Source organism: Phoenix dactylifera, chromosome 4, assembly GCF_009389715.1.
Source record: "Phoenix dactylifera cultivar Barhee BC4 chromosome 4, palm_55x_up_171113_PBpolish2nd_filt_p, whole genome shotgun sequence".
NCBI lineage: Eukaryota > Viridiplantae > Streptophyta > Magnoliopsida > Arecales > Arecaceae > Phoenix > Phoenix dactylifera.
The window spans coordinates 20,747,622-20,819,710 of record NC_052395.1 but is presented as its reverse complement, the minus strand read 5'-3'; the positions used below and the strand labels follow the sequence as shown (position 1 = coordinate 20,819,710).

General features: G+C 39.0%; 4 protein-coding genes and 1 pseudogene across 4 annotated transcripts; 2 read left to right on the top strand and 3 right to left on the bottom strand.

The window, feature by feature from the left end:
- Nucleotides 1–6,835: 6,835 nt before the first annotated feature.
- LOC103721563 (heavy metal-associated isoprenylated plant protein 32-like) lies at nt 6,836–9,267 on the bottom strand. The gene is made up of 3 exons (XM_008811829.4): nt 9,046–9,267; nt 8,837–8,912; nt 6,836–8,139 (listed from the first exon to the last, which is right to left on the bottom strand). Exons 1-3 carry the CDS (start codon nt 9,082–9,084, stop codon nt 7,049–7,051), a joined length of 1,206 nt encoding a protein of 401 aa, XP_008810051.2. The 5' UTR covers nt 9,085–9,267; the 3' UTR covers nt 6,836–7,048.
- Nucleotides 9,268–28,815: 19,548 nt separating this feature from the next.
- On the top strand, nt 28,816–33,019 carry LOC103721564 (beta-glucosidase 1-like). Its single transcript, XM_008811831.3, has 11 exons — nt 28,816–29,083; nt 29,211–29,269; nt 29,472–29,547; nt 29,649–29,720; nt 29,813–29,900; nt 30,989–31,232; nt 31,655–31,770; nt 31,851–32,071; nt 32,165–32,196; nt 32,387–32,489; nt 32,595–33,019. The coding sequence occupies exons 1-11, from the start codon at nt 28,840–28,842 to the stop codon at nt 32,867–32,869; spliced, it is 1,530 nt and encodes a 509-aa protein (XP_008810053.1). The 5' UTR covers nt 28,816–28,839; the 3' UTR covers nt 32,870–33,019.
- A 2,264-nt stretch (nt 33,020–35,283) lies between these two features.
- LOC103721562 (heavy metal-associated isoprenylated plant protein 22-like) lies at nt 35,284–38,177 on the bottom strand. Its single transcript, XM_017846292.3, has 3 exons — nt 38,040–38,177; nt 37,807–37,882; nt 35,284–35,807 (listed from the first exon to the last, which is right to left on the bottom strand). Exons 1-3 carry the CDS (start codon nt 38,124–38,126, stop codon nt 35,515–35,517), a joined length of 456 nt encoding a protein of 151 aa, XP_017701781.2. The 5' UTR covers nt 38,127–38,177; the 3' UTR covers nt 35,284–35,514.
- Nucleotides 38,178–40,348: 2,171 nt separating this feature from the next.
- Nucleotides 40,349–56,457, bottom strand: LOC103721570 (methionyl-tRNA formyltransferase). The gene is given in 13 exon segments (XM_039125819.1): nt 40,349–41,851; nt 43,081–43,186; nt 43,277–43,474; nt 43,540–43,599; nt 46,004–46,104; nt 47,403–47,436; nt 49,227–49,331; nt 49,411–49,481; nt 51,967–51,968; nt 52,547–52,648; nt 55,448–55,594; nt 56,134–56,195; nt 56,283–56,457. Coding segments are annotated over 12 exon segments (1,089 nt in total). The 5' UTR covers nt 56,391–56,457; the 3' UTR covers nt 40,349–41,851; nt 43,081–43,087.
- Nucleotides 56,458–63,702: 7,245 nt separating this feature from the next.
- On the top strand, nt 63,703–69,937 carry LOC108511818 (annotated as a pseudogene).
- Nucleotides 69,938–72,089: the final 2,152 nt, after the last annotated feature.

Here is a 72,089-nt window from a genome sequence, read left to right as displayed (position 1 = left end):
GATATAAAGGAGTCTGATTCCCCTCCTGAAATGGGCCAATTGGAGGTTGGTTCCCATTGACAATGGAGGCTGGTTCCTGCTTGAAGTGGACTAACTGGAGGTTCTTTGCCCTTGAAGGGAGCCAAATTTCTTCTTTCCTAGACTGGACGGGAAAAGGCAAACTAAACCTTTTTTTGTGTGTGATAAGTGGGAAAGAGCATATTTTAATACATCTCATTTTAACAATGACGAACTTGATGCATTATTGTTAGTGAATTCATGATATTCTATCATTCTTAAACTTTAGACTTATGCTCTATAGTAAATCTCATATTTGATATGTAAGGCTTTGATGATGATGGTGCTGCTGCTGATGATGATTTTTGTAATGGTTTGTGACCACTGCCCACATTTTAGTTACTGTATCCTATTCCTTGTTTTAGTGGCTTATTATTATTTATAGAAGTTTGAGTGGTTATCCAAGACTATTTGAAGACTCATTCAATGCTATACTGTTTTTTAGACTATTTGAAGACTTGTTGCAGGAGTGCTATTTCTTTTTTCGATATAGTGGTTTCCACATTTTTCCTTTTCCATTTTATGGACTCTTCCAGCCTCAGTTTTCTCCACCATCTTTTTATCTTGCAACAACCCACAACACCCCCCCCCCCCCCCCCCCCCCCCCCGAAAAAAAAAAAAAAAAAAAACACGCACACATTATCATCCCTATTGTCTTCTGAGAAGGTTATATTAGATTGGCTCTATTATTTGATAGAAACCACCTAAGCTTTAAACCCTTCATTTCAATCATAATTTGAAACCAAATACTGCCCCTAGAAACCGTAACCTAGATTTTTTTTTCTTTTTTGGGGTAAAACGCCAACCTTACACAGCCCTAGCATGGATACAACCCTTCGCATTTGAGAGGGCGCAGATGAGTCAAGTATTCCCCAGCACAGCGCCTATGTTATTGTCAACATATGAAGCCACCTAATTTGTAGCACTATTAGTCTCTCTATACACATGCGCAGCTTGAAATGACAAACCTGGATAGTTTAAGTAGCTTAGATATGCACAAAATCATATAATCTTTTTCCTGTAATGTTTGATGAACCGACAAAGTAGATCATACAATGATTGTTTAATATGATTGGTAATGTTTCAAGTGGATTGTGGATTGTTCCAAATGGTTTCTAGAATGCTCTTATATGTGGTTAACTGGCATTGTACATGTGGTTTTCTAGGTTTATGTGGGAGTAATATTATTAGCATTTGATTTTTTTTTTTTCCGAATTTGATGAAGCTGTTCTTTATTGCTTTAATATTCATTGGTTGCAATTTGTTAAGAAGTAGGGTAACCTATAGATAACTATGACTAACTAGAGCAGTGTAGATAGGCATATGTAGTTGTCCTTGTTGTTAATAGTCTTAAATTTTATGTATTTTGGACTGTAGTTTTGCTTAGAACTGAAATTACAAAAATGAAAACTGGTCCGGACACAGGCAAATTTCTGTTGATATTCATTGAGTTTGGTTGCTCTATATATTTTGTTATTTTCTACTATATATTTTGTTATTTTCTGCTTTTGCCACAGGGTTCAGTCCTTGAACGGTGTGTGTTTCGAAACGAAGGTCTGCCTGTTTCGATTAAGAGTAATCCCCGCTTTATATACACTCGTGCACGATCTTGGTATTGAAAATAAGATGGCCATGAAAACCAAGAGCCAGGGATTCAATGCCTGGTAAAGATGGCACTAATGTTTCATGGCAATTAATCCAAGGACTGGACCTCCGTTTCCCAGAACGAAAAGAAAGAAAATTGGTGAAATAAACTCCTCAATACTGGCATTGTCAGATTTTAGACGAGTTTGTTATGCACCATCACAAGGGTAAACCAGAATAGGTGTTTCTTGGACTGCCTTGTGCTTGAACAATGGTTGAAAGCAAATCCTTGTTGGATTAACCTCCCCATGGCTATATACATGTTTCAAATTGACCTTCTTGCTCCAGTCTGTACTTTTTGCACTGCAGGAGTTAAATCCCGTGGTGGTCTCTCCCACCAAACTTTAGCTCAATCCATTTATGTCCTTGAGAGACACATAGTTGTATTGTTATCTGATGAATTTTAAGTAGCCTTCCCTTGGAAAGCAATTTCTGCGGGTAAAGATCTAGAATTCCATTATCTTGAAGTTTTTCTTTTCCTGAAAATTTGCTAACGCTTAACGAGCCTGTATAAGTTAAGCATCTGGATCTCCCCTATTTTCTGATACAAGTGATAATAAAATGGCTGCTTAATATTATTTATGATGTCCCAAGAGGAACAAGGTCTGATCAAAATGGTCCTAGCATCTTTTAGGGCTTTTAGGGTATGCATGAAATGAAGCTTGGAACAGCAATTATGGCTGGTAATCTGTCGCACCAAGGGATCCTTTGTCTATATTTTAATTGACCACAGGATTGCAAAAACTGCAGAAAATGGTCTTTTTGGAATCTTCGGCTAAATCTGCTAGTCCCTAAAATTTGGTTTGAGGCTTGTGATTTCTTGTTCGTGTATGGTAATTAGGACTGGCAATTCGTGCTTAGGATTGGCGACTTTTTTTGGCTGGGGTTGAGAGCTCTAGCCCTTCCCTATGTTTGAGACACGTCTGAGGGCAGGTCTTCAATCATTTTGGGATGGTGTGGCAGATTAACAATTTCGCAATTGTGTATTGTTTACGTCAGAGACTCAGAGCCCCCTTGCCAGGTTAACTTCAAGCAAAGCATCTATCCCAGAGATCCGCCGAACTACCGTGCACGAATCGCCCTCCGTTCGCATGTGCACACCCGGATACTGTTGTAGAAGAAAATGAAGACTTTGCCCAGGCGACGGGGACTCGGCTGAGGAAATCAAGCACTCTCCGCACTAAACTCTAGAAAGATCTTAGGATTTATTCTAAGAAAGCATATGCTGTTTCTAAATTTATACTTGAATTAAAAAAAAAAAAAAGAAGAAAACTTTAGCTGGATTAGTGAATCATACAAAAGCAAGTATACTTAAAAGCTAGAATTATACAACCTTATCAAGTAACCCATACTTTTGGGTCAAACTGAAAAGGTTAGAGATGTTTTTTTCTAGTTGGAAGTTTTTGAAAGCATGAAGCGGATGTGTACCAGAGTGGTTTGGTCGATTTTGAGTTTGGCCAATTTTGGTCTGAATTTAGTAAGTTTAATATGAAAATAGGAGGATATAAGTAGAGATGCATGCATCTAGATCCTAATAGGCTAGGTTAAGAATGGAGAGGTGGCGGGATACAATTAGCATGGATTAGGATCTGACTTAGGTTAAAGGTTTGTAGGTCCAAGGTTTGAACCCTTGCATGAGGTGATGGTTGAGTGATGGAGTTTGTAAAGAACAGAAAGTTTGGGGGACCAACGGAGAAAAAATGTGGCAGGCGTTGCAGGGGATAACTCGGCCATAATTTGTGGCGAGGTAGCCTTTCAGGCTATGTATGTTTGCAGAGAAGCCAACGAAGCTGCTGATTGGGTGGCTTCGTATGTAGCTAACCTTGCTAGAGACATTCTATGGGTCGGAGAGAGGAAGCTTTTATTGTCTTTTGATTTTTTTTTTTTTTTTTTATATGTGCGCATTAAGACGGTAAAAATCATCCGCCTCAAATATATATATATATATATATATATATATATATATATATATATATATATATATATATATATATATATATATATATATATATATATATATGGCAGCAGCATGGCACGTTACAATTCGTAAAATTTGTAACATGCCTTCCTGAAAATGAAACTGGAAAGGAGATTTATTACAAATGGGACACGAGAGATCTTAACAGTGATCAGTCTATCTGCCAATCTATTATTCAATACCATCATGAAATATGAATGTTCCAGCTGCATTAGTACCGGGCGTGACATGACATTGACTGCCTGTCGCTAACAACCATATCCCATGTCTTCATGATTTTTCTTGATGCATACTGTTGCATGATGCTTTTTTTTTTTTGGGGGGGGGGGGGGGGGGGGGGGGGGGGGGGGTTGGCTGGGGTCGGGGGTGTTTGTACTCCTATCCGAAATATATGTTTTACCACAGATCAAAATCTTATATCAGGTTTTGGTACCGCCAGTATCTACAGACAACTGCATATGTACGGGGATAATGGAGTATGGAGATGGCGAACTAAAGAGGTATCATTAATTTGTCCCGGTTCCGTTGGTCTGATAAATATAATTTTTTTTAAGTGATCAGCTGGTAGAAACACCAATATCATTAACTGCTTTGCTTTTGACTATCATGCTTTCCCCATCAAGGAGTGTTTAGGGTCTTTTGGTAGAAATTGCACTGCGACCTAAATTATAGTAATTGGCTTACAAGGAAGTTCATTAGTATTTTAAAATTAGTTTAGAAAAAAAAAACATCTTTAATAAACATTCTGTCGAGCATGTTGCGGGTGGATACAAAGTTAGAGCACTCAACGTACATACAGCATCGAAGTCACCTGGCCTAGGAGAGGATAGGTTGCATAGCTACAGGTTTTAAAAAGGACCGAAGTGAAGGAGAGAGAAGAAGAAAAAAAATTAAAAAAATTTACTTAAGTGGCTGTAATTAGTCTCGTAGTTATTTTGATTTGTACCACCAGATAATATTGTGTTGCAGCGTGATGAGCAATTCAATTTATCATGCAACTTGGGTTACGGATATTTAAATAATCTGTATGCATGCAGCTCCGGTTATAGAACTTCAAGCAACCCGTGACACGAATGAATACAGGACATTAGATATGGTCGTGGATTTGGCCATTGTGAATGGAGGATATGGCGTGGGACCTGAAACCAGGCCCGCGTGCTGCAACTACCACGCTCCGTGCGCACAAGTCAAAGGGCGATGGGCTCTTCTCACCAAGCAACTCTGATTCATCCATAAATTTTTTTTAAAAAAAAGTACCTACCTAAATTCTCACGCTCCCTGTCCTCGTATCGTTTCACTTGTACCAAAAGCAAGAGGCTAGCAAAGAGGTTTTGTAGTTGGTAGCGCTTTGGATGTCCACCTTTTAACAGTTAATCCCAGCTTTTGTGTAGTCTACTACTCTTTGGTTTGGAGTCCATGCCCTTCTCTCTCTCCCCTTTACATTTATGAAATCTCTTTTCCACCCAAAAGTGGGAGGACCAGTGGGTACGTCACATGGCCATGGCTTCTCAGTCCTTGTATTCCCCCCTTGGCTGCCTCTTTTTCAAAGGAGGTAGATGCCGTCTGGCTTTCAGACAGTGAATTTTAGTTGACGGAGGAAAGAAGTGGCATTTATTACTTTAATGCAAAGTCACTTTCAATGCGCTTGTTTCCTTGGCATGTTCCTATCACCTTTTTGGTCACCGAAACTATAATCTCTAATTGTATTTCTGCAAATTGGTTCATGAGAAATTGAAGCAATTAAGTTATTGTTCGCTTCGCTTGTGCATATTTTCCTTCCTTTTTTCAATAAGAATTATGAGTGTTCCGCTATGACAGAAAACATTACATATATACATCTTGTGATGGAGGGTGGATAAATTTTGGCAGATCACCCGAACAGCTTTCCTGCAAGAGGAGTCCAAAGTAGAAAACAAGCTTTATATGCGATGGGGAACTCCTTACCCATTCTTAGGTCTCGAAGGAAAGAGAGCAGATGAAAATTTTCAGGCTTTACAGATATCTCAAAGGTGTCACATGAATTGATGGCTAGCTGCTCGATCACTCCAAATAGTGTCTACTTTGGCCGTCAGCACTCGCATTCTTTGTTATGAGCAATACTATACTTACCTAACAAGCTTGGAGGACTTCAGAATTAGTGAAACTAAACTAGTAGCTCTCTCTCTCTCTCTCTCTCTCTCTGAGGATATGTCTCAAGCGTACTAAAGATCTATCCTTAATTAGGTGACATAGGATCCTCACAATACCTATTGCCTGTCCTTGGAACCATCAACTCCTAGGCTACGAGCTTGCGAGGATGCTTGTTAATTTAGCAACGGTGGGGCCATCATGGGTTGTCGGTGTCTTGGACATAGGAGCAGTTGTGGGCAAAGTGACAACTGCAGGACAAGCACCCGGGCAACCCTATGAATCCATCAGCTTGCTCGCATTTAGCTCTTCACCATGAAGCAGCGAACCCAAGGTAACAAAAGTTCAAGCTTCGGGGTTTAAGCGCAAGTCTAAAATCCAAGTGCAAAGGAAAAAATACAGTTTTCTCAAACCCCGTATCATCTGTTTCAAATTAAAGGCATGTCTGCAAAAAAAAAAAAAAAAAAAGGTCAGCTCATTCAACTTAACAAAACCTTTCTCGTCTCACAATCGAAATTTAGAAAATTGCCTCAATTCTCTTAAAACTTCTAACGATCAACCAAAGAAACTTGTTTTTGAAAATTCAAAATCATTGAGGTTCCAAGAAGATGAAGGAATATGAATTTGATTACAAATAATCAACTAAAACACTCTCTTACCCAAATTGCATGAGTAATAATCAGGTGGCAGACTTTTATACTCGGCAGAATCAAAAGCTCTGATACAATGAAGATATCATATTTCAGTACTTCATTATTAACTTATCCACCATGAAAATCTTATGTCACATGGGATGCTGCAAGCTACTCCACTGTCATGATATCTCCTGTATAAAAGGCAAGAGACAAATTCTGCCAGCAAAACCCTTGGTTGACCAGCCCCCTCTCATCAACAATCCATTCAATATGCCATGCACCAAGCCACATACCATGCCAGTGTCCCATGGACATCATAATTAGAGCTTAGAAGCCCACAAGCACAGTCTCCAAAACCCAAAAAAAGAAAACAAGTCAGTGTACAAAAGGCAGCTCATAGGAAAGATATATAGGATTATAAACTTTTAATACCTGCTTCAAATAAATACCACAGGTTGCCATCGGCGTCAAATAGAGCACCATACGAACCATTTATAGCAAGCCTTAAACAACAGGAAAAAAGCCAAAAAAAAAAAACACCAACAGTACCTAGTACTTTTTTATCACATACTTCGCACCCTTCAGATCCTAGTGCATCTATAACCTTTTACATGACAGCACAACTACTGGTGTTCTCATCACTGAAAAGATGGGCACCGTAGTCTCCAGTCTCTGGCTGGTGGTAGAGATAGGGACTTGGATGGTAGGGATAGTAATAGCCAGTGTATGGAGGGATTTGAGGAGCCCTGTTGTGCATCATCTGGGGTTGCATGTACCTGCTTTCGTTCATCAGCATGCTGCTGTTGTTGAGTCCTCCTCTGGGGTTCATCACCATGGCGGATGGATGATTCTGATAGGTTTGCAGGTTCCCCATCATGGGTGTCTGATGAGCCCCACCAAGCCCCCCAACACCACCACCATTCGCTGGGAAGCCTGTGGGGAAGGTGGTCCCTAGCTGCTGCTGCTGCTGCTGGGCTTGGTGGAACCCCAAGCCATTGTTCCCACCAAGACCTTGGAGCCCTCCCATGGCGCCCATCAGGCCATTGATGTCGCTCACCCTCCTGCCTTCCCCTGCATTAAGACTGCCGCCACCCAAGTGGGCAGCATTGCCCATCTTGTTGTTGGGGAGTGCGGCGTTTAAGACCTTCTGGTCTGGTGGCCCATTTGGGCCCTTGCGCCCTGCATTCTGGTTGGGGTTTCCACCACCTTTCTTTCCTGCTCCATTGTTGCCATTCCCACCAGCAATGCCATTTTTCTTGGCATTAGCTGCTGCTGCTGCTGTTGCCGCATTATTTGCCTGCCTCAGTAGATTGAGCTGATTCATCTTCTCACCAAGGATCCGAAGCTCGTCAACGTCATCCTCGTCGTCGTCGTCGTCGGCGTCGGCGTCGTCGTCTTCGCAGTCGTCGTCGTCGGAGCTGAAGGAATCAAGCTTGTCGTGCTGGTTCTTGAAGGCTTTGAGGCCTTGAAAGAAGGCCTGGTTGGGGTTGCCTCTGTTGTTCTTGGTGCCATCTTTAAGGGAATGGGCAGCTGCTTGGTGCTGCTGGTTGGGCTTGTGGCTCTGGTTGTTGGGCTTCTGAGTCCAGAGCTCTGCATGCTTGCCTGATCTGGCCAGCTTCTTGAGCAGGGTCTTGGAGTCCACATTTCCTGAGACCGTCACCTTCTGATGCTCTGCATCTATGCTCACAGTATAGACTCCTGAATGAGATGGAGAAAGGATCAGATATGTGTGCACAAGCCGAACAAGATGGTCATACAGGACCGGGAGTATCCAGAGTTTGCCCTCTTGCAATGTCACTACTATTATCTTATATTTGTTTCTCTGATTGCAAAGTTTTGAGCTGGGGTAATGACCAAACAGCGAGAAGAAACTATCAAAACTTTATTTCTCACTACAATTCTTACATATCGGAGGAAAATAAATTCTAGGATGAGGGGGAGGAAGAAACAAAAAAGAAAGGATATATCTTCGTTGATGAACAATTCCATATTTTAAATTCTTAATAGATTGTCACGCATCAACACAAACAAAGGCCCTGAACCACAAGAAGCAGAAAAGAAGGACAACCTCCATGTGTGCTAAGAAATCTATCAATTTGTTTACTGTAGAGGTGGAAGGACAACGCTATCCATCCTCGCCACTGTCGTACTCAGAAGGTTAGAGACAGTAAAAGAAAATGAATAAAATGGATACCCAGACAACTCTTGAATATTTCAACTACTTATTTCCATGTCAAGATATTTCAGACCTTGGTTTACTGTCGAATTTAAGAAGAAATAAGAAACCATATTTATAAAACAAAATAAAATCCATCAAGTAATAAAACACCTTAAGTTTTGGCACTTTTCTCACTTTTTTCTTTCTTGAAAAGACAGCTATATGAAAACAAAGTACCTTCGATCCTTTGAAGAATCTTCTTCACCTCCTGCTTACATCCATCGCAGTGTATGTTCACTTTGAGGATGAACGTCTGCAAGAAACAACATATATACAAACAAACCCATCAAAATAGCTCCCGTTCACATTCTTCGCTTTCTGGAGGCGCGCTATAAGGATATTATACACCGAGAAAGAGAGGAGAACGGGAGGAAAGGATGTGATACCTGTATCTTGAGGAGCTTAAAGTTATCATCTTTAGTCATTTCCACTACTGTTGATGTGTCTTCTGAGAAAACTAGAAAATATAACTCTGGCCAGAGAGAGAGAGAGAGAGAGAGAGAGAGAGAGAGAGAGAGAGACTAAGCCACCACTACTCCTTGAAAGAAAGGGTGGTGGCGATGGTGGTGAAAAGGGTTGGCTACAAAGAGGACTACTCCTTCATGAATGGTTGGCTACTCCTTCATGAATGGCTGCTACAAGCTCTCATTAAACCCCCACAAGGGTGCTCTACTCAATATATATGGGAGAGCCTGCCAGCCTCTGGCCCTGAAAAGCCATCCGACGGCCAAAACGAAGGAAGCAGATGATCGAAGAGAGAGATGATGTGATTTGACGTTTAAATCCAGGAAAACCGTCAGTAAGGGAAGCACCGGCGACATGACAAGGGCCCCCCCGCCTTCCCCCTACTTCTACGCATGCATAGCCTCTGTCCTTTTGGCCACCTTGGTCCTCCCCGTTTTTACCGCGAGATGGTAACACTGGTACAGGAGAAAAAGGAAAGAATACTTAGCAGCCTTCCTTCTCTTTCTATCATTTTACTAAACTTCTCTACCACCATTACTTTTGCGCTGCCCCTTTCGAGTTTGAGATGAGTTTAGTTTTAGCGTGCCGAGGAGAATGTCCTCCTGTAGATTGGGGTGGGCCAGATCGCATGTGCATGGAAGGAGACTCGGCGCAAAGATCGTAAGCTTTTGCTTTATGTTGCTGGAACTTTGATCGATGGTGGCTTTAGATGCTTGCATAGGAGCATACATTCTCCTGAGTGGCTCGTTTCAACCAAAAAAAAAAAAAAAAAAAAAGGAAAAGAAACCGGATATTTACTTTGCTTGTGCTTGCACATAGAAAAGAAAAGAAGGCCAATGATTTGTTTGTTGATGGAGTTGGGAAAATGGAGGCCAGGCTAAAGGCATTAATTGGGAGGAGAATGTTTCCACCTGGTCTCATATATCGATCCGTTCTTCTAAGAACTTAATTTTAGCTGTAAGATTTTCTTGTATAAATTTTAATGGAAAGGTAAGATTCGCTGCCTGATTCATGGAACATCCTAGTTGACATTTCATGTGCCATGATTTGACCTCATCTGGCGTGTCATATTTCCAGCATTGGGGAATGGATTTGAAAAGAAAAAAAAGTTGCAAGGAAATAATTTTCTTGTTTATAAATGCATGTGTTCCCATTATTTCACCAGTAACTTGTAGCTTCAACTCGGTCTTCATGGACTGTTTGGTCACAAAAATAAACAAGTAAACAGAAACAAAAGGCTGCATCGGTTGACGGAGAATTCAAAAAAAAAAAAGACAAGACTTTTCGGAGAAAAAATCTGAAAAATTATAAGAATCTATATATGCAAGGATGTGTTTAGTTTCACAGATTATTTGCTGTATAAATTTTAGGTATTTATATAAGATCAAAAAATCTAAATAATATCCTAATCTTTTTGAAAGATGTGACAAAAATATCTTTGGTGGAATTAATTATGCAAGCCTAGATATTGCGAAAAATACTTTTCAAATTTTTAAGCCCGAAATCTCTCCTGCTAATCCCGGTTGATGCAGGATACAAAGTGCACACAAAAACTAAGATGCTGGAAAAATTACAATTAATTTATTACTCATAATTTCCTTGTATATTTTATGGGTTGTTCAAAGAGAAGAGCATCGCACGCACCAATTGCAGAATAAAAACAATCGAAAGGACATACAGAATGTATGAGCATTGCAATGATGAAATAAAGACAAGTAGATGAGGGTATGCTAGAGTTGGGAAACTTTGAAGAAGTCTGCCTATAATTTTTGTGTTATTCTACTAAGAATTAATATATATATTTAGAATGTTGATTATATGAAGACATTTATAGCAGGCAAAGAACTAAGAAAAAAGAATAAAATCCACTTGCCAAAATTGAATTAGATACAAATAGAAGGAGATAAGTTTATCCGTTTCTTTTGACAAGCACTTTGTCGGAGTTTTGCTGCCGGAGGAGGTCCTCCTCGTTTTGTTTCTGCAATTGATCCATAATAAGCTACACTTCTAACTAAAAGCCACTGTTGATTCTATGGAGAGCTTTAATTGAAATACTGAAAGGTTTTCATGATGTGGCACATGACGTTTGTTTGGTTTTGTCTTGGGAGGGTTCCTTCTTTTTTGAGCCATGTAAAGGATATTAATGAAAGATAAAATGATAGCAGCTCGGATTGGTGTGTAAGCATGTTTTGTTATTATCTGGGTTTATTTCTGTTGCTATTAGCTTTTTAATTACAATTAATAATAAGAGATATTCATGCCTTGATATTCCCCAAATTATAGGTTTTTCTTCTATGGATAAATGGAGCTTCTAAACTCCATGCTAGATGAACACAAACGTGCTCCCTCTGGTCACCTTGGTCCAATTAGTTGATGGCATGCATTAGCTTGGGTGGTCCAACTAGAGATTTTGGGTAAATTGATGATTATTATAGCTGTGAATGGCAGTTGTTTGAACACGTAAGAGAAGGGATTTGGGGGGAAGATGAAAGTATTTAAGGTCATTTATATTCTATATTAGTTTTGGAGGTGAAGCTTTAGTAGTTATTTTTTTTCTTTTTATATTTGTACGAATAGTGGGGCTTTGTGGATAAGAAAGTCATGCATCATAAAAAAAATAGCAGAGATTTTGATTATTATGTTGAGACTTGAGTTGTATGTGGATTGAACTAGCCATTTTAATCCATTATTGACAAAAAAAAAAAAGGATAATTGAATGCATGGGGATGTCACCATTGTAAAGTCCGAAAATGTCAGATATACGCAGACTTATATATATTCTCATGTATCAAGAGGTTGTTTCTGTATTTTAAATTCATACAATTCAAATCATAGTCTCCCATACTCACTCTCACTTTAATCCACTATTAATACAATAAAATTTAATAAATCATTCTCTATCTAACATCATCTAAAAAAAATATGAATTACAAAAATATATTTTAAATTAAAATAAATAAGGCTTGGATTCTAAATTTTGATCCTATTTAGATATGAATTGGATTTGGTGCATATATACCAGTAAATATTCATGCATTTCTCATATTTATACACACATTCATATACTTATATTTCTTCTGCTTTTTTTTTGTCTTTATTTCTTACTTTCCTCCCTAAATGAAGAGGTGTCTATGAGCGGGTGGGAGGTTGTTAAAAATTGAAGGAGTAGAAACTAAAATTAAAGGCGTTTTACCAATGGTACATTGTCGGCGATGAGAGATCTCGTGTTAAAACTCATGTACGAAGTTTTATGATAAGACTGTAGAGACATTTTAATAGGTTGGTGAACGATACCACTTTCTTTCAGCTAATTATTTATTGTTCCAAGTTCAAGTACGAAAATTTATTGACTTTGGTACATTTGAACAGGTAAGCATGCAATAATATATTGGGATGGGGAAAGGAAGTTTGTGATTATATACAAGTACTTGGTTTTAACCTTTTTATTAAAGCAATCACAGTTATATTTTTTTTACATTAAAGTGAAAAGGGTTTCCATCTTTGTTTGTCCATGATCGATGTCAATTGAACTACAAATCTAGGTTGCTAACAATGTCTCTCATCGACTGCATTACCTATTTATCTTTAAATTTTATTTTCATCAAAGTTGCAGTGTTTAGTGTCAGGAGAGGGCAACTCTCATTGTGGGTTGCCAATAGGATTATTATTATTATTATTATTATTATTAACAACTGCTGCTCAGTCTCAATTAAATGTTTTTACTAAAAGAACATTAACTAGACATTGGGGGGTTCTTTTTGGCTGAAAATCTACATGGAGCATAAGCTTTTAGGAGACAATCATGTTACTTCGTGTAATAATGACAAGATAAGCATCAATCAAGCACTTGGAGACTGCTTGAACCAAAAGCAACAATGCTTCTACTCATAGTCCAAGGGATCTAATAAATTCATCTTTGTATTTTTCTTTAAAAATAAATAATGCTACATACAGAGGATCAACAAGCTCCTTGTGCAAGATTCAACTTGGCGAAAAGCAGACGAGCAGTAATTAGAGGTGCAAATGAGTAGGGTTGGGTCATAAGTGATCCCGACCCAACTCGATTTTTTATTTGGATCCTAATTTTAGACCCAGATAAAAGATTGGGCCGAATCGGTCTACCGCTACAATTTTTGACCTAATGAGTCATTCAGGATGGCTCGGGTCTGTGTATAATCTGGACCTAATTCAAAAAATTCGAGTCTAATTCAAAACTAAGTCGAGTCCAAATCGAATTTGGTTATGGTTAACCTATCTATGGCTCCAGAACTTGTTTTTGCACCTTCGTGAGCTGCAACCCACATGTCCAAATAATATTACAAATTTAAGTCGGGTTGTAGGATTGAAAATCAAAATTACTTAAATATCAAATGGGTCGGATCGGATCGAATTTGGTCGAATATGAATTCAGTAAACCTAGACCCAACCTGAAAAATGGAACGAGTTCAATTTTAGAATTCGACTCGGTCCCACGAGTTCTCTAAAATGAGTCGGGTCAGGTAATGAATCAATCCAACCCATTTGCAGCATTAGTAATAATACTAAGCTAGCAAAAAAAAATATTAATCAAAAGCTCAGAAAATGATTTATCCACACCATTTTAATTTCCAAAATTTACATTTTAATTTCCAAAATTTATACTTATCTTATTGGAGCGAGCCTGCCCCAACATTTCAGCTCTCCATCCCGGGTACCACGTCAGCCAGACTCTAACCTGGCCGAGTCCGGAACCCACCCCACTCGACACGAGAAGATAAGATAACGAGAGGCTATCTATCTCTACACTTTGGTACGAGAAAACGGCGTCCCATTGACCGCAAGAGCACCCCCCAACCCCCACGGACCACGAGGCCGGGCGGAGTTCCGAGGAACTTCTAATTTTTTTTACTTTAAATTTTACCCCTACCATGGCTTTGCACTTTTTGATCCAATCCCTCCGCTACCCTTTTGGGCTTGAGTTGGCGAGAATCTCTCTCCAAAGCCGCCCCGGCTGCCGCGTCCGTTTTGGCAGTCCCGGGACGGGCCACCCGGTCGGGCAATTCAGTCGAAACGAGGGGGTTTTCTGATAAATTCCTTTTTCTCCTTCTTTTTTTTTTTTTTCCGGTCCTCGGTGTGTTTATATTTATATTTATATGTATATTTTTAGTTTCGTGTGTTGTTTAGTGGGAGCACGCAAAAAATTGCAGCCACCGCCCACTCCCTGCCATCATTGCTTGCCAGCTGCTCGGCACGCGCAACGCCACATGACATTAAATACTGCGTCCTTCATGGCTTCATCGCAATTCCTTCGCTTTATCTTCTATTTACCTCAACGCCACTGACATCCGCCGGTCTCCACCATGAACTTAGACCTTCCACTGTTCACCTGCCTGATGCAGCACGAACTTCAAAGCAACACTTGGTTGGATTTTTTTTCCTGATCAAAATTCGGGCCGGATCGGGCTCGGGCCGGGCTCTACAGCAGAAATTAGGCCCGATGGCTATGCCCAGGCCCGACTGTCGGGCTTAAATTTTTATCCATGCCCGACCTGACTTTATAAATCTAGTTCTAGGCCCGTCTAGCCCGGCCCAACCCGATAGATCCGCCCCAACAGACCCGATTTTTTCTTTGTTTGGAATCTGGAAATGGGCCAGAATGGCCCGGTCCGTTTTTTTGGTTGGGCCGCTTTTCTTGCCCAGGCTCGACCCATGGGCCTTTTTTTAATGACCAAGCCCGAAAATTTTGGGTCGGGCTGGGCGGGCCAGAAGGCCCTTGATCAGCTCTACTTCCAACCAAGTGGTTCCAGGTTCAAAAAGCGCGGACGTCGATTAAATTCGGGGACCGGATGCTCCAAGTTTGGATATGAGGTCTGGAAGTGCTACTGGTCCGCTGGTACCAAGGTGGCACCGGGATGACGTACTCACCTATGAGGAGGTTGCCACGTAAGTGGAGCGGCCCGCGAGGTGGGGAAGGTATTAGAAACATAAGTATGCCCCTACCTCCAAGAGGGTAGGGGGTGCTTTCTATCCGCATCGCACATGTCTCGATGAGAGAGGGGCCCAATGTGGGGTTGCTATGTGGAGAAGGTTCTCCTCCCCCTTTCACCTTTTCTTTAAGCAAAAAAAAAAAAGATAATCCTCCCTATTCTTTTTTAATGTACATGAGCGGTTTGAAAGAAGCCGCACTCTTTTACCAGCTTGAGAATATCACAAAGCAACGATACTCCATTTACAGGATCGTTTACACGGTATTTATAGCGCACCTCCTTGCACCCATCCATGGGATTGTTTACCATCTTATTTTGCCTACGCCACATTATGCGGTAGGAGAACGAAATATGGAATCAAAGTATGAGTAGAATTATAGAGGCTTCTATGCACTCATGTTGATACCCAAATCAAGTAGGTATAAGAAAGTCATAATTTTATACTTCTATATCACAAAATTTCATATTTATCTTCTTTAATTCTAATTTTCTTTTTCAAGGAATTGTATTCTTTAACACCATATTGCATATTAGTAAGTCCATTAAGTCAATAGCATCTCCCTCTTTACTTGTTCTGCATCTTAGAAAATGATTGTAAGGTATAGTTGAAAATGATCTTATATTAACAACCGAGCATTTGCATAAATGGTATCATCCTTACTGCATTGGCAGAGATTGAGGTTTTAATTCTGGTTGAGAGCCAACCTTTGAAATTAAGATGGGAGTTTATATGATAGGATTATAGGAAGGTAAGGATGATCCCCTTCTAAATGTTTGAAAAATGTTGCCATGCTAATCGTCGATTTTCGTGCTTGCCACGAATGTTGTCATTTTAGGAAAGCATAAAACTAAATCAAAACCATAAGGTTCTTTCAACTATAGCTTGTAGCTTATGCTATTGCTAGTGGTAAATATTGCATTTCTTTATTATATTATCTCTCTATGGGATGCAAATAAAATAGTCGACAAAAATTTTGTTTCTTTGCAAGATGGAAACACGGCAATATTATTGACTGTCATGAGATATTTTTTTGGCAGAAATTATGTTAATATTGTTGCTGGAATTTGGACCCGGGGGCCGCCGTGAAGCCGGGGAAGGAGGAGCTCCGCTGCTGTAGGAGGCGGGCGGCGGTGCGCCGGCTGGCTGCGTCCTCCGCCGCGGGGGGTGTGCAAGTCCTGCAAGGAAAACCGGTGGCCGGGCTCCCCGGCGCCGGCCCTCCGATGCCTAAGTCAGAGGGGGGGCTTAACTTTGAAGAAGAGAGAGGGATTGTATGTGGAAGTCCGAAATAATCCCCTTGGGAGGAAGAGGCCTCCTCCATCTTAGAGGGAGAAGCTCCCCTTTTATAGGGAGGGTGGCCGGATTACCTGTAATGTGACTGGGCGAATTAATGGGTTACCGTCACTGTCAGGGAGCTGTCACGATTGATCGGACCCGTTGGGGTGGTTGAACCGCCGGCCGTGGTGGGCCTGGGGTCCGTAGATGACAAGTGCATTGATTGCTGAGTGAACCGGTGGTCAGAAAGAGCCGTACGCTTTGATGGTTCAGTGATCCGGAGATCATCTTGAGCCGTGTTCATTTAATGACTGAGTGCATTGGAGGCCTGAGGGGGTCTCATGCATTAATGATAGGGTGTGCCGAATGCCTGCGGAGATCTTGTGCCTTAATAACTTGGGGATGGTGGCAGATTGAAGTGGAGTCATATATTTAGTTGTGAGATCCTTTGGAGGGTTAGGCGGAGATTGGATATTTGGCTAAGGCATGGGCTCGGCGGGGTTGCCTTTCTGGTCGGCGCTCTCTGGTCTCGGCCTTCTGTGCTCGGCCTTCTGTGCTCGGCAGCCTTTTGTGCTCGGCCTGCTGTGCTCGGCAACCTGCTGTGCTCGGCTCGCTGTGCTCGGCTCGCTGTGCTTGGCAGCCTGCTGTGCTCGGCTCGCTGTGCTCGGCAGCCTGCTGTGCTCGGCCTGCTGTGCTCGGCAGCCTGCTGTGCTCGGCCTGCTGTGCTCGGCAGCCTGCTGTGCTCGGCTCGCTGTGCTCGGCAGCCTGCTGTGCTCGGCTCGCTGTGCTCGGCTCGGCCTATGAGCTCGATCACTTAGAAGAGCCCGATCACTTGATGAGCTTGAGAGCGGAAGAGCTCGATCACTTGGATGAGCCGAAGAGCCCGATCACTTGGATGAGCTCGATCTTGCTGACGGATTTGGGTGCTATAATTGTATTTGTGGGGTGGTCCATTTTACCACCAACACTACCCCCGACTTCCGAGTTCGAGCTGCTTTTTGGCTCGGACAAAGGAAGTAGTCCAGTCGTCAATCATCCTGTAATATAGCCAAATATGTATAAAGATGTACATGCCAAGTAGGGTGTACCTCTCATGCAGTTGGAGTTAAGTGCTCCAGGTTGACTCAGCGGCCTTCTTTGGCTTGTCGTAGGAGGCGTCGAATGGCGTTGAAAGGCGTCGAATGGCGTCGAAATGTCGTCGAATGGCGTCGAAGTGTCGTCGAATGGCGTCGAATGTCGTCGAATGTCGTCGAATGTCGTCGAATGGCGTCGAATGTCGTCGAATGGCGTCGAATGTCGTCGAATGTCGTCGAATGTCGTCGAATGGCGTCGAATGTCGTCGAATGGCGTCGAATGTCGTCGAATAGCGTCGAATGGCGTCGAATGTCGTCGAATCGGCGTCCCGAGCTTAGTTAGAGCATCATTGGAGACGCATACAGGAGACGGACCTCGTCCGTTGGCGATCGTGCGCCCTATTCGGGGCGACGTTGGTCGTTTTTTGGATTCTCCGACCTGGAAATAGATAAAATATTGAAATTATTTGAAGCCAAAGTGGCGTCCTGTACCTTTTGGAGATATTTTAATGGCTTCCAAGCTTCGAAGTCCCTTAGGACTTAGCTTGGCACTAGCTTTCTTTGGCTCGATTTTCTGGGGGAGGTGTTCTGCATTCGGGCTTCGGAGCTTGGCAGCCTTCTGAGCTCGGCGGCCTTTGGTGCTCGGCCTTCTGAGCTCGGCGGCCTTCGGAGCTCGGCCTTCTGAGCTCGGCGGCCTTCTGAGCTCGGCAGCCTTCTGGACCATGAAAGGATTTAGCTTCATAGTACTTTCTTGGGGTAGAATCTCCTATGAATCTAGCCAGAGGAGCGCTCATCCTTTGGAAGGCATACAAAATAAGGTATCAGCCGAGCTTTCATGATGTACTAAAATCCTTTTTTAAAACCTTGCAATGATGAGGGAAATAGCTACAGCGTCGTCATAAAGAGGGCTCAACACCCTTTTGGTCTTCATCAGAAAAGGAGATGTGACTTTCACAGAGCACGGATGCTTTGAGGAAGCTCTTTTTTCCGAGCTCGGAGCTTCTGGTACCTCTAGTTGCCCGCCCTCTGATGGTATTGATGATGCCCGTGAGAGGTCAGTGGTCATTCTGCTCCTTATGCGGCACTGGATTTTGTTCCTCGGGCTCTCTCCTGTAGGCATGATCACGGACAAAATAACTCAACCGACCTCGGCGGACAAGTGCCTCGATCTCATCACGAAGCTCGTAGCAATCCTCCGTATCATGGCCGCGATCTCGGTGGAAGCGGCAGTACTTTTTCGAGTGCTTCCGCGACTCTGTCGGACGCATTCTCAATGGAGGTCGGAGGTAGCCCCGACCCTCAATCTCCATGAGGATTTCTGCTCGGGTGGATGTGAGAGGAGTGTACGTCTGAAATTTTTGGAGGGGAGACCCCGGGCGAGCTAGGCTCTTGGGCCAAGGAGGCTCTTTCTCATGCCAGGGGAATCTGCTACTTGGTTGGGAGTGCTCCTGGTGCTTCTTCTGCATCTTGGCAGGTCGTTCGACTTCCTCCCGCCGAGAGGCCATGGCTTCCTCAGCCTTGGCGTACTTGCGAGCTCGGGTCAACATTTCGGTGAGGTCCGCAGGGAAGTTCTTCTCGATAGAGAAGAGGAACCTGTAAGACCGGGCTCCAGTCTTTAGTGACGACATGGCGATTGACTGGTCCAGCTCCCGGACTTTCCATGTTGCGGCAGTAAACCGATCCAAGTACTCCTTGAAGGACTCTCCCTCCTCTTGTTTGATGTCAAGGAGGGAGTCCGACGTCCGCCGCTGGGGCTGGCTAGCGGCAAAATTACTGGCAAACTGCCTGCCGAGCTGCTCAAAGGAGGAGACAGTACTCGGCTCAACCCGGTGAACCAAAGCCGGGCCGGTCCTCGGAGCGTTGCTGGAAAGGCTTTGCACATCATGGCCTCCGAGGCTCCTTGTAGGGCCATTAAGGCCCGATAACTTTCCAGGTGGTCAAGGGGGTCGGCCCTGCCGTTGTAAGGCTCCACCTGGGGCATCTTGAACCGTGGTGGGACCGGTTCATCTTCGATCTCCGAAGAGAAGGGAGACTTCGTAGTGAACTCGAAGTCGTTATCACGTCCTGATTTTCTCCCGTGGAGTGCCTGAATTTGGCGCTCCAGCTTTTCGACCTTCTTGTCGAGTTCATCATTCTGGGGGATCGCTGCAGCGGTCCGTTCGGGTGCAGGTTGCCCTGGAACCGACTCAGCTTCTGAAAGCTGTGGCCAGCCTCCGTGATCTCTGACTGGGTGCTCTCTCCAGAGGGAGGCCTGGACTTGAGAGTCCTGACCTCGAAGAGGAAGCCCGCTTGTAGGGGGCTCCGGTTGAACTGGAGCCGGGGGAGGCGGTGCTGCTGGGATGCCCCTGGGTTGCAAGCTTTGGACGGCGGTAGCCAACGCCTGCACTTGCTGCACCAGGGCATCAAATTGCTCCGGCCGAACCTGAGGGGTTGACTCGGCCGGAGGTGGTGAGTTCCGGACGGAATGCTCAGGACTGGGTGGAGGACGTCGAGAGGCGTTGGAAGCCCCTTTGCTTCTTAGCTTCATGGCAGCGAACTCGGTCCCTTCCTCTAGCGCCAACTGTTGCTGGAATTTGGACCCGGGGGCCGCCGTGAAGCCGGGGAAGGAGGAGCTCCGCTGCTGTAGGAGGCGGGCGGCGGTGCGCCGGCTGGCTGTGTCCTCCGCCGCGGGGGGTGTGCAAGTCCTGCAAAGAAAACCGGTGGCCGAGCTCCCCGGCGCCGGCCCTCCGATGCCTAAGTCAGAGGGGGGGCTTAACTTTGAAGAAGAGAGAGGGATTGTATGTGGAAGTCCGAAATAATCCCCTTGGGAGGAAGAGGCCTCCTCCATCTTAGAGGGAGAAGCTCCCCTTTTATAGGGAGGGTGGCCGGATTACCTGTAATGTGACTGGGCGAATTAATGGGTTACCGTCACTGTCAGGGAGCTGTCACGATTGATCGGACCCGTTGGGGTGGTTGAACCGCCGGCCGTGGTGGGCCTGGGGTCCGTAGATGACAAGTGCATTGATTGCTGAGTGAACCGGTGGTCAGAAAGAGCCGTACGCTTTGATGGTTCAGTGATCCGGAGATCATCTTGAGCCGTGTTCATTTAATGACTGAGTGCATTGGAGGCCTGAGGGGGTCTCATGCATTAATGATAGGGTGTGCCGAATGCCTGCGGAGATCTTGTGCCTTAATAACTTGGGGATGGTGGCAGATTGAAGTGGAGTCATATATTTAGTTGTGAGATCCTTTGGAGGGTTAGGCGGAGATTGGATATTTGGCTAAGGCATGGGCTCGGCGGGGTTGCCTTTCTGGTCGGCGCTCTCTGGTCTCGGCCTTCTGTGCTCGGCCTTCTGTGCTCGGCAGCCTTTTGTGCTCGGCCTGCTGTGCTCGGCTCGCTGTGCTCGGCTCGCTGTGCTTGGCAGCCTGCTGTGCTCGGCTCGCTGTGCTCGGCAGCCTGCTGTGCTCGGCCTGCTGTGCTCGGCAGCCTGCTGTGCTCGGCCTGCTGTGCTCGGCTCGGCCTATGAGCTCGATCACTTAGAAGAGCCCGATCACTTGATGAGCTTGAGAGCGGAAGAGCTCGATCACTTGGATGAGCCGAAGAGTCCGATCACTTGGATGAGCTCGATCTTGCTGACGGATTTGGGTGCTATAATTGCATTTGTGGGGTGGTCCATTTTACCACCAACAAATATCATTTTATCCATCATAATGCGTTTTCAGACATCTTTTGCTTGATTAGATTTTCAAATCTAAATTATTTTATAAAGTTCCTTTTCCAATTTTTTTGTAACTTCCTACATTATCTAAATTTTTTTATTTGTTTTCCTCGTATAAGAATTTCTCATAAAAAATCTACGAGCCTTCTGTTACTAGAAAACTCTTGGCTCGATTAGAATTGAAAATTACAAATTTGAGCTCATCGGCAGGATTCTTCTCGTATACGAGACAAAACCATCTGAAAAGGCTTTATTTTATTGGATCCTTAACCTCGGAGACCCCTTCCCAGTTGTTTCTACTTTTTAAGAAACCTATCCATGAAATTTAGATTTTTTTTAAAAAAATTATTTTACCCATTGAAGTCTTAAAAGGCTGGATTATTAACCCCTTGATATACCATATCAAAGGGAAAAAGGTCCTGTAATAATGTGATAAAAATTTGAATCTTCTACGACCGAAACTTTTCCTTGAAAATTTAGAATCTTTTTTCGTAAACGGGCGCCTCACACTACACGAATACGGATATATCTGATAAAATCTGAAAACAAAATATTGCGGAGAACCGTGGTCAGCTCTCCTACTGCCCATGGTCCAAATATCTCGGAGTAGGAAATGGTTCCACCCCAATACCTTCGAACCTTATGAGAAAGATTATATTCTTCATAGTGTGAATAATTAAGTTCTTTTCCTCTTTGTTTTCTATTTTTCTTTTTTTATAAACTTAAATGGCTAAATAAAGGCCCTTATGGCTCATCCCTGACATAAGGTCCTACAGGCTACGTACGAGGCCTTCCCACTGCGCATTGTGTCACAAACTTTAATTTCCATCAACAATCCAACTGCCATGTAAAACGTCTTAAAAGCGTTTCAATGTGGTTCAAACGCATGGCCACCTTTGTAGAGGAGAGTGATACAAACTATGAAGGCCTTTTTCAATCGCCAAAAAAAAAAACAACAAAAAAAAAACTACAAAAGCCTTTGGGTTGCACCTGGCCAGACACTATCCAATTGATTGAAGAATTTATTGAGGAGTAGATTCAAATTAATGTGAAACTAAATATCAAGCTGGATAGTAACCTGCATTAAATTTGACCTATTAAATTTCCACTTATAAATGCTGGGTTATATATTTCAATGAACATTGATGAGCTTGCTGAGTTGGCTGTGACTAGAATTCCTTTTTTTTCTTTGTTTTTTTTAGTTTTTTGAGAAGAAAAGAATTCATGAGATTAACTAAGACTGCCCAGGGGTTGTTGGCTGTAGTGGTTCTCTACCAAAAATGAAGAGATATGAACTTTGCAAATGGAAACTACTGATGAATCTTCTTTTGAGAGAAATATTAAGAATAAACGAAACGATACGCAAGACATGAAGATTATAATTATTTTCTTACATCAAAATTTCATGGCGTGCGAGACAAAACCATCTGAAAATGACAAGATGATAGCTTGCTTTTCAACTAGATTCTAATCAATTTATTTCAAAAGAATTAAGATATAAACAAATAAACAGGTCCCGCCGGCATCGAACAAAAACATCCTTAACCTATCAAACAAAAGGATCATCTATGGCTGACCTCTAAGCCATCGTCTAATGGCGTTTGGTGGCAAATAATACTAGTTAGAAACATCCCTTCCTTCCAGCACCAGCCCTCAATTAGTGGATGGGGGGCCTGCATGCGGGTTCCAGTTCGTAGGGTGAGGGGGATTGTCAATTGCTTTCTTGCTTGTTCAGGTGGGAGAAAGCCATTCGGCAGGCAAAAGAACAAGACACCTCTGATGCTCTGAATTTATTATTGGAAGATGCCAACTTCGCTTTTCATTGCGTTCACGTGAAGTGTTTGCAAGCCTCAGAGCAACGCCAACTTTGTAGTTTGAAGAACAAAGTGGACACGAACCTAAAAACCCCACTGCATCCTTATAATGAAAGGATGATAACAAGCCACAAGGCATCTTTGATGGGCAACAAGCATTGCCCACACCCTCTTCCATGGCATATTCATTATATTTAATGGCTGAGGGACAAACCTAAGGCCTCCATCAGCATCCTATATACATGAAATATCTAACCTTGAATCCTTTTCATAAGAGTGGGCTATAGTGCCTATGATTGCGAGAAATCAGGAAATTTGGCGGTTCAGGAATTTGGAGTCTTCTATTTGGTGGTACTTGAACTACAGGTGCAGGCAGTAAACTAGCTTCCATGTACTTGTTGGGTTAGGGACTGTTATTTATGTTTAACATTAGTGGAAGCAGTCCCACACAATACATCATGTGATGGAATCATGAAAATGTTACAACTTCCTTCCCATCCTTCTTTAATTTCAAAAAGAAGCATTGGGCTGCACCTAATAAAGGTTGTGTGGTATTCAGATATAAAATTTGTGAGATGAGTTGTTACCTTGAACAACTTGCTTAAGCTAGCATGGGAGTGGCTTCAAATTCCTGGGTTGATCAAGCATCGGATCGAGCCCAATAGAGCCCAATAGAGCCCAAAATAAAGCCGAAGTTTCAAACCTGAACCCACCTGAAAAAAAGTCTGATATTTGTCAGCATTTATCTTGCATTAATCTTTTTGAGGCAAAATCCACCAAAGAAGACATTGGTATCAGAATGATAATAAATGTTGTCGCAAAGCTCTCTTGGCCGGTGGATATTAGGGTTTTTATTTTTAGTATTTTATTTTATTTGTTTGATTGATTTTTGCTGAGAGGGAACTGCTATAAGATCTTGGGTGTTACATGAGCAAATTTTGGCAATGCTTGGACCAAATTCAGACTAATTTGCACCTGAAATGTTTTAGATTCATCACATTGTGATTAACAATGATGGCAGCTAATTATATAATTCGAACCTGCTTTTTCAATAGGACCGGCCATTCTTCAAGCTGAGTTTCTGCATCAAATCTAATGATCGCATATTTGCTCGGACCAAACCGGTCCACTTCTTGCCCTAGTTTAGCCTGTCTCTGTTGTGGAGAGGAATGCCAACATAGAATCATTTCCATCATCGAAAGCATGAAGTGTTTATTTCGAAATGAAGATGAGAGTGCCCTTGGCAATAATTCACTTTGAGATATTAATTAGGCAGCCAAACCTATAGTATAGGTGCCAACATAAATCTAATTGGACCGAGAATGTTAATCTAATTTCAAGTCCAATTAAGCTATAATGAAATGTTCGAAGAAAACTAACGAAATTCAAAATGACATCAGGGAATTATCCCCTTAAGGGAATTATGGTGATGATCCATACATTTTTGACTTACTTGTATTTTCTGCCCCTTTTCTTCTTATTCTTGCCTGTTCAATTGATCTGGTTAAATGTAGTTTCTGGTCTCTCTGGATTGAAATGGAAAGATCATTTTTATGTACCAGATGAACACTGCAAATTAAATTTTTGAGCCACTTGAAAACAATGTAGCTGGACCCTGCTTCCTTGGCCTCGCTCTAAACATCGAGCAAAATTATAATAAGAAAACTCCTTTAAGTTGTAAATGGCGTTTCCGAGGTCATCATTGATAATGAGTCATAAGCTCTACATACATGGGGAGTCAGGCCCATAGCTTTCGTTCTGATTGGGCCATCGCCAACTTGGTTCATTTATGGGCTTTAGCATGGCGTCGTCCGAGTCTAAATATAAGATGGAGCTCTCACCGAAGGCTCAATGCAGCCCAACTCTTGTTTATATGACACAGCATTCAATTGACGTTTCCAACTTTGATGGAAGCCATGCTTATTGTTTGGTACCCAATTATATAGTAGAATTTCTTGACCTACGTAGCAGCTGATGTTAAACTATCACGATTTATCAAGCCCAATCAGACCCAATCTGGTAACAAAGTTTGGAAATGGTTGCTATCTGTGAAGAATTCTCATATGGCTGGTAATGTGAAGTTTCAGTAAAAGTTTGAGCTGGCAAGCCTTCACTTTGGGTGATTTGAATGGAAATGTATTATAGGTTTGATTCCAAGGCTTGCCTTACAAATCTTCAGTAGATTACGTCTATGGTGAATGAGTTACTTTAAAGGCTCCTCCAAAGGTCACCAGCTAGAGAAGAGTGAACGACTCTCAGTTCATCCTCTTGTCTCTTGTCATTGATTCATATAGGTGGACCAAAATGGCAAGTTAGGATCTGCTGAAATTGTCATTGGCATTTCATAAGATATTAATATCATTTTTATAGAGATATTACCCACAAAAAAGGTTTAGCACTCTTAGTTCATACCAAGGCTCTTGTTTTTTTTTTTGGTACAATGGCACTTCAGGTGTGATGCAGCCAACAAAATTAGAAAAAAAAAAGATGGTTCTTCCAGAGAAAATCTTGGAGTGATAAGCCGTACAGAAAACAACTTAGTCAGCTGCACTGTTCACCTCTCGGTAGATATGAATGGCCTGAAAGGCTCTTATTGTTGACTGTTAGTAGGTGGATCGTAATAGCCCGTTGGAATACACTTACTACTATCACTAGCATTTGTTAAGATTATTGTTGTAAAGAAATTATCCATACTCCTCGATCGATAATAGAAACTATCCGGACTAAATCAATTATGAATCAAATTCTCTTTGTCCACACAAGGAGGATACCTTTCGAGAAGGAGAGGGATCCAACAAAAAAAAGTGATAGACTTGATATTTTGCACAATCCTGGTCCTACATTCAAACATCATATTAAGATTATTGTCGGCAAACTAGATGAGAATGTCATGGGTGGCTGCTTTCATTCCAAAATTCTTGCCATCGACTTTTAGTAGGTGGTACACAAGGACTAGTTAAAATTCACTTGATGTTTCCATTAGTGTTTATTGAAATTGTTATTTTTTTAAAAAAATAATCAGATTCCTTTACCGAAAATAGAATTTACTTTTGGGTTCAATTAATTATGACTGCAGATACGCTTTGTTCGTCCGAAAAATGACACCTCTCAAAACCCTAAAGAAAGAGAAGAAATTCTATTGAGAAATAGAATTTATATTTGAAGAATCCTTGCCCTACATTCAAAATTTGGATTTAGACAAAATTTGGGAGAAATGAAACTTTAAAAAGTGAACAGACTAATCTATATTACATGATGGCTTAACTAGGAGAATAAGCTAACTCAAACTGGTCGAGATGGTATCACAGCCATTCATATAATGTTTCAATTCTTCCGAACTAATCACATGCACTGCACATAGTATGATACCAGTCGATCATGTACAATATGATAATACATCACAAGGAGCCAGATCCGTCCCTAGTCCTCGAAGCATACCATTTATTGCTGTCTTTTTTTGGTTTGTATTAGGCTACGTAGATATGCTGCATACATTTCACATGGGATCAAAACAGCACCTTGGAAATGGCCAAAGGAGCTAAACTAGGGCAACGTGGACCGGGCCATACAGAATGCCCGACTCCTCTCGGTTCAAAGAATAAAAGATGGAATGTTATCCGAGTCCTTGTCCTCAAATGCATGATATCATTTATCAAAGAGAGAGAGGAAAAAAAAAAAGAGGCTGGGAATTACCTAGAGATCAAGACAAATTGGTGGTTGCAGAGAAATTATATTCTATATCATACATCATCGTATATATGATACGGCGGTGCATCGCATCAATCATATGTGTTCAATTTTTTTGTAGGCCTTATTTTGGTGCACTATTACAGGAGCGAATGCTTGTGCTTCGACCCCACATAAAGGGTGGCCTATGTGATATAGGCGGTGCATAGGAGAGAGAAAATTATTTATCAAAGAGAGAGGAAAAGAAAAGAAAAAAGGGTAGGTATTATCTAGAGAACGAGACAAATTGGTGGTAGTAGGAAAATTATATTCTACATTATACATCATCATGTATATATGATATGGATGTGTGCACTATATCAATCATAAGTGCTTATTTTTTTTTTAGGCCTTATTTTTGTGCACTACCACGTGAGCGAATGCTTGTGCGCCGCCACGTGGAGGGTGGCCTATGTGATATGGGCAGCGCATAGGAAAGAGAAAATTATTTATGAAAGAGAGATGGGAAAAAAGGATGGGTATTACATGGAGAATCAAACAAATTCACGGTTGTAGAAAAATTATATTCTACATCATACATCATCATGTATATGATATGGATGTGTGCGCTGCATCAATCATAAGTGCTCATTCTTTTAGGCCTTATTTTTGTGCACTACCACGGGAGCAAAATATCAAAGAGAGGAAAAAAAAAAGGCTAAGTATTAGAGTCAAATACGTGGTCGTAAAGAAATTTTATTCTACATCATACATCAACATGTATATAATATGGTGGTATACCCCATCGATCATATATGCTCTTTTTTTTCTAGGCCTTATCTTGGTGCACTACGGCAGGAGCGAATGCTTGAGCCCCACCACGTGGAGGGTGGTCCATGGGCGGTGCATAGGAGAGAGAAAACGATCCAACCGCCAGCCGATGCCATCCCGCTTCTCCGCATAAGCGGACGAAAATCTCTACCGCATGATGCGGATTCCGTTACGGAGGAAAAGTCCATCGATCTGATCCACAACTCGCCATTGATCTGATCCATAGCCACCGTTGATCTGATCCACGCCGGTGAGCGAAGCGAAATTAGGTAAATTACCGGCGCAGTGCATCTCATCCGCGTCACGCTGCACTCCTGAAAGCATCATACAAAAGGATTTTGAAATCCGTGCCATGCGCTCCAACGTTCCCCTTCGACGTCTCATGCTATGGTAATAGCCGCCGTACGTAACACTAAGATTTTATTCAAATAAATGAGTTAATAAAAGATTTTAAAGACATTATTATTCCATTATAATAAAGAAAAAAGAAATCCTTGCTGTCTGTATCATCATTATTGGTCAAAAATTATTTTTAGTTACTTATCCGATAATATATAAATATTATCTATAAAGGTATGGCTTACCAAGTTGGACGTAGAATCAAAGTAAAACTCATTGAAACTTTTAAATAAGATCGGATCGAGTTGGAGATTTTTATACCCGACACGACCCTGTATAAAATACCCAGCTTATTGCATGGACATGTAAGTATGTACATATATGCATACAGACCGTGTGTTAAAAAAATTACTCTTCTAACAATCTTGCACCGGTGAGAATAAACAGTTATGGCCGAGTGGCCGCCTGGCTGCTAAGTAGCCGACCATAACAATTTTCCCTTGAGTTGTCCAAACTTTATAATTCCTTCACCTCTTCGTCAGCCAGCTCTCTCGAACTCATGCACTGGGAGTCTGGGATGTATTCGCGCGCGCGCACACAAAAAAAAACAGAAAAATAACACCAACTCATAGTATTTATCGACCCTGCTTCCTTCCCACGAGTCCACCAAATCCGACTTCATGAGTTCAATCCATCCTCCATTGGCTTTTTTCTCCTCTTTTCAATAAATTTTCTTTTTTTATAAATAATAATCTTCCTCCTTATTGGGTACCGTTCACCCTAATCACATAAAAATAGCAACACAAGATGAAAACCAGGAAGCAGTTAGTACCCACCGAAAACTGTGCTTCATCCTCTCATCATCGTCATCAGAAAAGTGGAGAGCCGTAACGGCTGCCGAAAGGTGGCCGAGCCGCTCTCCGACCGCGTCTTACGCCTCTCGTTCTGTGACTCTCGATCCTATCCAACTCCACTTCGCCTCTATAAATTCTCCGCCACGCTCACTCGAGGCTACTCAAATCAAGTCCATGTTTCTTCCGCATGCAGTTTTAGATATGAGGCCTTTTCCTCTCCTACTACTCTTCTTTATTCTAGCAGTCGTCCGGTGCTCCGCCGCCGCGGATGCGGGCACCACCAAGACGCCGTCGAGGGTCCGATTCGACACGGGCGGGCTGAGCCGGGAGGCTTTCCCGGCCGGGTTCGTCTTCGGGACGGCGGCGTCCGCGTACCAGGTGGAGGGCATGGCGCTCAAAGACGGGCGTGGCCCCAGCATCTGGGATGTCTTTGTCAAGATCCCAGGTAAAGTAATTAAATCCCAACCGTCCGTACCTTTTACCATTTCGAATCTTCTTCTTCCGGCTTATCAAAATCTAGCTGGATTTCTGAGTCAACTCTCACTCCCCCGAATTTATATTAACTGAAACAGGGGAGATTGCAAATAATGCCACAGCGGACGTTTCAGTAGACGAATACCATCGCTACAAGGTAAGTAATAATTCCATCCTAAGCAAAAAAAGTAATAAGAGAGAAAAAAGAGAAAATTATTGGAATAATAAAACTCCGGGGTATCTCTTTGTCCAATCATTTTCACTGGGTTGACTCAGTGAAGGCTGGGCTGAGGTTTGGTCATCAGAATTGGATTTTTTTTTTTATAAGATTTGCATTAAACGTTGCACTGATGGTGCAGGAGGACGTGGAAATCATGAAGAAGATGAATTTTGATGCATATCGCTTCTCGATCTCGTGGTCCAGGATATTTCCAAGTAATCGAGATTTTGATGACACTGATTGATCTTAATAAATGGATTCTCATGTTTAGAAAATTTACTCGATTATTTTTTGTTTTACTTTGCTATGAATGTAGATGGAGTTGGGAAGGTAAATTGGAAAGGTGTGGCATATTACAATAGATTGATTAACTACATGCTAAAGAAAGGTAAGCTTCGTGTCCCAGCCAGAAGCCGTCTCTGCTTCTCGAGTCCATGGATTGATCATAATTACTAATCTTATGTTTCTATGATTTTTTAGGTATCACACCCTATGCAAATCTCTATCACTACGACCTCCCAGAAGCACTTGAGAAGCAGTACAATGGATGGTTAAGCTCAAAAATTGTGTAAGTTTATGATTTTTAAGCTCTGCTTCTTCACTGAATATCTTTTGCATGTCGATGCCTGCTCTTTTTTTTTCGTGGACTTTCATGCTCAAGCTTTACTCTTCATGCAGAACGGCACCCTCACTCTATTAGTTATGGAGTAGAGCTGATCACGGGCAGGTCTCGGGCCTAAATTTTATTTAATTTTAATCAAGTTTCAGGCCGGGTCTATTTAGAATTTGACTTTTTCTGTACCTAAGTTTGGCTCAAGATCATCGAGTCAATATTTGGTGTTTAATACTCTAGGTACTTCTTAGATTTGTCACAATCATTTGCTTTTATAACAAAAATTTCCAAACTAAAATTGATACTTTATTTTTCTTAACAAAAAGGATTTAATTTGCATGAGAACAGGGTACGTACTCGAAGTTCTTTGGACACACACACACACACAGAGAGAGAGAGAGAGAGAGAGAGAGTTTATGGGCTGATGTTATTTAGTTTGCAGTTAATTGTCCTAATATTCTTTTCTTTAGTATAAATAATTTCGGGTTTTCAGGGTGAGCTCGGCTTAGCCAAAGGTTTGCCAAAAACTTTTCGCTCCATGAAATTTTGCTCGGCCTGAGTATTGAAATTAGGCCCCAAACATGGCTCAGCCCATGGCCATTTCTAGTCTCTAAGTTTTCATTGAAATGAATCTGTAATTATCACAGCTTCAAAGCCTTCCTTTTAAAGACCACGCAGCTTTAAAGCCTTGGATGATCTTTAAAGGACAACAACCTCTCAGTTTTTTTTCAGACAACATCCAAACATGTGCATACATAGAATCTATTCACGTATTGATACATGCTTCCACTTACTCTTTATCTATTTAAAAAAGAAAGAAAGAAAGAAAGAAAGAAAGAAAAGTTACACCTTGTCATCTTGCACCCAAGTCACTGAAAATGTTTGCTTCAGAATTTGGGATTTTCCAAGTCCATAAGATTCATCCTCAACAGGAAAGGTTACCAGTGCAGCAAAATCTCCTGTCTTTTGATTATTTCTCACAATAATTTTTTTTTAAAAAAACCAATTCATCTGGAGCTTGATCATTGGCTCATAACATGCAGGGAGGCATATGCAGACTATGCTGACTTTTGTTTCAAGATATTTGGTGATAGAGTGAAGAATTGGTTCACTTTCAATGAGCCAAGGGTGGTGGCAGCTCTTGGATATGATGATGGCAAATTTGCCCCAGGAAGATGCACAAACTGTTCGGCCGGTGGGAATTCTGCTACCGAGCCTTATATTGTTGCCCATAATCTCATCCTGTCTCATGCTGCTGCTGTTAAGAGGTACCGTGAGAAGTATCAGGTAAGCAACTCCAATTCCCATGTTTCCACCATATATATATATATATATATCCTGAGAACTGTGATGGACTGCTTCTTTACATGAACTGGTGTTGTTGCCTTCTTAATTATATCCTGTCCTCTACACCAAAAGTCATGTGCATGCATGGCCATTAATCACAACAACTAATTTGCATGAGCATGTCCTATCGATGCACGACCACACTCAAAGAGAAAGCGTAAAGCCTATTAAATCCATGTCATTAGTTTCAGAAGACTCGTAAGGCAATTTTGTACTGGACAGACAAAAATTTCAGGCGTTTCAAGATAATAATATTTGAGAGGCTAAACAGCAAGTCAGGATTGGATTCTCTTAGATGCTTTTTGCTATTAACATGTTGTGATGCAAAGATTAATGATTCCCAATGTAATCATGCATGCCAGGCTGAACAGAAAGGCAGGATTGGAATTCTCCTGGATTTTGTTTGGTATGAGCCTCTGACCGATTCGAAAGATGACCATGCAGCAGCTCAAAGAGCAAGGGACTTCCATCTGGGATGGTAATTATCGAAACATTGCAAAGGAATGAAACATTCATTACTCTAGCAAAAATTCGATCTCCATCTCACCTACTTTGCAGGTTTCTTCACCCTATCATATATGGCGAGTACCCAAAGACAATGCAGAACATTGTTAAAGAGAGGCTTCCAAAATTCACAGTGGAAGAGGTTAAGATGGTGAATGGCTCTATAGATTATGTGGGCATCAACCAATACACTGCCTACTACATGTATGATTCACATCTGTCTGAGCCGCAAAAGCCCACTCGTTATGCGAACGATTGGCACGTCGTATTTGCTTGTGAGTCCTTAACTTCCTTTGGGATGATAAAACCATGACATAGCATTATATGACTCCTAATTAAACTCCTGTGATTTCTCCTGAATTCTGCAGATGCACGCAATGGTGTGCCTATTGGACCACGGGTACGTAATATTTTCGTATCTTCGATGTTAGTTCTTGATCGATGATATTATGACAGTCTTAGAGGCAAAAGTTTACCTAACCTTCTATTCCAAAAAATTGTAACTTCAATGGTTTTGACTCACTTTATTTGCTTTAAACAAGATAAACTGGCTGTACTGAATGAGAAAAAAACTGCAACAAAATTTGCAGGCATATTCTGATTGGCTTTACATTGTACCATGGGGGATGTACAAAGCAGTGAGCTATGTTAAGGAGCACTATCGCAACCCAACTATGATCCTATCTGAAAATGGTATCAAATACTCAAAACCATTTCTTTCTTTTCCTTTCTTTACCCCCTTAATTTACCCCTGTAATCTGGGCTAAGTTCCTCACTTGATGATGATCATGATGTCAGGAATGGATGATCCTGGTAACATGACTCTGCCAAAAGGTTTGCATGACACGACGAGAATCAATTACTACAAAAGCTATATAACCGAGCTCAAGAAGGCAATCGACGATGGGGCAAACGTAATTGGTTACTTTGCTTGGTCTTTGCTTGATAACTTCGAATGGAAATTAGGTTACACATCAAGATTCGGGATAGTCTATGTCGACTTTAGAACCCTAAAGCGGTACCCTAAGATGTCAGCTTATTGGTTCAGAGAGATGCTCAAGGGGAAGAACTAGGTAGTGGCTTGAGTCATGTTTATTTTCTACTTGCCGCTTTGTAGTTATCATTAGGTTAGCTGAAGTGACTACCTTACAGAGCTTGAATGTATGCCTAAGTTGAACTTGCTATGATAATAAAGGAGGCAGTTTCAGTTTTTTTCTATCTTACATTTTTCCTTGAAGTGATTTCTTGTAACACAATTTTTGCTGGACTTTCTTGCATGTGAAGTATGTTAATGGTTAAAGCTCCATGATGCTCAAGAAAAATTAGAAGGACCAAATTTAATAATATAAGAAAATAATACTAACATATCATGTCAGGGGTTGCAGTATATAATCTGACGAAACCACAATTTGGATTAAATGATAAATTAAAAGGTAAATTTCATCACATTGTCTCTTTTTATAAAGTTCTAGGCTCTATATAATTTTGTATGGAGATTAGTTGATTCTAACCTTCCACTCCCAATCTAAAGTTCTAATCACTAGTGTCTTGCATGTTAGCTGCATATATGACTTGTCCTGTCTCAGTATAGCTGTACAGGACTTGTCTTGTCTTAGTAGCTGTATACTAGCTGTATTATTGACTGTATATTAGCTGTACATAAGCCACCTTCATCTATATAAAGGTGGGCTATGATGACACTGTTTGATTAATGAACAAAGGAGCTAATCTTCCCTTCTGCAATCACTCTCTCTTCTTCCTCTGTCTTTCTCTCCTCTTCCTCCTATTCAACGTTGCATCTGAAATGAATGTGGGCCAAATGAATCGAAAACAAATGAAAAATAGGAAAGAAAGTAGAAAGAAAAAGATGATGGAATGCTTGATCATGGGCTAAAAACTGTTGGATAATAGCCAAACTGCCTTTTTTTTGTGTGTGTGAAGAAGCTAAGAAGCAAGCAAAGTGATGGTTTGGAGAGGCAGATCAAATCAGACCTGATTTCTCCAAAAGTCTACGTTTATTTAGACTGCTGGTTTCGACATCATGTAACTTATTCAATAAATAATCCACCCCCGATCGTTGACAAATCATGAAAATCCGTTGTTTATTGCAAGATACTAACTCTTTATCTCAAAAACCTTGGTATATTGATAGGAATGCAATGGGCCATGGACTAATCGAGTAATTAATACTTGGTTTGGGTGATTAGAAAGACCACCGAGAATTCATGGTTAAGAGAAAAGATCATCACAAAAATTGAAGCTGGCAGCTTGTTTAGGATGTATCCCATTTTCTCCTGACCTTCAATTTATGTCCTCTCCTACTGAAGCCCAACTCAGACTCCCTCTTCTTGGCCATATTTTGTATCATTTTTTAAGATGTGAGTGACAAATGAATCCATGACACACTATATAAAGCAAATGGGTTTGATACGAAGGTTTATTCTTCTTGACCTAATTAGATAAATAGGGTTTGAGCTAAGGGTTAAATGAAGGTCTCTTACCCCAAGTTGACTTGGCCTTCACATGATATTGCTTTATTTTCCAAAAACTACTTAATTAGTTGCATTTATATTGCTATCATCCTTGATCAAATGCCTCGTTCTTTCCTAATTCAAGAACCCAAATTTAGACAAATATATATTGCGTAGTAATTAATCAAATTCACGAGTTTGCTAGCCTTTCAGAAAGTTTCTGCTCGTTAATGATCACTAATCTTTTGTGCTAAGTGAGGGTTTCCCTCTTCATTTTCTCTCATGCAAGCAACAAGAAGTGTGCAGAGGCATCCGCTAGTGGTGCCACTTTCAATGGTCGAACTTCGTGTCTCCTCAAATGGAGAGGGATGATAAAGAGCTAAGGCTTATTGGCCACTTGCAATTTGGTCTGTAGGCCTGCCAAATAGTTCGAGCAATTTATCAATGACCCTATACAAAAACTGAAATTATGCTCTCAAATGTCAGTGTTTTGCATGTAATTCTCTTTTGCATGTGCACGTTTATTGAATTACAGCAGATAGGGGAGAGTCTTCTTATCGAAACAGCAAACCTTCGAAGGCGAAAACAGGGTTACTACTAATGAGGAAGCGGCGTGACAAACACCACTTAAAGTTTCTTCACACTTTATAATTCTATAATAATCTAAAGCATGGGTCAGTAATGTTGTCAGTACAATCTTCTTTTTTTTTTGGTTCCATCTCATTCTTAAATGTGAGGAAAAAACTAGAGTGCCTTGGACGTATATATGCAAGGATGATAATTACTTTTATTTATCCTTACAATTACTGCTCCTCTTTAACAATGAGAAATAGCCAGTCCTTCATCAATTTAAAACTCGTAAATATCGCTTTTCCTGGTTGCCAATGTGGCACTAAGCTCGCCGCCAATATACTCTCTTTCGAGTCCCTTCACTTTCTTTAAACATGGGTAATATGATAGTGATCAATATAAAAATTCAAACTTCAGTAATCTAATTATTGAATTATGCCAATACCTTGCTAAAAGAAAATATAGATTATGCTATTATGTCTTGCATACCCTCAAAAGCTACCTCTGGTGCATTTACAAAGGAAGCAACGGACAGAAGAGTAAGACTAGATTAATTAGTCATAATTAGCACTCTAAGACATGGTGACATGAGCTACGTCTTAATTAAAACTCGATCGTTATCTTCCAGTGCAGTGTCTTTTCTTCATTAAGGAGTTCGCCAAGAAGTTTGAGCTCCTTCACATGATGGAGCATGCATTGGGGTTGTCGTCGCTGAAGAGAGCCATGTATTTCACGTCGGTTGCATTCGGAATAGGTTGTGCCTGAGGCACATTGCGCACGAAGCCGGATGGTGCCTTCTTGTCATAGGCCCCAGCAACATAAGGGTAGGCGACCAAGTGGTAAGGGACGTAGGGCCAGAATTCTGCCACCTTTCCTGTGCTCTTCACCTTCTTGAGGACCTTGTTCGGCTCGACGTGGCCGCTGACCGTCACCCTGCTTTGCTTTCGGTTCACGTCCACCGATGTCACACCTAATAAAGACCATGCGCACGTCAGTCTTGTGCTTAAATCAGAAATTATGACCCTTCAACAGCTGTCTTGCCCAGCAGCACCTGAAAGCACTCTTCATGACCTGATTTAGGTCCTGTTTGAAAAGTTATTTGCAGTAGGACTTCTAGGAGGAGGATTTTTTGTCATAAAATTTTTATAAAAAATTATTTACTATTTAGTAATTATATTTTAGAGTATTGTAGCATTTTTGGTAAATAAATTAAAAAAATATTTTTAGTATTACAGAATGACCGTAAAGAACATTGCATAGATTATACAACAGAGCATAATAAAATATAACATGTATTAATACATAAATATATGATATAATATAATATTACTATAATGTAATATAATATTATTATAATATAGTACTATAACATTGTATACTATTGGATAATTATTTAATATAATATTAAATTATTTTACATAACATATCAATATATTATGATATAATATTATATTATATTATATTTATAGTATAATATAATAACAAAGGTACAATTATTAGCATATATTCATTTTTCATAGTATAACATAATATTAAATTATTTAACATAACATATTAATTATATTATAATATTATATTATATTATATTTATAGTATAATACAATAATAGGAAACAAGAATTTATTTTTCTTGCACGGAAGCGAGTCTGATCTATGGGCAAGGTTGTTTGTTAGGGCTCCAGCAAATTTTTAAATTTATAAATGGATAAAATATGTAATTATTATATTTTATTATGGGTATTTTGGTCAAAAAAATAGCTTTCCAACAAAGCTCCAAACAGCTTTTTCGGAAAGCTCCAAAATTGAGTTTCTCCTAAAAAACTGTTTTTAGCTTTCTAGAAAAGCTAAAACAGCTTTCAAAATCTTTACCAAACATATTTTTTTATCCAAAAGTACTTTTGGAGCGTCAGAAAGTACTTTTTGGCCCTCCAAAAGCTTCCCCAAACAGGCGTTAGTGATGAGATTGTTCTTTTTATAAGAGTAATACATCTTTTATCCTGTTCTCTACTTTTTTTTTTTTTTTTTTTTTTTTTTTTTTTTTTTTTTTTCAAGGATAACTTAGTTTGGTACACGAATGAACTTATCAAACTGCAACTTGCTCCACCTGTTGGACGTCATTAGGCCATCTCTCTTCTTATCGGTTGCTAGGAGACTAACAAATAAATTACTGACAGAGACAACGTAAGAAGAAAATAAGAAACTCCAACTGCTGACTTATTCTTGGTTTTGTATCGAGTTCCAGGAAACATCGCGCAATCACTGTTAATTTAACCATATGGATAAGCTTGCTAAGGAATAAATAAATGATCCTTCTTCTAAAGTAGTGTTTTTTTTTCCCCTCATCTTTCCCTGTCAGTCGGTATTGCTCACAGTCGCAGAGGAGTTTCACCACCTTACTGAGTTTGTTCTTGTTTCTTCGGAGACATCTTCTTTAAAAATATAAAACGTAAGTAGTGTCCATTAGGGTTATATATATATATATATATATAAAACAAAACTACCACTTTTCAGGGATCGGGGTTGTATCTTTGGCATGAAGGAAGGAAGGATTCACCTTCCTTCACCTGGATCCATCACTGGATCATCACTGGTCACTTTGAGATTTGTGTAGATGAATGAATAATTGGATTTGGAGTGCCATGAGAGCTGTACAGTGGGTAATCCAACAGTGGATTCGCGCGAACGAAGGTGAATTTTTCTTTCACGCGAAAGATGTAACCCTCCTCCATTTTCCAGAATCCAGTACTCATGACTAATTTTGGATACCTTTCAGTTAACTTGAAGAAACCATTAAATCTTATCTATATTATTTGTTCGCTCTAACCTCACTCAAATATCGTATTGAGCAACATGATTCACACCTTAGCAAAAAAAAAAAACATGATTCGCAAACACGCGTCGTGCACACACACACACACACAGCGAGAGAGAGAGAGAGAGAGAGAGAGAGAGAGAGAGGAGTGTTGTTACCTTTCAGCGATTCAACAGCATGCTTCACTCTCCTTTCGCAGCCGTCGCAGTCCATCTTTACCTTGATCTGCACGGTCTGATAGACACCAAAAAAACCAGATAAAGCTGTTTAGCTTCTTACTGAGATGTGTCATGCAGAGGAAAAGAGAACTCCTTTCTCTTCGCGTGCTCTAAAAACAAAAAGAGAGAGGGATATGAAGGGTTGTTTATGGTCTCGACGTTGCTCTTCTCACCTGCAGCGGCTTTCTTTTTTTCCTTTTCAATGCTCTTCTTGTTTTTGTGAAACTGAACAAGTCCGAGACGTAGTCAAGTGCACCCATTTTGCTCCAGACGCACACAGAGAGATAGAGAGAGAGAGAGAGTTGAGCTAAGGAATATGGAAGAGATCTTGTGCATTTATATAAGCAGGATCCAAGGATTATTTTAGCCGCTCTAATTGCCTGCTAATTATTAATTTTTGGTCTACTAAGCCTGAATTAAGTACAGTAGTATTGAAGAAGACTGACCGGTGTGAGTAAACCATAAGAACAATCCTGTGAAGTCTCAATCAAAGCCGTGTGGCCGAGGATGCATGGACCGTCCTCGTTGTGCATTTAATCTCTGATTAAGTCCCAAGACCATCCTTCATAGCCACTTGATCGCAAGCAGAACCATTATTTGTGGATTCCATTACTTGTATACCCTCCTACTGACGAAACTGGTGACATGACCTTTTGATGACCTTTGCGCACTTTCCTGAGGCTCCTTAGTCTTCCATTTGCTTGAGGAGTAGTTATTATTCTTAAAATATGCTGAACACTTGTCAAAAAAAAAAAAAATATAGCATGATTATGGTGGTTTTGTATTTCTCAAGAAGTTATAATTTACCATCTCATACTTCTTTTCAGATGCTATAAATAAGTCCATTGACTTGTACTAAAAAAAAAAAAAATCCATTTGCAAAATTTAATACCTTGGGTCTTCCTTTGCTAGTAGAAACGTTGAGGGCTGGGTCTTACCTCCTAGAAATTTACATTTTCACAAATCTTCAGCATATCCTTCTCCTCCTCCTCATCCAATTTTATTTACTTTTTTGGTTCATGCACATCACGGGTAAATGTATGGTAGATATGACTGTTCTCGGCGCAGATTAGGCGGAATAATATAAGGCTTGGAGTTGGGATATGATCCACATTCATGGTAGGTGGACTAAGTTATTTATAGAAATTATCAAGTCAGAATTTGTTTGAGAGAATATTATATAAATCAGGCTATAGTTATCCTTTTAGTGTTTTTTATGAAGAAAATATTTGTTTTGCGTAAAACTGAATAAAAAAGCTTTTTTTTTACCTTCTAAATTATTAATAATCGTTAACATAGTTAATTCGTATATTCCTTTAGCCCGGGCATCGTTGAGAAAAGGAAAAAAAAAAACTCTTTATTTCTTTCTACCTTTGTTTATTATGTTTATTTTGTTTCCATCTAGTATATGCATTTGTTGCGCTTTGGGGTTTCTCTCTCTCTCTTTCTCTCTCTTTTTTTTTATTATCGGTGTCGTCGTCGTGGTCGCCGCCGCCGCCCACGTGAACCTACCTTTAAGGTCGGCTGTAATTTCTTAAACATGCCCTCAATAGGGGATGATTTATATGATGACCTGTGCTAGCATATATTTAATTTTATGTTGATTATTTATAAAAAAAATTAGATACTTATACATGACTAAAAAATCTAAAGAATTCTTTCCGCCTAACCATTTTGGATAAAATTCTGAGATGCTACAAATAATATCAGAGTGGATTCGACCTATGACCTTTGTGGAATTAGGAGATACTGTAGCTCGAGCTAATTAAGATCGACCATGGCCAATTGTAGTATTTGTGATTAGATTTGAATAGATTTGAATCTTTAGCTTGATAAAGATGTTGGGGCTTAAACAGAAGAAGTATATAAGAATCCATATAAGCAAGTAATAACTCTCCACAGTTGGGTTTGTTACTGTTCATACCAAATCTGGAGTGCATATGGCCCACAACTATAACCAGCATTAATCTCCCGTCCCTTCTCCACGGCTGTGCATTTAACAACACGAGGCTACGTTTCGTGCAGAGACCTGCAATTTTTCAAAAAAATATACAGACCATTTTTATTTTGATCTTGGGAGAAACATTCATGCCATCAAAACTTAATACCATGCATGGAGATTGAGCGCTGCTAAACTAACTTGGTGAATAACAATAATAAAAGGAATTGTTTTTTTTGGCGGAAATCCTCTTTCTAAATTTTAGAGAATTTAGTACCCTATATTTAGTACAAAAGATGGATAGAAAAAAAAAAAAAGAGAGAGACCGGAAAAGCGAGGCCAAGACTAGTTTTTACTGAACGTTGGTGGAGCTTTTTTTCCCCCCCTTTCGGCTTGACTACAAAGCGGGAGGACAAAATCTTCTTATCCCCTTTCGGCTTGTTCCCATCAGCGGATGCTTTTCAAACTTAAGAAGGCATTTAATCATGAAGTGCACCACTCAAATAATTCCAAGGCACGGCTCTCCATCCATGGCTATCAAAGACTATTATTGCCTACACTGGGTGCACCAGCACGATCATATACGCAACTAATTACAGCCGCTGATCTTTATAGTAATACATTAAGATGCATGCTTGATGAATAAAATCTATAGAAATTAATGCCATGATTTGGCTGCATCCACACGGTGCATGCCGGATTGCCGGGGCAGTCTCCGGAGCCACCTCCAACCACCAAATAGCGGTGAGACTCGAGAACAAGAAATCGGATGCCAGCGAGAACCAACAAAATGTTGGTGAGTGATAGGTTTATGTCACTGTTCACATTTAATCATCATATTATAATCGAGAAGGAACAAAGGATTTGTGAGATTGCATCTCCTGGAAACAAAAGCGACATCCCGCTTGTTTGTAGCCATGAATCGCCACCTTGAGCTTTGTCTTCTTGGTGTGCACCCTCCCCTGTTTCCAGGCTGCTTGCTCGAGTGACCTTACCGAAGCTCATGCATGAAGTCCAGTCACGTTACTTTGGAAGACATCAATTTCTGACCCGAAATTCGAACTCCAGGCCCAGGACCTGGGCCACCTTATCCACTGAAAAAAAATCCAGAGTTTTTCCAGGCTTGGACATGCAGTACAACCAGAGTTGCGTAGGATTTGCACCTCCTGCCGAAGTGTTTCCAGCCATCTCGTTTTCTTTTTTCGCGGCGATGCAGGGATTTGTGCATGGAGACTTTCAAGCAGAACCACGTAAATTAATACAGAAGTTGTTCTTAGTTTTTCTTTTTTCCACTTCTTTTTGAGAGATATGATGATGGGAGTGTCATCCACCATCCAATTGTGAACCCTGAACTCTCAACACGAGTGCCAACCAGCTTATCTAAAACCTGTTTATGTTTATTTCTTTATTTTTTTCTTTCTTGTGGAATCCTCTTTTTTAATATCATAAATAAGGTGATTAAATGTTTATAGGAAGTTAGTTTAAACTGAATATTTGATAAGAATTTCTTGTATCATTGGGCAAACAAACATCTAACCCATGAAGCCTATTCCACCTTTCAGAACCACAGTATAAGTTGATTCAAAGCTTATAGTAACTTTGCAATCCTGAAATTTATTTTCCCATCTAGTTCTTCTCAAAGTTCGAACACTTGAAAAAAATCTACCAAGTAGACTCCACTCTGCTGGTTGCCTGCCCTAACTGCTCGCCGCTCAGCATGCGCTGGGGAGAGGTTTTTGGTTCAATGTTCAGTGGTACATTTCCCATTGTATTTCTTATAAAAAAATAAAAATAACTCGAAAGCAACTTCATCTACCAAGAAGATTAATATTAATATAGAAATTGCGGTACCTGGTTTTCCTCCAATGTTGTGTACTTTGATAGCACCATGAAGGCAGGAGACTACATGGATTGAACATTCAAACAGTTTGACAAACACTCACCAACCTGGAGGATTCACTGGCCTTATCAAACTTGGTATTCACAGTTCAACAACTACGAAAAGGAGACGTTTGACCCGACAACACTTCTATTTTTTGCCAAAACCTGCTATTAAGGCAGTAATTTAATTAATCAAAAAATTGATGGAGACCATCCTCCAGGACAAGCCTCTCCAAGGCATAAGTTAATGTTAAATATGTGATTCAGGCCTTGAAAAGCAGATCAAAATTCAGTTATCATCCAAAGAATAATACATCAAACAAATTTGATATATATATATATATATATATATATATATATATATATATATATATATATATATATATATATATATATCTGGCATTGTTGAGGTTTTGGTGCCCAATTTAATGAAGGAGAATACCTCCATGCAGAGGAATTGCTGAAGTGTTAGTACAGATTAGGAGAGTCATCGAGAGGCCCACTCTTTGAAAGACTTTCTTTCTAGTTTTCATATTCATGGACTAATGTGGCAGCGGTTGATCTTCAAAACTTGGATATGCTTAAAAGATGCCTAGGACACATTAAGTGCCTATGAGAATCTTAAAACATACTTTTTAATAACACATGACTAAAGTTGTTATCTCTAAAAGAAAGAAATTTCTGGGTATGTTTGGATGCACTGTAAAATCATGATATTTGATAACCTTAGATGCTTTTTGAATTTACTATTTTACAATACCGAGTATTTGGTCACGCAATGAAACTTTATAAAGCCTTCAAATCATGATGCCGCATTTTGGCCTTCTGCCTCTCAATGATTTTTTATTTTTGATTTTTTTTTCTAACCAAACACCTAAAAAATCTTCAATCATCAAAATCCAAAACATTTCCAAATTGAGAAAAGAGTTCAGAACTCGAGATTTTGAAATTCAAAACCTCCAGATGTAGCCTAAGGTATGATCTCCCAGAAAGACTTGATGCTGACCAAAAAGCAGGCTAAAAAGGAACCAAAATGACATAAATTCCATATTGAACTACCATAGGAGATAATGTAGGACAATGTAAGTTTTTTCAGTTATAAGGTAGGCAATCATAAAAAAACTTCTTGCAATTGGGAATAAATGCTGAGAATCAGAGGAAGATACCATCCAAGAAATCATATGCAATCCTGGAGAGGAGCCTCAATCAAGACTGTTCAAACAAGTCAAAGGATTCTATAACAAACTAGGCCTTTGGAATGCAGGTGGTAGGCTGTCACGAGAGGTTTCCTAGATCTAGTTTTCGACTTAGTAATTGTGACCGCACGTTATTTGTCAAATGAAAAAGAAAGAGTATAGTATGTTTTTTCGGACAAGCAAAATTTTAGAACTTACATTAAATTTACTCCAAAGATAACTTCATCAACTTTTGACCCCGCAAGCCATTCCAAAAATCACGAGCACTCATCACCTTTTTCCCTGGAAGCTGAAGCTCCAGGACCTGTTTAAAACAAAAGGAAAAGGAAAATTAAAAAAAGGCTTCATTAAACAAAGGGTTTGCAAGTTGAAATATGTTAGATATGTCAAGCACCTCAAGCCAAGATGGTCCAGCACATGGAATCAGCAATTTACCGCTGGAGAAAAGTATCTCATTTCCTTCAGCCTCTTTGTCACAAGCATTACAAACTCTTGTTGTAATTAACTTCATCTCTAGCACGTTCGGTTGACCATTGGTGTCAATGACTTGAACCCTGGCTCGAGTTCCTGGCCAACCTGCCAATGCTCTTACCTAGAGAGAAGTTGGCTTGTAATCACTACCGCCCCAAACAATGCACACAGGCCATGAGACTTTACCTTGTTGTGTATTAGTTTAGCATCTTGGTCAAATGAAACCCATGATTCCTCTGAAGTTAGCTGCACATAGGGACAAAACAAAATGGTTTCATAAGTTATAAATAAAATGAAGGACTTATCCAACAAAATAAATGGTAAGATGTTGCACTTTGCAGATTTCTTTCTGGATACTCGTCAAAACTTGGTAACAATTCCAGATCAACAAAATTAAAGTTTAAAGCCTCCAGAAACAAACATCTTTTGTTTGTACTGTATGAAAGACACATCTTGTGAACTAATAATGCTTAAAAATTATAGAAGCTCATTTTCCTAAAACCTTTAAGACATGGAAATGTTCTAGCTTCCTGTAATTATTCTGGCATAGGCTACATAAGATTGGAAACTCACAGGTACTCATCGATTGTGTAAGGTGCTTATTGCACATGTTCTTGTATATGTTAGGTTGTACAAAAAGTTACTTTCCTTGGCTATTTGCAACTTTTTGATATATGGCATGTTACTTAGCCTCTTCATAAATTGTTCAGTTCCCCATAAGTGTTTGATCGACTGGTGCCATAATGAATAGGACTACATGGACAGATAATCTGTGTTATCCTGTTTTGTACTTCCTCTCTCTTCTGTTAATTCACTCATCTGCTCCTTCTATTTCCTTCTTTATTTTCTTCCCCCTTTTTCTTCTTTTTACATTTCTTGACAGAAATTATACCGTGCATTCTGAAAATTTTTATACTTTTAATGAATTAGAATTTCTGCCCCATTCTATACAAGGATATTCGAACTTGCCACCAGATTGCTTCGCCTTTTTTAACCTCAATGTTCAAGTATATGTTTTCCACTAGATCATTCATTGGAGTTTCTATTGAAGTCCAAGTCCAAACAGGCTTTTGCTGAGAAAGAGGAACCATGGGGCCATGTCCCTGATTTTAGTCCACATCATTGTCATGCGAGTCACAGGGATTTTAATTTAGGTGTTTGGAGGTATGAAACACTAATTTAAATTGACTAGGGCGTTTGCTTAAATTAAATATTTACTTGATGAATAGCTGATATTTTATATCACTGTAGTCCACCATTGGCTTTTAGGTTTTATTCTAGTTAGTCATCATTACTTATCCCAGTCAGCCACTGCTAGTCCAAATCAGGTTTCACATAACCAAGGCAGTCTTGCTAGATTCTCCCTTACTAAAAGAAGAATAGAATATATGTAGCCTCACTTCCCATGGGCAAAAAGAAAGGGGATCTGGTTTCCGTTTGGTGAGGTAAAGATAAGGATGGGCAAGGGGAAAATAGCAAAAAGAATAAAGGATAGAAGTAAGAAGGAAATAAAGAGGGAAAGAAGGAAAAGGTTGGCTGCATTTCACACCAGCTCATGTTCCTCTCAGTGGCCCCACCTAAGAAAATTTTTCTTTCTATTTTTCAGATAAAGATGGTGGATGTGCATAGGATTAAGTTGATTTTTTAGTTCCCAGTTTCTAGAGGTAGTTCATCATGTCCCTAACTATATAATTTAGAAAATGATACATCAGGAAAAAAATTCAGGCCGCATTTTATGGAATTAACTTAAAAGAAATCTAGGATAGTGAATGTAATTTGCTGAGTCAATATAAGTAATTACTGAAGTCTTGTCATTGAAGCCTGACTTAGGCACAAATTTTAATACACAGCATCTGGCAAGCCTATAGACATTTTGTGTTGTTGACATTCTATGCATGCTCTTAATAGAATTTGTAAAATTCCCTGACTTGGAAGTGCCAAAGAAGTTTAGCATTTATCATTTACTCTGTCACCATAATGAAACTACTTGTTGAAGTTTACTAATTAAAATCCTCTTGGCCAGATGTAGTAAAATGTCATTCAGACTACTTGAGGGCCTTTTGAAATTTTATTAGCCATCAGGTGTATCATAGCCAGGTTAGTATCAAACTTTTAGTTCTCAGGTCAAGCTCAAGACAAGTCCAGCCAAAACTAACATAACATAATGCCACTCTTATATAAATATGCTCCGAGAATCATTTTTACAGGATAGCACAGTCTTGTTCAAATACATGAGCAATGTACATGCATGCAGGCACTCTTGCATATGTATATTTCTATGCTACCAGTGTAGGCTTTGTTCATTATTAAATTTTAGTTGTATACCATGTCAAAAAAAAAAACATTTTTTAAGTGCAGTTCTTTTCAGAAAGTACTAGACTGTCAAATTCCTGGTGCAAACTGATACATCTGAGATAATTCAATCAGTGTATTTAGCAAGAACCTCATCAAGAAAACAATTCATGTAGCTAATATATTTAGTACATGGACCATGTAAAACAATGCTAAGTGAAACTTCTAACACTTGTTTTTCAGAGGAAATAAGTGATTACCAATAATAACTAAAGTCAAAACTGAAAAGACTAGACACTAAAATAAATTAAAGGAATCTTCTAATGCAAACTTCAGTAACATATGTTCCATAAACTACCTTAGGTGCCAGAGTTGCTTTTGAGTCATCCTGTGGCTGAGCTTTTAGTTTTGCAGACCCGTCAAGAATAGATGGAAGTTCACGAATCAGAAGTTCTGATCCTATAAGCAAAAAACAACAATTACTAAAGTGTTCTGAAGAGTGAATAACTAAATTCATCAAATCAGACAATTTTCTGAGCAAAAAATTGTTCAATTACCATAAAAAACTAAAATCTTGGTATTTATCAGGCTTACGAGACAATAGAAGCTGCATAAATACAAGGTTACATTTATGAGACATTTAGTATTATTGTACAGAATTTGGGTCCTAGTTTGCTAACAGTATGCTTCCTGTTATATGACGTGTGACTGCAGTAGAGATATTTGCACCAGCATCTTGAATACATGTATGGGATTATGGTTTGCTAGCTTTCATGTGCTGAATTATGGTTTTCTTCCATAGAATAGATGCATTCGTGTGCTAAGTTGGAGAAAGCCGTCGATCACAAGAGAAGGAAAAAGTGAACAACAATTTCACGGATGCTGGATGTGATAAAGTCGGGCGTCAAGTTGAAATGCAGGAAGTTATGGAAGAGATGCTAGAGCTGAGAGAGGAATAACAGATGTGTTTTTGGAGCAACAAAAGTGTCTTGTGATTTATCACCCTATCTTCTGCTACAGATGCCATCCAATCCTACTGTAAATTGCCACTACAGCTAACAGCCTCATGCAGCCTCCACCCTCTGGGTTTCAAAAGGATAATCTCCTACAATTCATCAATCTCGTTAAACCCCATGAGAAACCTCTTTTTCCATAAATTAGTTTCCTCTGCCTATGTTAGTGTTTATAGATTCAGCAGATGACTTCAGCATCAAATTAATCAATACTAACCATCATGATGTTATGGTACTTGGGCAAGCAACATTGCTAATAAGGCCTAACCAAGCGCAAGTTGTAGACTATTGTAATATATAGAAGCTGAGCAACTACAAGCTACATCATTCTCCTCTATAGTTGAAGAAATAACATTCTTTCTAGACATCATAAGCGACTCGTTGAGATAAACAAACCCCCCCACCCCCCCAACCCCGGCGCAGCCACTCAACACAGTCATCTTGTGCAATTTGTTCTTCAAGGTGAATCCACAATGCTAGATGGCCACTATAGTACTTTACTTAGACAGATCACTCAAATCCACCACAACCATTACGTATGTATTAACTAAATAAAATTTATCAATTCAAAAACATGCTTACATTAGTTAAAGGAATTCAAAATGCAGAAACAGCAGATCAAAAGAAGCAAACACGATACTCCATGTAAAGAAACAATTAGTCCCATAATCAAATAAAATGGGGTACAAACTGCAATAAACAGAAAGTTATATGTTTAAAAAAGAACAGAAAGAACGTCCATACCTATATTAAATAACACTGCGAGCAACTCTGGTGCCTACACAGAACACTGCAAGATCAGCTATGAAAAGTTTTAAAGATTTCAATTATCAGATTCACAAAAATAGACATAATTTATACCATTTGAATTCCATATCTAATTGCAGCATTTTTAAGTTATACCTCCAAACCCACTGTCTCGTATATGTATATGCCATAAACTAAGGCAAAAACAAAGGCTAAGCAGCTATCTGAAGCCATATGCCACAAGCATCATATTGACAAGAAAGCACCTAAGATCATAGTTTCATATCATTGAAGAATTAAAACCGGATATTTGATAAGCAGTAATATCATTTTTAGTGAATTAGCATATTAGCCATTTTTCCCCAAAAAGAAGTTCACCAAAGGAAGTTCTGATATTACAATAAGTTTTTTTTCAATTAATTTTCAGCATTATGCTGATGCCTTGGTCTTCGAGTCTGACTTTCCAGAAAATTAGTGCCAAAAAATTCCCCTTTTAGTTGTAGATTAGGTTGAAAAAGCTTTAAAATAATTAAAATTTCTTTTCAGTTATAGTTCGGAATTTTTTTTTGGATGAGTATCATGAAAACCCAACTTTATCTAAAACATTTTTTATTACAGAAAGGTCATTATTTTAAAGGGTTAGAAATAGAATTCACGCTATGAGAGAGAACATTTTCTTCTTGTAATTAAATTTACAAAATTTAAATAAATAAGATGTGCTTTTCTCATTGATGGCAGCAAACTCTAACTAATAATGAGATAGTGTTGACACCTTGATAAAAGCCAGACCTATGCTAAGCTTTATTCAAATAGTTTCTAATATATCGTTATATTATACCTGTCAAATTCGTAATATTTCACATTAGTCAAAGAAGAATGAAATTAACTGTCTAGTTGCGATAAGAATTTCAAGATATTTGAATTCGGTTGCCCTATTATTGATATGGGAAACAAATGAGTGATTGTCCTACTTTGGGGCTTATTACATTTGGGCTGGGCTTGAGGCATGTTCAGATTGGCCTTTGAAATTTATAGGTAAAAGCATAATTTTGAGTAACTTTAAGGTATCGACAGGTCTAAACAGGTCTGGTGACTTGGATCAAATTTTGCCCGACTTCACCACAATGGGTAGAAAATTGGCGTGGAAACATAAGAACAGGTCATAATTCCAGGTCTGCTGTCTAAACTTCAAACCATGAATTATTCGGATCAGGTTGTCGCTAAACCAAGTCAAGAAAGAAATTCCTCAACTATTCTTAACCAGAAATTAAGTTGTAATATGTTTTTTTGGGTGGGGGTGGGTGTGGATATTAACCAGCAAAGATATTCAGCAAAGGAAATGTTATCAGTACCAGAGATATGCCAGACACAAAACTAAGACATTGACAAAATGTTGTTTAAAAGAACATTAATACGTGTCATATTAACTCAGCCATCTAGAGAAACTTGCCTGAAAGAGAATCAACAAAATTCAAAAATCTTTGTAAGGTACACAAGCAAACATTGAAATATTCATCATGGACTAAGTAAAATAACAGATGCACAAGAAAAAATTTCGTAAGGGACCAAGCAACAGAAGGCCTGCTGAAAACTATATTGAATCACATAAGACAACAATTATTCGCATCTGTCCGAGCAGGATTCACTGCTACATTTATTCTGACCACAAGAATGGAAACTTCACTTATTGCAATTCAAAAGCACTTTCAGTTTCAAATTATTTGGTTATTACTGCAAAAAATGTTCAACTATAAATGATGTATAAAGAATATTGAACGATACTTCAGCGTTAACCATTTCCAAACAGAAAAAGTGGTATACCTTGATATAATCATCAACTTCCACTTTTTCATAAGCAATGACTGGTCCAGCATCCAATGCACGAACAGTATATGCAATCGATACTCCTGTTTCCGAAACACCATCCTAACCAGACAAACAAAAAGCATAAATGTGCAAGTTAAAGAAGAAGAAGACTGGATTGTAGCAGTAAACTAAGAAAAACCTGCAATGCTCTTTGAACAGGAGCAGCTCCACGGTACAGAGGCAGAAAACTTGGGTGAATATTAACAGTTCCTGAAAAAGAAAAATCAAATGAAAACCTTATGCATCTGGAGCATGTAACTGAAGATTAAAAGCTGCCTATTCAAGTACCACTTTTTCCTTTTGAAAATCTTAATAAAAGATGGTTCCACAAATAAGCATGCCTTATATACAGTAGACCAGAGGGTATCTAATGTACTGTAGTTTAATCAATTTCAATATTCCCATGATTATATTTGCCAGACTCAGTATAAAAAAATAAGAATGGGCCGGCAGAAAAACATAAAGCAGAACTATGGCTGGGTAGTGAGGGTGCTCCATAAGGACTTCTCTGACATCCTCACACTTCAATGATGTTTTAATCAGAACACTCGCAAATAAGAGGGGTTAGGAAACATATTATGAGAATCCTGGTTTTCCTTTTTGTTTAGAAAATATCTCTTCTGGAAAGTGATCATTGCAATAAAAGCAGGCTGATATATTGCCCAGACTTTACAGTAGCCGATATATTGCTTAAACTTTACAGTAGCAGACCATATCTGCTTCCTCATTCTAAATGAGAAGTTGGCCAAATTTTGAACCTAGCCTTCTCAAATTTCTGGTTTTAAAACAGTGAAAAGCTTAGGTATGTCAATCCATTGCAAAAGTTTCTTCCTAACTGGCAAGAAGGATGAAACTAATGATATCAATTACCTTCAGTAACTTACCACTAAACAATCATACAATATTATGCTAGAGATTGTTCCCCGGCTAAAAATGAAATTTCCCTTTTATCTCTACTGATTCATTTAAAATACATTCCTTTGCTGAGGTTAAGTATGAGAGGATCATATCCAAAATCCCTTTATCCTATACATGGAACCAGCAACATAAAGTTTTTAGGAACTCTACAAAACTATAAATTCAGGTCAACATTGTCCAGTTATCCGACACCAACTTTTTGTAAATGGATCAGTAAGTACTAATCCTCCAATATCTCTGTTGATGTATCCCTATTCTTCCACCAACAATTAAATCTTAGTTGGTCCTTTCAACCAAATTCATATATAAAAATCATGGTTTGGAGATGTATGCATGACCACTGATAGTAAAATTTACACAAAGAAAGCATACAACAGCCCTAAAAGATCCAGAATGTCAACTGCTGCGTATGCAACACGATAAACCCAAAATCTAAACACACCATAACACCACAACAAAATGACAAAAATATGGATGCAGGAAAACAAATAGCATAGCAACATTTATCACCTTTTCCCAACAGAAATCACTTATCCTCTATAAATATGACCATGTAGGTGAAAAAAAAAAGGAAAATTTGACAAGCTACAGGTCCTTGATCGCCTTTGAATCTAGTTTATTTATTTATATAACTCATTTTACTGGCAGCTGTAAAAAATAATCAAGTCATAAGCTATCTTCCATTGTCTAGTTGGGTGATTCCAAGTTGAAAAAATTATCAGCTTGAGTAGCTCGAAGGAAACACAGCTTCATATATCAGCGCTGCAGCTAAAAGAACTCAGTTTCAAGTCCATTCAATAATCTCTTTGTTTGGTATTTGAAATTAGTAGGTTTAGGGCAGAATTAAGAATCAGGAAGAAGAGATGAAGAAAACGAGACAGAGAAAGGAAGGGAGAAAGTAGGAGAAATACAAATGATGGGACAAAAGAAAATGAGAGAAAGGAGAAAATGAGAAAGACAACAGGCTTATTGGAGGCATTGTGTTTCTAGTATCTGTATTAAGTATCAGCATTGATTCAGGCATAAGAGGGATAAAGATTTGCCACGATTGAGAATCACATATGAAGTAAAATAATTTCATTCTAAAAACAGGCATCCTGGACTTTCTTACAGTCAGTTTCTAACCAGCATGGGCAGCATGCTGTAGAATGCACTTACGCTGAAAAAAAAGAAAATCAAGTGTGTATTGGTGCAGTAATTCTGATAAACCAATATAGGTAGTTTATAATGGTGACAACGTGGTGTAGGAATAAAGCACCTGTAAGACATCAATGGATGATTTTCGCCACCTCCATATTACTAGCATATCATAACTATAACCATCTATTATTTTGTCACACTACTTGGGGTCCATAGATCCTCATTCACTAATATTCCTATTTAGGACCACCTTTGATGTTATTCCATGTTTCTCCATATACTACCTCACAACCTTCACTCCATATTACTTTAGTCTTTCCCCTCCAACACAAACCAATGTACCTCTTCTTACCAGAGCCCCCTTAGATCTTTGTTTTACATGTCGATACCATTTCATTTGATTTCTTTATTATTAATATTGTCCTTAATTTGTGCAACTCCTAAAGCTCCTCTAATATATTCATTTCTTATTTTATCTTCTCTACTAGTATCGAACACTAAATTCCAAACTTCAAAGTATAAGGAATATGCAAGCTCTAGAAATATACAAAACAATGATCTAATCTTAATTAACTGGAGAGAATATTTCTTTCTGTGTGCTACAACCAAAATCAGATCCTGTGCAAAGCCTTATGACCACTACTTCCACATTCGCTATAAATACATGGTACTCTTCAAAACAAAAAGTCAAATGATAATAGGATTTCTGTATGTCTAACAAAGAAAATGGATAGCTTTCTTCAAAGCTCAAAGGCTCATAACTGCATCACATAATAATGAAATGAAAATCACTTTCGATGTCAAAGAACATTGAAGAATTAACAAACAAATTCTTAAATAATAAAGCATGCTACTGCCATGCTCAAGCAGCAACCAGTTAATACCTGAGAGAGAAGGAAAAATGCACCAGTTACTTTTAACCATCAATACTCATCCCAAAAGTCAGGGTTTGGTTTATCACTCATCAGTAAATATGGGAATAAGTAGTATATCTATGATATGATATTATTTTAGTTTAAAGACATGATATGCATGTTATACTGGTTCTGTTCGGATAACAGTGCGTGATGATGCAAAAAAGCATTAAGCAGCATTGCGAGCTGATGTCCCAGAAGGGGATGTTTAGTAAATGTCACATCCTGGTTATGCATTAAGAGAGGAATTCTTTTCTCCACCAAAAAACTGAAAAAAGATCAGTAATGACCGCTATAACTTACCACTTGGTGAATCTCAAGAAACTTTGAGGCAATATATTCCCATATGCCGCTGTAACACAAAGATCTGGATTCAGTGCCCTCAGCATCACTTAAAAAGGTTTCCTGCACCAAGAGGATGCAACTAAAAAGACCCTTCATGTATATTTTGAATAGATTTTATATAAAAGCCCAAGAAGAACAATTTATGCGACTGGAATTAATAACACATAAGCAAAATAAAAATGCAAGAGAATTGATTTCTCTGCAACATAAAGAAAGAAATTCAATAGGAAGAAATGAAGGCAACCCACAAGGGGTCTACATTGATATTTTTTTATTAAAAAAGGTTCAGGTGTTCTGCTATATGTGACAAGAAAAATAAACGTAACAGGGTATATAACATAATAAGAGCAATTTGAATTTTGGATCAACATTAAATCTAACTAGCCTGTTTTTGGAGGGAGTCCATTATGCAACAGAAGCACCAGGAACATAGAAGCAGGATTCTAAGAAAGATTAATGAAGCTGGAGTCTCCAAGAAAATTGTTCATAAGATAATATTAAGTTTTCCCCTACTATGGTGGTAGTGAGTTTTGTTATGGAGCTTTATAAACAAATGTTGCAACACATGTTTGGGCATATAATATCATGGCCAGTTACAGACACAGCTTTTTTTATTTTTCTAGCTTCTACCCTATTATAAACAGTCACCTTAGGTTATTTTGATCATCTTCCTAAAAGATAAAGCTCATCCATATGGTACTTCTCTGATCCGAATTATATATTCTCCTAAACTTTCAGTGATTGCTCTTGGAATGATTGGGTAAATACTGTTTTAACGAAACCTCTTTCTAAAAATTTTATTTCTCTTGGCAACATGGTTAGCCTCGACACTCATGTCCCAAATGAACCATAATTACCAAGTTGGTAAAGTCCTTGGCAGTTGGACTGGTGACCTCTGACAAATCCTGCCTTCACTAAGTTTTGAGGTTTAGCGGTATTTAGGGGAGGGCTAACCCCGCTGTGTGGATCATTACCTAGGGGGCCTCTATCAAAAAAAAAAAGAAAAAAACTGAACATTTGATGTGGAGTAATTATGAGGAGGTAGGTTCACTCGTAGGGAATAGCCCTTGCAAGCATGTAAGTCAAGGTTGATTACAGCAAACATCCCAAACTAGAAGCCTTCCCTTATAGTCTGAGAACGGCCTGTTAGATCTTAAGTATTTTAGGATCCAAGCTCTCATTCATTTTTTTGGGACTTTGTTTGACCATAATTTCATGAAAATTATCTATTGGCAAACACTTATAAGCTTCTTATTATTTATCTATATTTTATTTGAAGATTGTTGTAGGATTATCATGGTGCCATTTCTAAAGGCAGATACAAAACAAAGAATGGTTGAAGGAAAAGAATGAAGTACAGAGAAGAATCTAAGCAATTCAGTTAATGCCTCTTACATGGTTTTCGACCACTGCTGATTACTTGTAACTGTTAACCATTCGATAATTACTAACTCTTTGGCAAGGGTTATCACTAGGAAGGAGACAATAAGCAGCCATTTGGTGAGAGATGCATTATTTAAAAGAAACATCCATTAGATAAGCGCCCATTGGAATATGAAGAGATGGTATTTTCATAGAAACAGCAGAAGAGCATCCTTAGCTTTTATAAATAAAGCAAAGATTTTTGTGGGATGGATTATTCAAACTAAGTTTTTTTGCAAATAGACATAAATTCTAAATCATTCTTTATTTCATGGCTATGCTGAGCCTTATTGCTTTTTTCTAGCTAAGAGTGCAAGTTATTGTGGACTGAGAAGAGTTGCGCATTATATGTTTTGAAAAATATTTGCAAGAAGCTTCCAATATTTGACCAAGGCCACCAAGTAGTTACCTCTGTCTTCAATACAATTTGGATCTGATGTATCGACTTTTCTCCCCGCTGATTTCTTTGCTCCAATTTCAAGCAACAATAGAAAGTGATAAATTGGAAAAGTGGTTTGGATGCATCAGGAAGAAGCCATGAGTATAGATCATGGTTTCAAGTGCTGGATGCTTTACCATTTTAGGCTAGTATTGAAACCAGGCATGGGACAGCATGGTGCCTATATACCATTTTGTGCTGGCACGGCAAAACATAGCATGTACCATGTCAGCAAGCGACCAGTACACCCACTGGTACTGATGCTTATAGCCTTGGTGTGGGTTGGAATTCAGGCACAATCTGAGGCAGCCGAAGTAACAATCACCCCTAGTAAATTTAAATCCATTTAATGTCACGAAGTTGCTCCATAAAACTACTATCTATCAATGGAAATAGTGATAATGTACCGACATTCACGCAAAGAAGACATGATCCTCTTAACACGCAATTAGGGAGAAAAGAGAGCCCAGAATTTCAACATAAACAATCTACTATTACCTTGAATCATGCTGCAGTATTATGTCATCTAATTCAATCCTAAATGGATCCCATGAGCATGTGCATTAAAACATTGGAAAAAACTAAAATGGACAGAAGAATCAATTGTTTCATGCTCTAATCAGTAAGTGAGCATTTGCTTTGTGACAGAAAACATGTAAAGGTGAATGCTATTCGCAAACAACTGAACAGTGTGATGGAAAACTGAGATAATGTCCCCTACACTATACAACTCCAGGAATGAGAAGTCTACAAAGCATTATTATGCCAATTCTTGGCAATGGCATGACACCAGTTGAGTAAACCAAGGTGTTTATAAAGAGGTCGCCAATGACATATACGGAATGACATATTATAACAATTAAGAAAAATTAAACAGTTCTCTTCAAGGAAAATCAGTATTTGTTAAATCCTTTCAACGTGAAACACCCAACACAGTGGACAGGTAAAGAACAAGTTCCATCTAAAATTGCATAAAACTTCTGTCAAAGTGCATATACCTCCCAGCTCGTTCAGGTGTGAATATGAGATCTTGAGGGAATCCACTATCCAGGGCATATTGTGCAACTGGGGACGGCATCAGCTTTCTGCCCCTATCTCTTCCAGAAGGCGGCTGGGTAACAATTGCTGCAAGCTAAACCAAATTACTCAATTCTTGAACCTATCAGCTAGCAAGCCAAGCGGCCAGACAAGTTCAAAATACTGGAGGAACAGAACATTGCGATCTCAAATCAAATTCTCGTATTCAAAAGAAACTGGCTAGCAGATAAAAAATTGTTGGGTAATGTTAAATAAAAAATTCTCTTTGAGCACTCTAATTATTCTATCCATTCAATCAATCTTGTAAAACACTACCGCCATCGAATTGTAAAAGAGACTGGGAAGCTGAGAACTGAATTCCACAACAGAGAATTTCTGTTTCCTCGACCGAGATATAAGATTAAAGAAGCATACCTGAGTGTTTTTTAAACACACACACTCACACCCACAACAATATCAGCTACAACAAAATCAATTATTTTACAAATAAAATCAGAAAATTGTGATTTTGTTGGAAACAAGTCAAACAACAAATACAGCCATATATATATATATATAACAACACAAAGAAGATCAAAGTGAATGCATGACATCAGAGAGAAATTGCAGGTTTTTAAGTTCAGAGGTAATAGGGATCATCTGAAACCTGGAAATAGAGTTGGGAGCTTTCGATGCATCGATCAACTTTTCAAGAACAGATGCCGATACCTGCAATCGTACTCGTTACCCGCACACAGCCCACCGGGAAACCAGAATTATTTTCTTTAAAGGGAAAAAAAAGAAGACGAGAGAGACCTGAGGGGAACCCAAGAAGACGAGATTATTCTTCTGGTTGATCGCAGGGGGAGCTCCATTGGCACAGCAGCAAAGGAAGCGGCGTAGCAAGAGAGCCGCAGGCCGCATCCTATTCTTTCTTTCTACCGTGCTTCCGATCTATGGGTTCGATTTTGTTATCCGTTGGCACGTTTTTTCTCGCTTGTCATTTAATCTCTGCCGTCCGTATGAGCTTCCCTTAAATAATTTTGAAGAGGAGCTGCAAATGGATCAGGTTTCCTACCCGATCAGACCTGACCCTAATCATCTTTGAAGACCCGTAGGTTGAGCAGCATCAAAAAATTAAAACCAATTTGAAAACCAGGTCAATCAGGGTTTTCTAATTTTTGACTTGACCGGACTCGAATATTATATAAGATATAATTTGGGTAAAAAAAAAAAAAAACAATCCGAACTGGCTCAGTTCCGATCTAACCCAACTCGAAAACCTACTTTTATAATATCCTTTCTCCTTCCTCCAAAAGATCTTTTCCAGCTTATCATGCCCATAGTTACCTAAATTAATTCCTCTTTATTCATCCTAGCACCTTTTTTGCATTTAATTATATTTAAATATTACTCTTTATTTCAATATATTGTATAATTAATTATTAGTTTGGTTAATACTATATTTTTAGCTCTTTGCTCGACAAATCTTTTTGCTCTTCATAATCCAATTGGTTTGTGTTTGTCATCATTATAAGAACGAAATTTCTTTATTTTTTCAACCCTATCACTCTTTTACTTGGGACTAAATTTTCTTTATCTATTTATTTTTCTTTTACATATCCATTTCTAATCCACGAGGGAACAATATAACCATTCAAGCTTAGCGCCTCATTGCTGAACCTTGCCCCTTTGCCAGCCGGCCAACATCTTATTTCGTTATGATGGGTGATATTCAAGCGTATTGAGCAGATAAAAAGCTCCAATCTCCTCCTTTGATGGGCCAAGTCTATCAGAGCATGAGAATTGGCCATTCAAAAAGAATCAACAGCATCTGAGAGTCTGAATCCACTCACATACGCCTATATACATCCATGAAAGAGAGCTTTTTCAACTCATTCCATGCCGTAGACAACTCAAGCATTACTATATATCATTCACCAATGACGTTATGCGTCTGCATGAAGAATGTGGCCATCATGCGATAAAAAACTCTCTCCAGCTAGCTTGTCTGCTCGAATGATGGAGGAATTAGATGGATCTCTTGACAAGATTTGGTGGGGTGTTTTGCATGGCACCACAGTTGAAGGTTGATATCACTGCGAACAGCAAGTTAGCATTGTGTCCACTCCATTTGATTTAGTTCAACTGAAAATTTTTTTACAGGTACATAGAAAACGGAAAGCAAGATTTTTCAGGGATGTGGAAACATAATAACTACGGCAGAAGTTTACCCTTCTTTGTCGGGTCATTTTCTGTAGACGCTGCCTTGCTATGAATATTGCATATTCCTGCAGAAAAGCAGAATTTTCTGAAAATTCTGCAAGCATGCTCTTGAATAGTCGCGTACGACCAGGTGAAGAGCATCTCATTCCTGTCATTCCCTAGGTTCCACAAAAAAAACATGATAGACTTCCTACCTTTACCTTTGAGCCACTACCAACTAGTTAGAGAATCAACATCTTTTTTTTTTCTTTTTCTTTTGAGAAAGTTAGAGCATCAACATCTTGTGTTGGTGTCTTCCCCAATTGAACCATGTTGCCCAGGATCCTCTATATTGTTGCACTGCTAAGATTATGTTTTGTTTGCTCATCATGTATCGGCATCAAGGGCATAACCTATTCAATGCCCTTATTCCTTTAACGCGGTCCATAACCTCACTGCTGTAGAAAGCTTGCAATCGTTGCAACAGAACAATCTGAATTCACTGCCATGATAGAAGCTGAATTAAATGGCAAAAGAACCATTTTAAAGTGTTTAATCCATTTAGAAATTGAATGAATATTTTAGGAGTTCGAGTGGGAATAGCTTTGGATTGCATTGTTTCTTATGAAGATTCATCGTTGTGTTGAATGTTTTGATGTCTGGAGTAGGGATGATGGCTGGAGAAAGGGTATCAGTTTCGAACCCTTGATATGGGCTGCACAAGTCAAAGCACATGAGGATAAGACAGGTCAAATCCAATCATGTTGTTGAATGCTGGTGTTTCAAATCTGCTGGCTGGATTCTTTTTTTTTTTTTTGCTGAAATCTACAGGCTTCTTGCAAATTTTGACTTGGGTTTTCGGTAACTTCTAATAATGAGCACATATTGCTCAATAGATAGTTTCGACATGTTTAAATTGCTACCTCTTCTCCAAAATAATGGCACATGTTCATGCAATATGAAGATTCTTCTGAAAGCTGATGGTCATTATCTTCAGTTATTAAGATTCCAATAAAATAACAGGAACATTTCTGTTTCATACTTTGTATTAGTCAACTCGATCAGGCTTTCAGACAGCAGACTGAAGTTTTAAAGATGTTACTAATAGTTTGTACTAACAAATTCACTATTCCTAATTAGATGCCTGAAAGCTGCAAGGATATAATCTATACTCAGAGTCCATCTAATTCAACTAGATAACCAGTTAAAGGAGCTGATATTTTAATAGATCACTGTTTCTTTGTTTTTATCATCTTGACTCGATTACTAATGAAGAACTCGAAGCTCCAAAAGCGTTACCAATACTTTTGCTCTGCCTTACTTGCTTATATTCTTAACCAAGCAGCTGAAACTCGTAATAAGTGGATGAGCCTTTTCTAACCAAGGAACTGATACAACAAAAGAATGGTTGAATGAATGTAACAGTCTCACTTAATCAGGGCACTAATCAAACAACTAACCCTATCAAATAACTTCTACCTAGCTTTAGCTAGCTGAATTTTATTTTTTCTTCAATCAGAATCTAGCACTCAGAATAATGACTGACACTCTATATTCAGTCTCGCTACATTAAGTTTCTAATGAATCTCATGGTTCCATCAATTATGATCGTAGATGAATTCTCTTTGAAACTCAAGTAGCCAATTCATATTGAACTCTATTTAGTTTTATTTCTATAGAAGTTTTTCACTTCATTTAAACTACATTTAGACCCGGATTAGAACACTCAACGTTTGCGCATTACAAATTAATTTCATCAGGACAATATTCTATTTGCAGTTTGAGTTATTTTGTAGGATTAGAAAACTCAAGGAACGTCAGTCACAAAGCCGGAGCGGGATCAGAATCTTTTTCTACAGCCAATCTGATCCAATCTCCTGAGAGGAGCATCTTGGAGGAGGCCGATTTGGAGAGAATTTGCTCAAAATTTCGTATGTTAGCATACCATAGTAAGAACCACACATCGAAAGATTTTTTTGATCCACGGGGCATTTTATTGACTCTGTTTTCTTTCACTATGATCGAGCAAATATAATTTTTAGACTTTTTATTATATTTAATAGGGAGATTTATTGATTGGCAGACTAAATTGATATTAGCCTCTGGACATAAGCCCCCATAAGTAACAAGTTCTGTTTCTTCCATGATCTGTTGAAAAAAAATGTCGCTAGAAAGCAGTCAGCAAGTCTCTAAGCAAATCATCCAACAAAAAAAAAAAGCTCCAATCAAATCCGAGGGCCTTAACAATAACTACCATCTTGTTTTAGTAACTGATTTTTTCTCAAATAATGACATTTCAAAAATAATGACTGACACTTTGTATCCATCCACTATATAAGTTTCTAATTAAGTTCTTCAATGATGATGTGAATGAATATCTTTAATCATTGATCCTCAATCCTGATGTCGTATCAGCTTATCAAGAAGTTTTAGATGAGTGTCAGAGTAATCAAGATTTTTTTTTTTTAAAACAGCTTAATGAAATCAGTTCTAATGTAGTCTGGTAGTATCCCTATTACCATTAAATGCCTGTAGGTGCGTTGTTCGTTTTCTTTTATTGAAGAAATGTAGCAAAATTCGGGTAAACAGCAGGACGACTATAAATAGTTTTATAATCCTGTTATAAAACTTCACTCTCTTCAAATAGCAGATAGATTTGAAAAAATTAGCAGATAAACGATATCTAATGATTTAAGAGGGTTCTTGAATGAGCCGGGCGAAGCGGATGTGCACTGCTCTCGCCAAATGGGCATTGTGCGTTGCAAATGAACTTTTCTCTGATGACTAAGAACATCTTCTACAGGGGTATCATTTCATTGAAATATATCATTGGATCAGAAACTCAAGAAACATTTTTATAAATTTACTCGATTAGAATGTATAAACATGCAACAAAAATTTGGACTAGATTAGAACACTCTATAACATTATTATAAACTCTTGAATCATTAATACCATAAAGAAAGGATTATTCTAATAGCGATTGTTGCTTGATGGTCAATGAGGAAATAGAACAGCGCTTCAGCTATTGACATAAGCGCTTCTAAGGTGAAAGATTCTAGTTCTTCTGATTAATTTTGTATGATCATCGATCAATTTATCTCCTCCTCTTATATATATAACACATATATATAATATAATACAATGTGGAATTAGATTTCGAAAACACGTCGCAAGAGTTGACGCCTATAACAAGCTGTGCAAAGATATAGCTAACAATTTGTCTTTTTCTCTTACTCCTCCTCTTTGATTCTTAATGTTAGTCCCTCCATACAATACAAACCCCCAAGTACCCCTGGTCACTTTTGGAAAGCTAATACATCGCCCTTTATCAACTCCCTGAATTATCGAAGCAACATAACCATACAGTGACGATCAGAAGAGATGAGGAAGCCAAAGCTATTATACAAGCCTCTAATTTTTCTATCATCCCATACCACCGTACCTAAAAACTTGCGACAAAGACACCCAAACTGCCTTTGTACTATTTACTAGCAAGGGAGCACATCATTGGATCAAGAATATGGGCGAAGACAAACCTTTCTACTTCTCCGGCTTATATATGAGTAAAAAAGTGGCTTTCCCTTTTTTGTTCCAATTAGAGGACTAAGAACCCCCCGCGGCTAAAAGTATGACATAGATACGCAAAGGATCACCTACTAATAAGCACCAAAACAAGGATCTTCTACCTTGCTTGGCATTCCACAAGATGGAGCTCTTCTTTTACCTTGCTTGCTGATCTCATTAGTATGGCTAATCCAAACAAATTTCTTATGGGTGCATGCCGTAAACAAACAAGTTTATATTATCAACTATGCCTTACAAAAAGAGTGGTTAGTTTATGCCTTACAAAAAAGTATGCAGTATGAAAAAGAAACTACAATGTAAACCTTGCGCACGATTAAAGTTATTGTGATTTTTACGTTCATGTTTATTAATTTTAAAGGCCATATATACCCCCAAAATCTTGTGCATGATTACTTTAAAGTTTGACTGTGTAATTTTTGAGTTTCTTTGCTCCATGCCTTTGCTTTGCAATGACATGATTTAGATCTTATTTGAATTCCCTTCTCCCTTTGATACCTCCACTTCCTATATATTACTATCTTATGAACACAAACTCAAAGCAACATCTATGGTATAAATATATACAACTTTATCCCCACAATGAAGAGACTACTTTATATGGTCACGCCATATCTGCCTCCATGAGCGAACCACACGAGCTTTCAAAAATAAGATCATTAAAAGGTATATCTTATACTTCTGAACAAACCGCAATTAAACGAGCGAGCAACATGTTGCATGTATTATTATAATTTACGGTGAAGATATATAGATTAGAGACAACATGATATGAATCCACTTCTGACATAACCAATGCTGCAGTACTGTTCTTTCAGATCTCTTTTCAAATATGACACCATAAAGTGCTGAACTTATAATTGGGGAAAAATAAAAAAAACCAAGATCTTGTGGGCAGATTAACAATGTTCCAGCAATGTGGAAAAAAAAAACAACAGTCTGCATGACAAATAAAATTAATATATTATTATGTGAAATTATAAATATTTTTTTAGCAATTAATTTCAGACAGAAACTTGTAGTCAGGGAATGAAATCTGGTAGAAACATCTGCTGTAATGTTGTGGATTTCAGTGTAGAATAACATGGATCATCTATGTCTTGGTAGGTCAATAACTCAATTTCAAACTAATCCCGGCAATTGGGATGAGGTACTAGTTGAACTCCACCTGACAAAAAGAACCGCTTGAACTTACATTGTAAACTACTCGAAACATAACATTATGCTAAGTTCTCTTATGTAAGATTTCTTATGTAAGATATCTAACTTGGGTATTACATATTAGTCAACTTGGCAAAATGAGCAGGAAAAGATTTTAAATTCTTGCTCATGAGTCTTCAACACAGTATTTTTCACCTGGGAGCCCCTACCTCCAGTTTCCCTTAAAGTGAATTCGACGGATGTGTTCTGAATGCGGAGCAGGAGAAGGGCGAGCTTTATCATCAGAGGTCCGACTCCAAGGCCAGATTTTTGACATTTTGGTCCAGGACGAAGTGAGAGCAGCCTATCCGACTTGAATTTTGTTCGACTTTTCTGCCTGCATGCGCTATAGTGCTGAGGGTATTCGACGATAGTCATCTTGGATCCATCAAGCGCGGTGATTGTGATAGCCACCACTGCTCAGAACATTCGAGCTATAATGTGTGAGGGGATGGCCGCTCAAGCAAAGCATGTATATCGTGAGCCAACGGGCAACAGATTGGTAGTTCTTATATGATTATTATTTTGATGAGTCTTTTTGTGAGAGAGTGCTGTTGGGAACCCGCCCATGCCGCTGATATTTCAAACAAAAATCAGATGGCAGCGGAAAGGGGGGCATGTGCGGGATCAACGTTCACGCATGACGTGTTTCAGACCTTCGTAATTAGTAAGAATTAAAACTTTTAAAACTATTAGGAAGATCAATTTCACTTGCGCGGTAGATGATCACCCAAATCGAATTCGTGGTTTTGGAAGAGGTTCGCTTGAAGCGTTCAAGTGCCCGGCCTCTACGGGTATCCACAGAAGCAGGATCCGATCCAAGCTTTCTATCTCACCGGGGTGCTAGCTCCCTTGAAGATAACTTTTGATGGCTGATCTCCTCTCTTTCTTTCAACTCATGATACTTGAGAGGAGAAGGAAGAAAAGAAGGCAAGGCCCCTGCAGCCTACTTTCTTTTCCCTGCGTTGGAAGGAGGAAGAGGAGAGAGGGCCCATCTTCTTTCCCTTCTTCTTGCTGGCGGCCTGAACCAAGGGAGGGAGAGGGTGGCACTGATGAGAGAGGGGGATTCCTATATCCATTAGTCAGCCCCAAGAGTCCTCCTTTTATAAACATCTAGCTCCTACAAGTTAGGAGCCCTTGATGTTTTACCAGAGGGGGCCGGCCCCTCTTGTTGCCGCACCAAGAGATCCAAGTATTCGAGCACTCCGAAAATTATTATTATTTGATATTTTGGATATTTGTATCCATGTATGATTGCGGGACAGGGGGAAAAAAAAAGAAGAGAAGTGGTATTCTTGTATCACCCGCCGCATGGCCCCTTCTTTCCTTCCCCTCTTCCATTTCTTTAATCCTTTCCATTTCTTCCCATGCCTACTACCTCACCTGCTGCCTCGCCGTCGACCGCGAGACCCCGATCTCCCCAGCTCCACCCCGATCCCCGCCGCCACCCGGCGCCGATCTCCGCATGGTATTCTCCGGTGCCACATCTACCCGGCGATCGCCATCGCCGACAAGCTCGGGAGAACGCACGCCCCGACGCCAAGATCTTCTTCAGCGCACCGCACGGAATGGAGAGGCTACGACTACGACCCCGTCCGCCGCGCCCGCCCCCCCCGGGGGTTTCTTGCTCGGGGGGCCCCCCTCACCCCGTCAACCTCCTCCTCGGTTTCCACCTGTTCGCCCGTCGCCGCGCCGGTGTGCTTGGCCGCGCCCTCTCGATCAAGATCCCGACCCGGAGCAGAACAGTTCCCCGGCTCCACCAACCGCGTGGTCCCGCCTTACGCCGAGACGATCTTCCTCGCATCAATGCTTGCGTGAAGCATCTCCCAAGAAGAAGGGCTTGGTGTATGGAAATCCCGTCAGGCTTTCGCTGAGGAGGCACACGTCCAAGGCGGTTGCTCGGACGCATTTCTTCCCCAAGGCTGGGTCGGACAAGGCTCAGGTGGTGCTCGTGCTCGGGGCTCGGCGGGTGCCGGTGCCATCAATGTCGCGGTCCTGAACATGTACTATGAGAAGCTCTGGAGCTGCAGAACAGGTACATCATATGGCAGATAGGGGCTGAGGGGTACAGTGAGATGGAGAGCCTCGTCAAGAACAACGGCGGTGGTGAGATGAAGAGCCTCGTCAAGAACAACCGGCGGTTGCTGCTCACCCCGTGAGTTTTTCTATACTCACCTCTGCTTGTTCTTTTTTCCCGTGATTTCTTGCTTCATTTTCTTCTTCCAATGAGAACGCATCATCCTTGTGTCCATGGTCGACTTACCAAGGGTTTGAACATATGGGTTTTGGGAATGTCAAAATGTTTGGTTCTGATGGTAAAACGTTGTTAATTCCCATGAAGGATAACATTTTACTATGCATCATATTATTTTACGTGTTTTCTTACTGGACAACAAGTCAAAACAGTTAGGAGATCAAAATTCACAAAATCTATCCAAAAATCATATGATTTAGAGATCCCTAGCTCATGCATCTAGTAATCAAAAAATATATATTGTTTGTATTATCTAAACTATCCATTTTTGACCACTAGATTTATAAGTGATGTAAATGCTTGGAATCTCCAAATCATATGTTTTTTTGACACTAAGCAATTTAGAGATAATAAATCAGATACAACAGCTCAGACCATCAATGCTACACCCAGTCATCCAATCAAGATTGACCTTATTTGGAGTGTTGTGAAGGCGTCACATATTAACTCTACTCTACTTTCTCACATACATACATTCTGCAAGCTGGGGTGGGTGGGTGCGTGCGTGGTGTGTGTCTGTGTTGTTATATATATTGGTTTAAAGCCATTTTCACTATCTTTGGGGAGATTTTTACTATCATGTTTTGTGAAATTTATAAGTCAGGCTCCTGCTTAGAAGTGTGGCAATCATCCCAGTATTATGTTATATAAATTAGTCCTTCATCTTGTAATGCCATTCGTCATATGCTTTGTGTCAAAGTTTAGCTAATTTCTAAAAGTTGTTTCATTTCCTGGTACCTGGCAGATCTGTTGTTAACTTATCTTTTTCCATGCACTGTTATAAAGACACTGTTCCTTGCGATACTTCATTGCAATACTTATTCCATTTATGCAGTTTTTCAAAGAATCTGCCATTATTATCGTGGGAACCCAAACTTATTATTGATGACTGAATAAACAAGCCTTCCCAATTTCTTGGTTTGGCTTAATGATTTCTTCACACTTTAGTTCCTATCACATTTGTTGTCATATTAACCTATCCCACTTCCTTCTTCACAACTGCAAATTGTGTATCTTAGGCCTTCATCTATATCCTGACCTTTCTCTCTCCTAGATAAGGCTCATATTAGATCTTCATTGCACATGCTCATACCATATAAAGCAGTTCTATCACTTTATTCTCAATTGGTTCAACTTGTAAATATCTAAAAATAAATTTAACTCTTTTTTCCTCTTGTTGCTTTACAACACATTAACCTTCCACCGAAGAAGAAAAGATGGTTTGCCAAGGAACACTCACATTTGATTGAAGAATTTCATTCGCCTATGATATATATGTACCTGTTAGCATCCTCACTTATACAATGGTGAACTCAAGATCACAATTAGAGTCATATATTGCCAATTCCTTCAGTCTTTTTTACAGAAGCAATTACCAATCTGCTGGTAAGTGATCAGACTCTCCCAACATGCTTGAGTGTTCAGTTGTCTAATTTAATGCAAAGCCTCTAACATGTGAAATCAAATTCAACTGCCATGGCTCTCCTAGAGCTCAATCGTTTATAGGCAGTTTGATTTTTCATGTTTATGTCAAATTTCAAGACATAGAGTTGATTTATAAAAAAATATGCAGGATTTTAAGGCACCTACCATAAGCAGTAGTTTAAAGACCCTGTTGATCTCTGATCTGTACAATTCCCTTATGGAGTCAGTTTTTGAAGAAACTTTTAGGGCAAACATAACAAAGCTATGCAGAGGTTTCTACCAGTTAACAGACTTCACAATTAGGATCTTGGAGCTGAGCAATAAATCCCAGTTAGGACCAGCATTTTTTAAGGGCTATCATTTTCCTTGAGTTTTGCCATCTTCATTCTATTTCTGATATCTGCATAGATTCTAGTAGAAAACCTAATAAATTTCTTAACTTTATTGCTTTTCCATTCCTATGTTGGTAGGTAGGAACTGGCAGCTAGAGCAAACTTTTAACAACCAGATAAAACTGATTCTTGCATTTGACAAATTTTCCAAGGATTAGCAAGTCCTTGAAGTTAAGACAGGGTCTATCTTAATGGCCTAATTTGAGTTTAATCACATACCGAACTATTTGATGAAAAACTTCAGCTAAAAATATGTTCCATGAGTTGGTTGCTTGTGGTGCTTTGAAAAGATGCATCTGCAATGGAATTGCACATCAGCCTACTGGCAAATCTCAAGGAAAAAAAAATCACCTTATTATCTCCAGCATTCATTTTGTATGTTTAGGGCCTCTTTATTGCCCAAGATTTAAATTCATACCGCGTTGCTGGATTTCTGTGCTGCCTTCTCTCTCTCTCTCTCTCTCTCTCTCTCTTTTTTCCAAGTTTCAGGAGCCTGTGGCTATCAGATAACTCCTCCAAATCACCTGACCATTTCATTTAGCCTGCTCCAATATTATTTTGTCTATTTTTTCTGTCTTAGGAGATGATAACAAACATGTGCGTGCACACACAGGGAGAGAGAGATTGTAATTTTGGTTTAAATTTATTGCTAAATGCTTTTACAATTTTGTTCAATTTGTTGCTTATACTTTTCTACCAACTGTTCATGAGATTCGTAAATTTGTTCTTTGTAGTCAGTGCTGATCTCAACAGTATATTAACTTCCGGTGTATGTATACAATTGTTTTTATTTTAGTGTATCTAAATTTGCTCTTTTAATATAAAGCTTCTTGCATACAATATATATGGCTTATGCAACTGCTGATGCTGTTGTTTCTTGAGGGGGCAATGACTTGCACTGAGATATTGGCCACTGGAGAGCCATCAATTCTGGTATTAAGGATGTCATTCTTTTCAAAAAATGAACTATATGAAATTCCTACCATATAAAATACAATTAGGAAACTAAGAATCACACTTTATAATGCTTCTTTAGTTTCACCATTATATTACAAGATTTCGTTGATAAAATTGTGGTATCTTAAATGGCATTCATTAATACTTTCTCTTATTGACTTTTCATAACAATTATCAGTTATTAAACATTTTAAACAAACAACAAACGTATCTCAGGATATGTTGCTGGTAAGGTAGAGCAGTATAGAGTGTAGTAGCTAAATGGCATTTATTGAGTACTTTCATTATGATTGATATTTTCATTTGAACAATTGTCATCAATAAACATTTTAAAAACTTATAGAAATAAAGAAGAAACAATAAGATCAGAAAGCATCTAAGAAATACTAGGATTGGAAATCAATTCTTTTTTATAATGATGATGTAAATATAAAATTTTAAAAAATAAAATTAGCTGATTATGTTAAGAATGTTGTCATTTATAGCTGCAAATGTATAAAATTGTTTTCTATCAAAGATTATAACTTCTATTAATCTACTGTGTCTTCCCAAATAAATTATCTTAGTAGTGATGCCTTCCTTCTGATATTGATAAAGAGTATATCATTCATTAAACTTAAACCCAGATGCATGTTATTCTATTACTTTAAATGCTCCTCTAAAGGAAAGCTTTAAATGTCATAAGTGAACCAAATCAAACTCCTTACATTTGCAACCGCCCCGGGGGGGGGGGGGGGGGGGGGGGGGAGCTCCCTTGTCCCTACTGACAGGTAATAGACTATCACAAATCCCTAAATTGATCTGTTATATTCTCTTAACACTGATTTTTCAGCAATTTGTTGATCATATATGTATGTGTGTGTGTATGATGCTATACCGCTACCCTTTATAAATAAAAGCTTTTACGGACCAACAACAACATAGTACTGAATATCTTCTTATATGGACCAACAACAACATAATATTGAATAAGCTAATTAACATCTTTTCTTGCTATTATCAAGTTATTTATGGTTTACATTTTATGTGAAATTGACACAAAATAGGTTAGGACGGCAAGATCTATCGTGATGATGTAGGACAACAGAGTAAGATCTAGAGCATATCTGAGAACGGAATGAGGTCTAGGCATATCTCTCAACGTTGTATATCTTGACTATTTTGAATCATCCTACCAGTGATATCAGCCCTTCTCTCCAATCACAAACTTGATGGGAGTCACTTCAAGGTTTTTTTTTAGTAGGAATGGACCGAACCGAATATATGTGACCCTTTCTATGAATCCAACCGTCACAGGAATCCAATTGTATGCTAGGGTTAAAATTTCTACAGGCCTACAAGACTTATGGCCTAAAAAACCATCTTCCAATGGCTTGCCCTTAATTGCTATACCTAGGCCAAGCCCTACAGCCTTTGTAAAACACTAATACTTAGCATGTCTTAGCACATGCCTTTCTAAGAATTAAAGAGAGAGAAAGGAAGTGGACTTGCTCCCCCTTCTTTGGCTGGTGCAGCATGGACCCTGCTTTACAAAAGAAAGAAAGAAAAGGAAAAATCGTTTCCCTATGCAGACTTCTGGAATGTAGCTTTGTGCGCCTGACTCCAAGAGTTTCAATAGATTAACTGTTGCTAGACCACATAAGTCTACACCTTAACCATAAATGAAACTAGTAATATTATACACTAGGTCAGTTGTACCAGAGCCACTATATAATTCTTGTTCTTCCTATATGTAGCTAAATATTTATTTGACTGAGTTATTCTAACTGGTTGAGTGTTGTCAGTGCCACTTTGTGGGGAATGTACATGTTATTCCAATTTAGAATTACAATATCAAGATAATATCAGCAACGTACTTATTCTAAGTTAGAGGCAAGTCTGCTATATAGTATATCCATTTGCTTTTGTTTAGCTGAGTATAGTTACTCTGAAAGTGCATTATATTAACTAGATTCTTCCTGGAAGTATCATTTAGGTATTCTCCAAGATACTGTAGTTTATCCAAATTCTTCACATTTATTTGGAGAGTTCAATCCCATAATTATTCCATATGTGGAATGCTAGAAGTCCAGTGAACCATGTAAACTGTCTGTGTACAAGCATCTTAATGGGAGACTTTTTAATAATCCTAGTTAGTGATTTTGAGAATTTTTACCAAGTGCAAGTTTAAGTTGTACTGGTCATTTAATCTTTTGGGTTATTTATGTACATCCCTAGTTCTACAATTCATTTTTAATTCCTTGTTTCCTGCTTTTTTTTCTTTTTTTTTTTTTTTTGCTGAACCTATTTTTAACTTTCTTGCAGATACCATCACCTATTGCTGTGGATGATCATTAAAATAAAAATTCATATATTTGGCAGACATAGCTGGATCAAAAGTTCTAAGAGAAGATGAACTCGATTCAAGTAGTCTTCGAACTGCAATTGACATTTTAGTATTTTCTCTCTTTTAAATTTTTGGTTATTGAAGATTTAAGGTTATTCAACGTTCCTTCAGTTTAAAAAATTCCTTCTTATAAGAAGATACATATAATCCATGTTCAAGAGAAAAAGCAAATGAAACCAACGAAAATGGGTTTTGCAATTTCAATTTGTAAACTTTGGTTGAGCTTCGACTTGTTTGCGCAAAATTCAAGACTCTTTCAAGCTTAACAAGCACTGTGAGTTCCAACTCTATGAATTTTGTTTAGCAAATTCATAGATGCAAAAGGTAGCTATATGTTTAGCTGTCTCTTGCTGAACAATCAACATGATAATAAAGAAAAGTCTATCACCAAATATGCTTGATCAAAATAAAGCTTGAAGACAAGAAATTGATAATTGGTCTAACTTATGGCAAGGAAAATGTGAATTGAAAGCAGAAAAGATTGCAGAAAAAGACAAGGTTGAAGGAGCAACAGAAATGTTTCCAGTGACAGAGTTTTGACTCTATGATCAATCCCAAGCTTTGGCTTCTAGAGTATCCCGCACGTAAAAAGAAAAGCATTTAAATAACAATAAAATCAAAGACCAGTACTCATTGACTTATATCTAATTATTGCAACTTAAAATACATAAAGATGCCTATAATATTATTGTCAATCCATGCTTGATTAACCATGTTGGCTATGTAAAGCACTATAAATGGCAAGAATTGCTTTACTTCATGTATTATCTGTACTTTTATACTTATTTGTACTGTGAGGCTAACAATTTTGTTGCAATTAAGATTTCTTGGCATGACTTATCGTATTGTGCTTGCATAAACTAGCTCTACCAAAATCACATCAAGTACTAACATAGTTTTTACTGCAATCTAAAGGACACATCTTGCAAGACTTGCCCCAAGCATGCATAACGCAGTAACCCTATCGTTGCGAGAAATGCTTCAGTAATGCTGCAAATACAAGGTCCTTCTAACAATTGCCGTTATAGCTAACTTTCTTTTGTTTGGTTACACCAGGATTCATGACGGTAAGGGCTGTGGATTGTCAACATTGCGTAGATTTAGTTATTCTTCATATTGCTGTATTTTCTCTTCTGTTTCTGTTACAGTTTTAGTTTTAGCTAGCCTTTCACTGGCTTAGCTTAAAGCTTTCAAGTCCTTTGGATGGTTAGATGGGTGTCACTTAAAGTCTTTCTTATTTGACCCTTATAATGCCCTTATATTCCTTCTTGAATAGTAAACCTCTCGCGCATTCATGGATAAAGGCATCTCGTTCAAGCCATCTAAAGCATGCACTCTCTTTTAGTTTGATTATTATGAATAGTGTATTGGACATTTGCTTTTCTTGGCCCAGACACTAAAGATTTGTGGGTGGGATTAGGTTCTGAAATCCATAGCAAGTTCAAATGAATACTGAAGAATGTCCAGATCATCAAAGTATGAGTATAATGAGGGAGAACAAACGCCATACCCATGCTTTAGGCTGCTAGTTATGTGAGGTTAAAATCTGATTATACTTCATCTATGGCTGTATGGAGATGAACCAAATAGAAATATTCACGGTGTTTGAGTCTCTCTAATATTTGAGGATGTGACTTGAATTAAGTCACTTAAGGACACAATTAGAAGCAAGATTATGAGTTAACCTGATATTCTCACTATTGGAGTTACCATTCTTAAAGTGATAACTGGCTATCGTAGGTTTTGAACTTTGGGTAAATAGGACAAGGAATGTCTCTCATTGATTATGAAGTGGTATAGTCGGCCATGGGATGCTGAGGACCTGTCACGTTTTCCCGAGTTATTGCTGTGCGAGGTGAGGAGCTGGATTTCGAAGTTGTATGTTGCATAATCTAGTCTTTCTGAAGAAATGATTGTTGAAACTATGATTGTGAGGTTATTATTTAGTGTTGGCAATCCAATAATGGTGATTGCAGCGGAGTAAGCTATCAATTCTTTCACATGTCAATTGTAATCCTTTGTCTGTATATGCAATATGCTGGCACAGCACAAATATCATTCCGTTAATTGCGCTATATGCCTTCGATGTCTTTTTCTAGCATGCAAGGCAAATCTGACACATCATGGTGTTACTTCAGAGACCAAAGCTGATTTTATTGTAAGCTATTTTATATATGTCCGGTTACATGTTAGGCAAATCTGACTATCTGTTTGACCCG

What these genes read in the sequence shown, in the direction of transcription:
- LOC103721563 (XM_008811829.4), bottom strand. Translation starts at nt 9,084, where the DNA reads ATGACTAAAGATGATAACTTTAAGCTCCTCAAGATACAG. An exon ending in TTAAGCTCCTCAAGATACAG is followed by an intron (nt 8,913 to 9,045) that starts GTATCACATCCT and finishes TGTTTCTTGCAG; the next exon opens with ACGTTCATCCTCAAAGTGAA. An exon ending in GATTCTTCAAAGGATCGAAG is followed by an intron (nt 8,140 to 8,836) that starts GTACTTTGTTTT and finishes CATCTCATTCAG; the next exon opens with GAGTCTATACTGTGAGCATA.
- LOC103721562 (XM_017846292.3), bottom strand. Translation starts at nt 38,126, where the DNA reads ATGGGTGCACTTGACTACGTCTCGGACTTGTTCAGTTTCACAAAAACA. An exon ending in AAAAAAGAAAGCCGCTGCAG is followed by an intron (nt 37,883 to 38,039) that starts GTGAGAAGAGCA and finishes GGTGTCTATCAG; the next exon opens with ACCGTGCAGATCAAGGTAAA. An exon ending in TGCTGTTGAATCGCTGAAAG is followed by an intron (nt 35,808 to 37,806) that starts GTAACAACACTC and finishes GGTCTTTATTAG; the next exon opens with GTGTGACATCGGTGGACGTG.
- LOC103721564 (XM_008811831.3), top strand. Translation starts at nt 28,840, where the DNA reads ATGAGGCCTTTTCCTCTCCTACTACTCTTCTTTATTCTAGCAGTCGTC. An exon ending in TGGTTAAGCTCAAAAATTGT is followed by an intron (nt 29,901 to 30,988) that starts GTAAGTTTATGA and finishes CATAACATGCAG; the next exon opens with GGAGGCATATGCAGACTATG. An exon ending in AGGGACTTCCATCTGGGATG is followed by an intron (nt 31,771 to 31,850) that starts GTAATTATCGAA and finishes CCTACTTTGCAG; the next exon opens with GTTTCTTCACCCTATCATAT.